Source organism: Saccostrea echinata, unplaced genomic scaffold (assembly GCF_033153115.1).
Source record: "Saccostrea echinata isolate AGI-Se365-2 ecotype Australia unplaced genomic scaffold, CSIRO_AGI_Sech_v1 ptg000009l, whole genome shotgun sequence".
Taxonomy (NCBI): domain Eukaryota; kingdom Metazoa; phylum Mollusca; class Bivalvia; order Ostreida; family Ostreidae; genus Saccostrea; species Saccostrea echinata.
Genome location: NW_026889758.1, coordinates 25,265,762 through 25,337,850, shown reverse-complemented (window position 1 = coordinate 25,337,850; position 72,089 = coordinate 25,265,762). Strand labels below are relative to the sequence as shown.

General features: G+C 32.9%; 2 protein-coding genes across 5 annotated transcripts in view; one reads left to right on the top strand and one right to left on the bottom strand.

Moving 5' to 3' along the window:
- The window catches only part of LOC133182096 (uncharacterized), an 11,958-nt gene extending 5,682 nt beyond the window's left edge, over positions 1 to 6,276 (bottom strand). Inside the window, exons 1-7 of the mRNA XM_061316818.1 lie at positions 6,204 to 6,276; positions 6,030 to 6,094; positions 5,207 to 5,435; positions 4,905 to 5,009; positions 4,670 to 4,737; positions 4,308 to 4,536; positions 1,350 to 1,421 (exon numbers count right to left, since the gene is read on the bottom strand). Of these exons, the coding sequence (XP_061172802.1) occupies positions 1,350 to 1,421; positions 4,308 to 4,536; positions 4,670 to 4,737; positions 4,905 to 5,009; positions 5,207 to 5,435; positions 6,030 to 6,094; positions 6,204 to 6,270 (835 nt within the window). The 5' untranslated portion in view covers positions 6,271 to 6,276. The remainder of the gene's footprint in view (positions 1 to 1,349; positions 1,422 to 4,307; positions 4,537 to 4,669; positions 4,738 to 4,904; positions 5,010 to 5,206; positions 5,436 to 6,029; positions 6,095 to 6,203) is intronic.
- Positions 6,277 to 14,585: 8,309 nt separating this feature from the next.
- Positions 14,586 to 55,242, top strand: LOC133182095 (hemicentin-1-like). Of its 4 annotated transcripts, none has more exons than XM_061316814.1 (9): positions 14,586 to 14,955; positions 29,200 to 29,407; positions 43,978 to 44,105; positions 46,193 to 46,412; positions 49,194 to 49,214; positions 50,776 to 51,096; positions 51,688 to 51,723; positions 51,906 to 51,920; positions 54,339 to 55,242. In XM_061316814.1, exons 2-9 carry the CDS (start codon positions 29,338 to 29,340, stop codon positions 54,443 to 54,445), a joined length of 918 nt encoding a protein of 305 aa, XP_061172798.1. In that variant the 5' UTR covers positions 14,586 to 14,955; positions 29,200 to 29,337; the 3' UTR covers positions 54,446 to 55,242. The 4 variants fall into 4 exon arrangements, with proteins under 4 accessions (XP_061172798.1, XP_061172800.1, XP_061172797.1 ...); XM_061316813.1 differs by lacking the exon at positions 14,586 to 14,955 and adding an exon at positions 25,230 to 25,422; XM_061316815.1 differs by lacking the exon at positions 14,586 to 14,955 and adding an exon at positions 28,743 to 28,888.
- The last annotated feature ends 16,847 nt before the right edge of the window (positions 55,243 to 72,089 follow it).

Here is a 72,089-nt window from a genome sequence, read left to right as displayed (position 1 = left end):
AATTATCTCTTTCCAACAAGAGAGAACTTAATTAATGACACACACAATCTATTTCTTTATTATTGACCAACAACAAAAATTGAAATATAATAAATGTGTGTTTCATGACTGAAAAGTTGGCCTAAGAAGGGTGGTACAAAATTTTGATAAATATAAAATAAAAAATTCAATTTTAAATAATGATTAGAAAGAAACTAGATTATTATTATGAAGTCCATCATTTATTTGCTCGTAAACATTAACTTAAGATTTTGTATAACTGAAGGATTGAGAATATGTTTTACAGTAAAATAAAAGACAGTAAAATGGGGAGGTAGTGGTGACAATATATCATGAATGTGTATTATATAAAGTAATTGAATGTAATTGAAAAAGTAATTGAAATTACATGGTATTTTTTCAGTGTAATTAATTAAATTACAATTACAAGTAATTGAAAAAATGTTCAATTACAAATTACTTCAAAAAATGTAATTCATTACAGTCAATTACAATTACTTTTTTCAATTACCCCATCCCTGCTGGAGACCATAATTACTGCTTGTATACACAAAGTGGCTTGATTGTCTCGTGAATTTCACACAATGCAGACGACTGACAGGATTAGTTACGCCTCAATGCACATGGCACCTGTGATTGTACACGGTCAACTTTAGGTTACTTGATTATGCAACTGTTTGTTTGAGCTTAAAATATGAACATCAGATTAATTTTGATGGCAATTAACTACCGGTATAAGTGTATTTTTTAGAATATGGCTTGGATGCATTAATTATCTATATATTAAAATATTTTAATAGATCGCATAAAACGTTTGTTACAATGTAGAATAAAGATATTTTATTGTTGTTTGGGTGGACGGATACTGCAATAATTCATTTCAATTGGGATTCGACATAATTTTACAAAGACTAACTGAAAGATAGCAGTTTGATTAAGCTTAATAGCTTAATACCAGTTCTCATGCAACTTTGATCAATATGTCTCAATGAATTTATAAAACGTAAACATGGCAGCTATCTGATAATTCTTAGAGACTGGTGATCATACCCAGTAAATAATTTTTTGCGGTTTAATTGCAACCGCAGAAATTGAAAACGCAGAAATTAATTTGCTATCTTTTAGGGGTTAAATCGCAAAAATTTCCAACCGCAGAAAATACCCGTTATACGGTAATATTTCAATTTGTATTGTACATGAGTTCATTTGTATCTGAAAACAAAATTTATCAATTTTGTATTCTATAATTTGAGTTGTAGGATATGTTTATTTTTCATGTCACGATGGGTGGTTTTATTGGTCGAAAAGAGGAAAAATCCAAAATACTTTGGGAAGCTTATACTTTGTACCTTTATGAGAGATTGGCAATGCTGACGAGAATGGACCCTGAGTAGTCTGGACATCAGAGCTTTCTGTTGTCCCTAAGATAAGAAGCAAAATATCAGAATGAAAAGGATACATTGAAGGAAATGTTTCATTGTATACAGGAAGAGAGAAACTAAATAATGTCAAAATGATGATCCTTTTGAATCTTGACATAATTACGTATATGTGTTAAATTTCTGGTATTTTTTATGCAAGATACAAGTATATTTTACAATTATATATGTATATTTTTCTCAAACCTTGATACTTCGAACTAGATGAATCTTCGAGGCATTCAAGAGTTTTAAAAAGTGTAAATAGAAGTTGATCGATATTGCCAACTAATGTCAGTATATACATGTACATGTACATTCGGTATTCGAAATTTATATATGTTAAATTTCTGGTATTTTTATGCAAGATACAAGTATATTTTACAATTATATATGTATATTTATCTCAAACCTTGATACCTCCAACTAGATGAATCTTCGAGGCATTCAAGAGAAGTTGATCGATATTGCCAACTAACGTCAGTATATACATGTACATGTACATTCGTCATTCGAAATTTAGACGTTCGAGATGGCGAAAGTCGACTGTATTGCAACTTATACTTTCACGGTGAACAATTAGAAGTACTGTACGACACAAAGTGCTTTTTCTATACTTTACTGGCTTTGAGAGACTCGTCAATTAAATGTTTTGGCAATGATTCAAATCCGTTCATTGTCGGAAATATGTACTAAAGACCGTTTGATATCCAACTTTTACCCACACCTCCCTTTCGAGGGAGAAAATTCTTCAAAATCATAGGTCAGTTTTAAATACATGTGATTTTAACATTCAAAACAACCAAAATGAATTTTAATTATTATCTATATTGGATTCAATAAATGTTCTACCAAGTTTCTTTCTTTACGAATCACTAAAATATTAACAGCAGTGAAGGAGAAACTTCAAGAGTACTGTGCAACAATATATCCGAGAAGTGGTGTGAATCACATGTGGATTCTTAAAAATTCAAGGGAACTTTTGAAAAATTGGAAATCATAAAATTTTACCAAAATCAATAGCAACAAAACTTACGACTTTTCAACTCTATATACAACCATTCCCCATGATGAATTAAAGTCCAGGCTTTTTGACATCATTGACATCTGCTTTTTCAATAAAATGGAACTCGTAAATTTACTTACCTTGTCAATGGTCATTTGCAAAATTATTTTGTTAAAAACATTCTGATTGTACACACAAGTTCCCTGAGGTTGATATTAAAAAGATGCTTGAGTTTCTCTTCGACAATATCTATGTGGTTTTTGGAGACCAGGTCTTCCAATAATCTGTTTGATTTTCCATGGGTACCAATTGCGCCCCGTTATTAGCAGACCTATTTTTGTATTCATATGAAGCAGAATTTATTCAAAATCTTATTCATGAGAAGAACAAAACACTTACTGTGGCCTTCAACTCGACATTTAGATAACAATAGTTATTTCCATTCATATGTCGACACGATATGTTCCAGTGAGTTTGAAATAAAAGTTACCACAGAGTCTGACATATCTGTTTCATATTTGGATATTTTACTAGAAAAAGACGTTAATGGTAATCTAACAACTAAGCTCTTTGATAAACATGATAACTATAACTTTTTAATCATCAGCTTCTCTTACTTATGCAGCAATTTAACATTATCACCTGCATACGGGGTTTATATCTCTCAATTGATTCAATGCACCAGAGCATGCTCTATGTAAGAACAATTTCTAAAACGAGGTAAGTTATTGACAAACAAGTTGATAAAATAAGAATATCTCGTTTAAAGTCATCATTTCTTAAGTTCTATGGTCGATTCAATGACCTTGTCAGCAAATACAATCTATCATTAAGTCATATGCAGACTGACATTTTTTTTAATACTAATTGTTAGGCCATTATTCACACACTGAATTGTCTACGGATTTTCCCGTTATTTCCCGATCATGACAAGCAGCACATGGCGGGTGTAACCGGTCGGCAGGGGATACTCACTCCTCCATTGCACCTGATCCCACCTCTGACGTTTTAGATGTCCGTATTTGCTCTGCTCTAGTCCGAAATATCTGACGTTTTCCAGGCTTTTTTCACGATTTTGATATTTTACGTGCCAGGAAAACGTCAGAACGCCATTACGAAAACTGGAAATTCGCCGCCTCCAACCAGAGGCGGCATTCTCGGGTTGATTTTTGATACTTGCAAAGCGAATGAAATGTCATACCCACAATTTATCAATAGTTCAATGCTTTTAGTACTCACCAACATCGTTTTTATGGTTTGTTTATAAAATATACAATCCGATGAAAACACTTTTATCTGACTGTCGAGATTTGTTTTCATTTCGTGCATTTTAAAATCTTTCAAGTCCTGTATCGAAATGATGAGTGATGTTTTCTTTTCATCGATATTGGTGAGTACTAAAAGCATTTTGTTATTGATAAACTGTGAAAACAGCATTTTATTCGGTTCTCAGGTATCGAAAATCAACTCCGATTGGAGACGGAGAAATATCCAGTTTTCGTAATGGCGCCGGTTCTGACGTTTTCCTCTCACGTAAAATATAAAAATAGCAAAAAAGCCAGGAAAACGTCAGATATTTCAGACTAGCTCTGCTCCTGATTTGTATAGTTTTGAATGGACTATTGAGCTTGAATACTGTTCGTTATCTCCATATCTTTCATCCATACATTTTAAACACGGCACTTGAACGCATTTACTTACGTGAATATTGTACATAAACGTAATTAACCTGTCTGCACATAACATTTTCTCTTGGATATACATTTAAGTATCCGAGTATTTTTATTGAGTTTTCTTACATTGTGTAAGCTCCTGATCTTCTCAAATATTTTCTAATATTGGGCTTAGAAAAGTGATGTAAAGTTGACGCTTTTAGCATATACCTGTATCTCCTTCTTTGAGAACCCGGACTTCCGTTGTCATTTGGAATGGGCTACCGAATCCTTGATCCACGACACATAGGTATCTCCCACTGTCCGCTACACTGACGTATTTGATGATCAGTTTTCGCCAGCCGTAGGTAGAATCACTGATTGAAATCCTTTTTTCCTCTATCAGTACTGTGTCAGGGGGACCATACGCCATTGGAACTCCGTTCTTCTGCCAGATGAACTAAATTATATGCACAAGTATTTTCTTTGTGTAAATACTATGCTTATAGATTATTATACAGTTTGTTAATATACTAATTCAATGCATTTTATTGTGTTGTGTTGGTCGTATTATTGTAAACACACAAACCTACCTTAGAAGAACTGCTGAGGACTGGACATGGAAGTATTAAAGTATCTCCAGCAAAAACTTCTTTTGGAACTAGAAAAAAAGTGATTGGCAGCTTTAGATGATAGAAAAAATAATAATTATCGCCAATCCAAAAACAAAGGGGTCGAATAAAAATGTTTTAACAACATCAATATGTATAAAATTATTCTGTACACCAGAATTTGTATGTAAATTCATCCATTATTTCCTCCACTGACCTATATTTCCTGTTGCCTTTGATGTGGTTTTTGGAATAACAATATCACTGTCCTCTATCAATAATCCTGATGTCTGTTGGTTCTGATCAGCTCTTGGTGTAGATTCTAATAATCAAATGTAATGTGCACAACTATAACTCTAAGAAATGAATATATTCTTTTATTTCGTTTGCCTTCTTTTTCATTTCTTCTATATACTCATTCAAAGTAGAAAAAAAACTTTATTTCATTTCTACATTAATCATGCATTTTTGAATGCTTTATCTACAGAAATACTTACTAATTTTACATATATAATATACCTATGCTCAGTTGACTTTGCACCTGTACTGTACTGGAATAGGTAAGTCTAGTACCGTTAATGAGTGTTACAATACACAAGTAATATCCTTCATCGTAAGTTCTGACATCATTTATAGTGAGTTCACGAACCCCCGCTTGAGGGTTACTAAGTGTTACCCTGGTTCGTTCAGATTTCACCTCATCCGGTGGGCCTGATGCCATCGTTGTTTCTTCTTTGATCCAGACAAACTAAAAATTGTAAAGGTGTTGATATTTCAAACTCATTAATACATATCTGGGTGATTTGGATAATTAGGAAGCGTATTAGGGCCGCAGAAGTACCTTTTATTAATTTGTTTTAACAAATTGTCAACAGAATAGTAATTTGTTATATCATTTTACTAATTTGTTATAACAAATTATTAATTTGTGTTACAAATTGATAATTTGTTATAATAGATTGGAAATTTGTTACATCAAATTACTAATTTGTTATACCAAATTACTAATTTGTTACAGCAAATTACTGATTTGTTATATCAAATTGATAATTTGTTAAAACAAATTAATATTCAAAATATACTGCTGCGGCCCTAATATGGTTCCGTAGGATTATAATACAATTGGAGGCAGCAACAAAATGGTACGATAGGCCCACCTCTAGTTACAATAATTTAAAAGACGCCCTTAGTCTCGTTACCTTTAATTGTAACTTCTTAAACAGATTCACACACTCTGAGAAATTTCTGTTTTCTTGCTAGCTGACTTAATTCCAGAATTTAAAGCCTTTATAAAAAAAAATACTCAACAAGCTAAAAACAGAAAAGAGATTAATACATCTACCTGTACGTATGAAGTTGTCACTTTACATCTCATTGACACCGTTTCTCCAACAAACGCAACAAGAACTGTAAAAAGATAGTATTCCAGGTATAAATATATATACAATTATTGCAGAAACAAATCATCAGTTTAGACTATATGAAAAAGTTAAAGAAAAGACATATTCCTTATCACCGTTTGATTTCCCCGGTTTTATTAGTACCAGGGATAAAACCATCAGTACTAAAGCACGCCAATCCATTGTGTTATTGTTGAGTAATCAAGTGATCGAGTATAGTAACACTATAGGGAGAAATGCAACCTTATGATGGCAGTAGCTATATGTAAGGTCGAGTCTAAAGAGGGTTCTACTTTACATTCCAAAACACCTCTTCAGGACAGGAATACACCAAGCACTGTCCTTCCTGTCAAGTATTTTTGATTACTAATGTCAAGTCGTTTCCCGCAGCTTTTACTTGTTTGCGCCGTACACTTGATACAGTATGGCTGTATCAAATTCTTTGAAAGAAATTTAATGAACACTCATTCACCTTCTTGTTCTTAGAGATTTAAAAAAATCGTATTTTCCGCATTAATTTCTTCTGGTGAAAATCGTAGTTTCTCAAACTATGTTGGGTTATTTCTCTTTGCTTTGCAAGTTGTACTCCGATATTGTTGCGATGTTACATGTTATACAGCGGGTTTTACTTGGAGGAGAGTGAGGGGGAACAAAATTAACCATAGATTTTATATTGAAGACATTCATTGAATATTTGACATATGCTGGACAATTAAAACAGGTTGAATGGTTCTTACAGTGATCAACATGACCTCCGTACTTAAAATAGAAATATACAATGTAAGAGTTTAAAAATTGATATCAATATCTGTATCATTTTAGATCTTAATTGTTTTCAAGATGTTTAGTAAATATGCTGCTCATCTTACAAATTATGGCAGATACACCTACTTGGCTGTCACTGTTACAAACACTTTCTTATTCATTAATCTAATAAATATTCTTTCTTTAATCAATCATGGATATAAAAATATGTTTTCCATGATAAAGTTTGTAATATTCACCCTCATACGTCATACCAACCCTACATGTTAAATGAACAAGAGGCCTATGAGTCACCCGAATATAATACAACTCTGTAAAGGATCAAAGAAAGTCTAAAATAAAACAAAATAAACTGAAAGATGAAGATATGTTACCCAAAAGCAAGAGAAATAGGATGATCAGGGGCCAACAAAAGTATTTGTTTAGTAATCAGTAACAAATCTTAAAGTAGATCTATTTACTTGCGTGTACTTGTCAGTGATAATACATTCCCATTTGTCACCATCACCATGCAAACTAAACAAAACGATAATGCTAGATCAATTTCATTCCCTCTCACTTTGGCTTCTCTTGGTCTTTAAAGAACATTTAATGTAAAAAGATAATCCGTCTCATTGTTATTTATCTATATATTATTCACAAGTTTCCCAGACCATTCAAAACCATGAAGTACTTTTTGTATTATACATTGAAAGTTCTTTCATAATTCTTTTATTTAATTGACCAATCAATTACATGATTAACAATGATTAATCATCATAGGTCAAAAGCAAAGGGGAATAACTTCTATCAGTAGAGTACAATTTTTCCTACAAAATCAATAGAGCCTTGCTCAGCACCAGAACACTTGACCAAGTGGTCCAGATTTTCAGAAATCTTTTTTAAAAAATCTGTTAAAAAAGCTGATTACTCTGTTTCTTGGATGACCAGGAGCAGAGAAGAAGATTTCAAAGATTAATGCATTTTTACTAGTATATAATCAATAGAGTCCTGTCCTAACAGCAGAACCCCTGACCTATGAGCCATTAAAGAAGAGGTACCCCTACTTATCATAACTATCCACTGCTAAAAACCCAAGAGCAGAAAACAAAGATTTTAAAAGAATTAATGCAGTTTTACTATATAATGAATAGAGTCCGTCCTAACACCAAAGCCCTTGACCAAGGGGCCATGAAATTTACAATTTTGAAAGAGGCAACATTGCTCATCATAATTATGCTCTTAGTATATTTGCTAAATATTAAGGGGAAAGGAAAAGATTTTCAAAGGTATAATGCATTTTCACTATGTAATCAATAAAGTCCCGCCTTACTCGAATCCCTGACATAGGAGCCACGAATTTCACAAATATGGAAGAGTCATAACCATACAGCTCGTTTATTTGCTAAAAACACAGGATAGAGAAGATTTTCAAAGAATTAATACATTTTCACTATCTAATCAAGAGCCCCGTCCTAACACCATAACTCATAACTTACGGACCATAAAATTCACAGTTTTGGAAGAGGCCCCCTTGCTTTTCATAACCATGCACTTAGTTTGTTTGCCTTAAACCGAAGAGCAGTGAAGAAAATGTTTTTCACTATATAATCAATGGAGCCCCACCTTTACACCAGAACCCCTCACCTAAGGACATGAATTTCAAAATTATGGAATATTATAGGCATCCTTTGTTATCATAACCATGCGCTTAGTTTGTCTGCTTAATATACAGGGGGAGAAAAGAAGCTTTTAAAAGAATTTATGCATTTTCGCTGCGTGATCAATAAAGCTCAGCCCTAACACCAGCCCTAACTCCAGAACGCCTGACCCTGGGATCATGACTTTCACAATTTCTGCCTGTTAAGATCATGCTAACAGTTTAACTTCTTGATGTCCAGAAGTGAATAAGAATTTTTAAATTTGCATTAATTTTGATGGGTTTTGGTCTCAACCCTGAGGTCCCCCGGGAGGGGGACATGGGCCGTGAGATTTATAATATCTGTACACCTTTCCCCATAGATGCATTTACCAAAATTGGTTGAAAAAGTTTATCCATGTATAAGAAGAAGCTGAAAATGTTCAAAAGTTTACGACCGACACACGACCATGATTCATGTGATCTCAAATTTCAGCCTCTTTTAGGGTAGTTTTACGAAAAGGGACTTTAAAATTAAATGTTGAGCATGATATATATTGAATATGAATTTCATGTGGTTTTGCTTGAAAACGTAGGAGTTTAGTCCCAGGATTTTTAATTAATTTTTATTATGATAATGATTATATATACACTGTAATTGCTAAAGCATATAAAATGCAATTGGTTCTACATTGAACCATGGTGATTTCAAAAATCCCGATCTTAAACAAGGCTTATATACATAAGTAAGAAAGAAACTGATTATCTGTGTTGAATTCATGTTAAAAAAAATATCAAGTAAAATCGTTAAAAGTAAAACGTGGGGGAAAACAACACCCTATACACCATTTAGTGAAAAGTCATTCAGTCATTCTCTGTAATGACTTGAACTCTTATATAGGAGCCGTGGCACGCACAGTCACAGAATTTCTTAAAACTTACCATGATAAAAGTCTTTGATTAGGATAAACTTATATCAGGCAAAAATCGGTCGTGTATGTCATGGTTACCATGGCAACATAACCTAAAATTAGCATTTTTGAACACTCTCAGAGGTATGTTATTTATTTAGCGTTTGCAGCACTGAAGAAAATGGCAATAGCTGTTTCCAAAACTTGAAAACTCGATGTCTTATAAGGATTTTGGGAAACTATTACACTGTACATACGTTACCTTGGAAATAAAATATTGAAAAGAAATAACTTTTTTCATTCGTTTTGATTAGTCTTGCGTTTAAAAAAATAAAACTAATAAAATTATTATAAGTTGTAATGCAACCAAATAATAGGGAAAGATCCTTGTAACATGTTTTAAGGAAGAAATGTGATATTGTTTACTGCATATGGTTGCTATGGTAATGGTACCGAAAAGTGGTTGGGAATTAACTCTATGTATGTTTTTATCTGTTTCTATCTCTTTATAGATCACATTTCTACCTGACTGGAAAGCTGTCTTTAAAGGCAATGGTGTGGTCTAAATTTCCACATTTCAAAACTTACCCTAAAATCAGAGTGTTGCTATGGAAATTATATGAAAAAATATGTATAAAAATCTAAAAAAATCTAAAAAGAAATTGTTTTCTTGAATACATTCCCTTGTACGTAGTTTCCCATAACTTTTTTTCGAATGATATTTATGAACAAATAATTTGACTTTCAGTTCTGGCTACCACAAATCTCTAGCTAGATGCTAGAAGCTACCGCATAGGGTTCAATATTGCTATGAAGTTAACAAAACTGAACATTTTCTCTACTTGGTTACTGTAGACATTGTATTTTTTCCATTAAACTTTATCAATTTATGACATTTAACTTTTGTTCTCTGACATTTAGTACAATATATAACATGTTACATGATTAAAAGATAACTCAATTCCCAAAGTAGCAACTCTGGAACAACCTACGCAAATATTTATAGCTTACATTTTTGTTTATTTCTTTTATCCGATTTCCAAATTTATAATATACATGTATCCAAATTCATATTTTAAAATTGCCCTTCCATATTATCTTTCTTTAGTTTCTTTTTATCATGTATAGTCACGCTATATTGAGAGAACAAGACAGTGTACGATTTACTACTTGGTCGTAATTATTTAGCGATAATTAATTCGTTCAATTATGTAAATCGCACTTCACTAGAGTACACGCGATAGACCGGACGCAATTCATAGCGCTCCGGATTTCTTTCTTCACAACTGTTTATAAACTTCAAATTAAAAATGTAACACTGTAAATATTTAGTGTTTGGTAGTTTAGTCGTAGTGCTAGTTGTTTTTGTTTCTCTGTTTCCTTTGTTTTTATGACTTCTTAACTTTTTTCTTTGTCCTGAGGAAGGGACAGGTCGTCCCGAAAATTTGACAATTTTTATTGTTCGTGTCGTTGGTCATTTTTAGTGCTTTATATATATATATATATATATATATATATATAAATTAAAATAAAATCCAAGATAAACAAACAAGTTCACATTTAATTATTATTAATGTAATAATTAAATGTTAACTTGTTTGTTTATCTTGGATTTTATTTTAATTTATAACCTACCTATACCGTGGACTTTTACTACAATTTCACTATATATATATATATATATATATATATATATATATATATATATATATATATATATATATATATATATATATATATATATATATATATATAATCAGGGGTCTAGAATTACGCTTTCCCGTTGCCCGGGGCAAGTGAAATTCATCTCGGGAAAGATAGTTTTCATGATAAACTTACCCGAACGGGAAAGTAATAAATTTCAGGCTGAGCCAGCAAAACTTTTCGAGTTTATTAAAAGAAATCAATAACAATAAACATCCAATTACATTGTATTAGAATCTGCACAAGTCTGCTACATTTCGTTTATTTAATCTCCAATACTTATCATAGGAAGTCCAATTACTTGTATAATATCGGAACCAATCCGGAAAGATCTCAAAATTACGGAATGGCTTTTAAAACAGAAATGATGTTTTGAAAACAATGTTTTGTCAAAATGTGATTAAATCAATAGATATTTTAACAAAATAATAAACAAGTACATAATAATTGCTTTTAGATGGTGTATACATTAAAACCACACAGTAAAAAAAATAACAAAATAGAGTTGTTTATATTTTTCTAGATTTTTGTTTTCGAGTTCTGTTTTAGGTTAATTAATGATATGTTTTCAAATAAATAAACCAGTAAATTAAATGTTTTTATGATATGTTTTCAAAAAAAAAAAAATCAGTAAAACTAGATGATTTTCTCCATCTTTTTGGGGGCAAGTGAATTTTGAATCTGGGCAAGTGGATTCCCAGTCATTACCTGCCCGTGGGCAAGTGAATTTTAAAAAAAATTCTAGACCCCTGTTTTATATATATATATATATATATTTATATATATATATATATATATATATATATATATATATATATATATATATATATATATATATATATATATATATATATATATATATATATATATATATATATATATATATATATATAAAGTGTGCTGATTTCTCGATAATTAAAATTGAATGTAGAACTAAATTTTGCCAAGGGAAACGTGTAGTGCCTGTTATGCATTTCAATCTCTCTCGGCTGTCTTTGTGTGTGACGTCATTTGGGCGAGGACTATGGAAATTAACATCGAAATCCTCGTGTATTAGACAGCATTTTATTGATATTTACACCATTATTTCTCTTATAAATGTAAAGATTCCCTGTCTAATTTGTTGGGTATGCAGCAAGGCCCGGGTCCTGAATTTTTTTCCAGGGGTGTAAAGGGGGGGGGGGGTCCACCCCAGTCAAAAAATTTCTAACCCCCAGATTTCTTGACAAGCTTAAAAAAAGGTTCACGTTTTCTAGAGTGGGGGGGGGGGGTTACAAATTCATTTTTTTATTTGCTTCAGTATATACATTTACTAACTCTGCAAATTTCGGGGGGGGGGGGGGGGGCACACCCCCACTAGATCCGCGCATTGATATGCCCGGGACATCAACAAGAGAAGGGAACATGGGTTATTTCGCGTGACGGGCTTTTGAAAATTTTGAATGTCTTTGATTTTTCAGGTTTGTTTCATGAATTCCTTTTCTTCTGGCCTATTGAAATAAAATTTATACAGTTTTCTGATTAGAGAGAATGTTTCTAACGTCATTTTTTTCATCTCCTTATCTATATGAATAGCTCGTCCATGAAAAATATTCCAAGAAAATGTGTATTTTGCTACGATTATTCGGTTATTGACTTGCAGTTAACCGTTTTTATTTTTTTATCTTAATACGATTAACATCCATATTACACACACACACACACACACACACCCTCACACACACACACACACACACACATATATATATATATATATATTTATATATAAAGAAATTAATTTTTTACATACTGTGTACTACATGTATTATGAAACATTTTGGTAACTTTAAAATTTCACATTATTTTCCCTTTGTTTGTCTTCTGTCTCTCTTCCTAGTCTGCTCCCTGTTATTTTTTCCTAATCTTTACATTATCACACTTACTGATGTAATAACAACATTAGGACACAGAGAAATTCTCGAGATTCGATGCGGTTATGAAAGTATAACCTTGGATTTCATTGGGATGGTTACAGCCCATTGCCTTATGGAAATTATAGAAGTAATTTGTTTCATTTACAACAAGTTGCAACAAAATATGTTTGTGAAACACGGATGTCCCCGTTTGCTAGCTCAAAGCGAAGGTTAAAATCTCTCAAATGCAAGTCAAACTCGAAAGTCAAAAGATCGATTTGTTGGTACCTAAAGAAAGTTCTTGTCACAAGGAAAACACGTTTGGAATATGAAAGTCCTAGCACTAACCATTCAAAAGTTAAGACCAAAGTTAAAGGTTTTCAAAAGTAGGTCAAACTCCAGGTCAAGGTCAAAAGATCAGAAAGAAGGTCTTATCACAAGAAATACACATGTGAAGAATCTGTACTAGCACCAACCAAAAGTAATGGACAAGGTTAAAGTTTGGTAAAATTTTGTAAAATTGGGTTGAACTCTAAGATCAAGGTCAAGAGGTCAAATACATGTTTGTTGAAATCCAAAGAAGGTATTGCCACAATGAATACACATGTGAAGTATGAAAGCCCTAGCTCCATCCAATCAAAAGTTAAGGGTAGTGTTAAAGTTTTTGCGGACAATCAGACAGACAGACGGACAGAGCAAAAACTATATTCCTCCGAATCATTAAGGGGACATAAAAATAAAAATAAATGCATTATGTTTAAGTATTTATTTACTCATCTGGTATTAGATATTGGGAAAAAACTGAAGGATAGCATAAAATGTATTTATCAACAAATCTCATTCATTGTAATCGGAATAGGTTCGGTGAGTGACAGGCCCCACTGAGCTGCTGGTTAATTCTTTGTCAGATGGTTGTAAAGGGTGGGCTCTCATTTTTCGACACCTGCTGAGGAGAACACAGAAGTAAACAATGTGTCTGAAAGTATACACAATGTAAAAGCCTCTCTTCTCATCTTTATGGCTTAATGATTAAAGTTTTTTCATTGTTGCTTTGTTACAATAATCTGTTTATTTTGTAAAAGAAATAGTGGTGAATTTTCTTATTAGCATACTAGTATAAGCTCTGCATTTCACAATAAACTTTGGAATTCGCAACATGTGTAATCTGGCATTTATTGCTAAAAAGAGTCTTAAATTCAAAGCTTCAACAATACTTCTTAAATGTATGACTCGTCCATGTCTCTTTATGGAATATAATTTCTTAACCTGATACAAAAACTCAAGCATTACAATTAACATCCTCTTAGTAGTGAGTAGTGAAACATGGATAGATCAATCAATTATGTGAGACATTTATTGCATAACTCTAAAATCGATGGCCACAAAACTTGAATTGTCCACAGTGGTACCACTGTGACCAGCTCCCTCGGTCCCGCCTATCCTTTGTAAATTGTTGACCTGTTTTCTTTTCAAACGACATCCAATTCTCAATTATACATCTTAATGCGCCTAATTAACTTTCAAAGTAAATTCAATTCACTCCCTGCCACGGATTATCAGAACGGACCCCATGCGATGAATATCCACCAAAAAGAAAATTTATGTTGAAATGTGTTTGATTGGCAAGCCGAAAGCTTCCGTCACAGCACGAAGATGAAAACCACATCACCCTTCTTACCGAGATTCTGCGGCTTCTAACGAAGGATTCTATTGGATGACTGGTTATTCAGCGCGTGAAATTTGGTCGCGTGCAATCCATCGTCAGCAGTTGAATTGAAATTCATCACCGCTGGATGTAAATGAAGAAAATCTAGTAAAATAAACGAAGGAAACTGTCAATATTTAATGACCAGAAACTAAGCAGGCAGATTAGACACGATACAACGGTAAATAATTACGATACGGAAATAATGATGGAACTAAAGATGATGTAGTGTGTCGGGCTCACCATTAGCAGGAATTTACCGTGAACAAGCAGGTGAGATTCTGTATCTTTTTTTACGTGTCATTTTTTTTTTTTTGCTGCGTGATCATTCTACTAAAACTCAAGCAAAGAAGCGGTGATGTTTGAGTAGATAAATCTGTCTGTTCTGTAATGGTAGACGGGGATTTTTCGATGTAAGTTTGGGTATGAAATATAACTATTGACTTTATCTGCCTGTTAATCAGAGAAAGTTAGACAAAAGTATTTTTAAGTAATATTTCCATTTGAAATAATGACAGTTTTGATGGCTAATTAATAACAAACTGCTGCCTTGGTTTGAAGAAACATCAATTTATTTCTGGTAATAATTCTCTATTTACTTACATTGTTCGACATGCGATCGGTATCACTACATGACACAGATGCGCAGATTTTGACAGGTTATTCTGAGTAAAATGTCAGCATTAAACTGGATATTGATCAGAAAATCTGTCCAAAAGCCCGCCAACCATTCAAGTTGCCGACAATGATATTATTACGGTGATTGTCTAACGCAGACTTTCACTAGAGTCCATACGGACACAGCATCCAGAATGACAGGGACAAACCTATAGGATAATTACTTCGGAATAAGTACTTCATTTGTTTGATCGGAAAAATGTCTGTAGCAGTTAATTGGCGGATACAAAAAATTTTGTGCAGATTAAAAAACAACACATTTCAAAAGTTATATTTAATTTGCTGGTAAGTGCTTGTATTGGTATTGTAGAAGGTTGCATCATTATTTCAAAGAAAATGCGCAAAGAAAAAGTATACGATGTATTTTCAAACAAGAAGAATGGCATTTCTCATTATTATAACTGGTATAAATCAAATCTTCTAACATTTTGATGCCGCTGTCTATTCAAATGTCGAAATCATTACAAGTAGAGGGCAGGGGGATCTCCTTCGCTATGGTTACATAAACCTACACCGTATGTAAAAATTGGCTTCATTTATTGCCTATGTAATTGATATTAGACTACCTAGAAGGTCAAGAGTTTGCAACAAGATGCAGTAAAACCAATTATCAACAGCCCACTACCAAAAATGAATCATACAAAATTTAATTGACCCCCCCCCCAACTTTTCATCTCTGCTGGAATCGAGAGTGGACGTCTCAAAACTTAGCGGTATTTCATCACGGACGCTGTGGTAGTTTCTTTTGCAAACATGCATCATCAAAATTGTTTGTGTTAAAAAAAGTAAATTGCCTCTGCCCTGCATCACAGCCCACAGCCAGTGCAATATACAGTTACTATTTCCCTAGCCATATCAGATAAATACTCGTTACAGCACTTGAACATTATCTTGGCAAATGACCATATTTTCTAATTAAATGAAGAACCCTTGTTACTTCAAACGAAGAGCATCAATCTTAACCCGCAATACATATGCACAATGGTGATTCTTCAATGACAGATATCTCATATCTTTAGAAAACAGTACTAATATCAACAGTATGTGCTTGAAAAAAAGAAGAAGTGATATCTTAATTAATATGAGGATAATTAGATAAGCTGCCAATAATCGAACATATTCGTTTAGCTCTATAAAATCCATAGATGAGTTTACCAAGTTCCCCTCCTATATAACACATTAACGTCTAAACAACGGAAGGTGAGACGGTGTATGTAAGCTGTTCCGAATAATAAAACCGTAAATAGCACCCGGCAGGGCCTCTATCAGAAACAAGGAATTTATCGATGTTTTTTTACTAGACACAATCAAGAATTAATTCGGGGACAGTAGGTAGTTTCATTTTCAAGTACTTAGTGATATGAGTTTGAGTGGGAGGATAGATCTGCCGCTAATTACCTACAATTACAGTGTGTATAGCACTCAAGTTCACCAATGGGCAACAAAACTTAAGGAAAGATTATGTTGCAGATCGCCATCTCAGGCATGAGGAATCCGATAAAATACTGTGACCAGTATGGAATGGTCAACCACCGAAGACCTCTTTTGACTTTTGCGCCTTGTCATGATTTTTAAGTTATAGAAATAATGAAAGGTCTTTTGATTTGAATTACCTGCGCAGTCGTTGTCGACCATCATGTACTCCTTGTATAGGTAACATCATAACTTGGAATTCTTTAATAAATACCGGTCTTATTCGATCTCTCAAGATTAAAAGATTGTGTGCATACAGTAAGCTCTTGTTCAACTCTAAAGAAAAATGTAAAATTAGGAACTTATAGATAATAAATGTTGTTTGATATCATTTAAATATTACATGTAGTTAAGGGTAACATTGAACATTTTCACCCCAAGATTGATTGATTGTATGTTGTTTTACGCCCCGTTCGAGAATTTTTCACTCATATAGAGACGTCACCATATATCGGTGAAGGGCTTCAAATTTACTCGGCACTTAGGGCCATAGAGCAGTGAGGGTTCTTTATCGTGCCAACACCTACCTTGACACAGAGCCTCGGTTTTTAAGGTCTCATCCGAAGGATCCGCAACTTTCACTTCAGTGCCGAGTGCTAGGCGAAGGAGCAGTTGCTACCTATTTGCACTGGAAATTTAGAATAGTTTGATAAAGCAAATATCATAGTGCCGTATTATATCACTCAAACATCTACATTTGATGCGGAATTTTATTCATTTTTCATTATTTAATTTCAACAAATGTTTCCCGACGAATCAAATTTAAATAATTTATATGAAAGTGTAATATTGACTAAATATACCAAAGTTTCCCGAGACAATGTTTAGATCAGTATTGGTTATGGTTTTGACCACCAGTAAACTATTATTAAGACGATATCGTCCCAAGAAATATACCTTCGCCTTCAGGGCTCCTTACTAACTCGTAAATATTTGAATTGTAAGTAAACTATATTACATGAGCACACATGCACGTCTTCAAAAACTGGATCTGGTGCATTGTTTTTATTTGTTTGTTTGTGTGATGATTTTTTTTTCGGGGGGGGGGGGGGGGGGGTTAGGTTCCCGGATTAGCTGATCGTCTGCATCGATCACAGTTAATTCTATCCGAGGCATGATCTTTTGCTCGAATATCATGCGACGAACTACTTCGCCATGCAGGTTCTTGTAATTCTGTGTTTCCACCTCAATTGACAGGCCCCTTCAATTAACAGATAGAACGGGGGGAGTAGGGTATAGTTTTTGCTATAGTTAATTTTCCATTAGAAGCTCCCCCCCCCCCCCGCCCGAGGTCGAGCACCGACAAATTCCAGGATTTGGACAGTAAATTATCTTTTTTTTTTTTTGCTTGTCAGATAATTTTGGGAAGTTCCGCCCTCCCCCCCCCCCCTTACACTTTTGGTCAGTGTAGGGTTTTTTTGTTTTTGTTTGTCGAATTTTTTTTTTTTGGGGGGGGGAGACCCCCCCCCCCACTTTTGAAACCATTGTTACGGGCCTGATTAGTGTTATTTAATGAATTCGAACTTGAGGTTTTTTTTGTACCTGTACTTTGTATTTTATTTGGTTCACAGAGTGATGAAAGCTTTCTTTGTGTGGGATTTTTTTTGTCTAACATAAGAAGCAAATATGGTTATCTCGTTTATGGAATTAGTTTTTCTCTGCATTTATGTATATTTCTCTGCTACTGGAACTTCTTTGGTAAAAAAATATTGAAAAGAAGTATATACTTTACTCTTCACAATCATTAATTTTCCTTTAAAAGGAGTACTTGCTTAAATTGTAAATGAAATAAATTGTATAGATTCATTATTTGTGAAAGAACGGGTTCAAGAGACAGAAGTGAGTATTGTTATAAAGATTTTTAAGCCGCTGAATATATATGTAAGATTATGGAGACTAATAAAGATTCCAGACACGGCTAACGGATTTCCGATGACAGTTCGTCCGTCACTTTCGCTTTAACCTTATATAGGTTCATTCTCGGAACTCCTCATTGATATGTATCCGAGTGAACGAGACCTAAGTGTCCTGTCAACAGCTCTATAGACATACACCAAGGGAGATTTCTGAGGATTCTGAGTGTCTTGTGAAGCATTTACTGGGAATGAAGAGATTATCCCAAATCGCTTCGTTCTGTATGATGGAAAATCCATTATTTCTTTTGTTATTGTGATTTGATATGATCCATTTAGGTTATAATGCCTTTCTGTGACAGCTTTCTATGACAATGAGAGTTTTAATAATTCAGACTGTGTTTGGCTATTTTCAATTGTCGAGAATAAGCGTTTACAATGTTGCTTTCAGTCCCAATTTTAGGATGCTCATAAATTTTGTGAAAACATTATGTAATTGGTTTGACATCACGTGGATGATGCAAACTTGATTAGTTGAAACTGAGCCAAATTGCAATCCGTTATAGTGTGTCCAATATTACCCTGTCACACGTCATCAAAGCTTTCGGAATCCCTTTGAGTCGGAAGTCCTTAGGTCTTTTTAGTCCCAATGGATTAAAGAGTAAAATTGAATATCATTTTACCGCTGAAGCGCACATTTTAAATTTGGTTAACAGCAGCGCGTCAAGAATGAAACTTGTACATCAATTTCCAGTTTTCAGACTCTTCTTGTTATTCAATATTTTTAATTTCTAAAAAGCTTTAATGCGGAATTGTAAGTGCGTCGTTGGTGTCTTAATGACGATGTTTATTTACAATTGTACTTCAGAGTTATAAGTTGTGGGGATGGGATTTATTGTATCAACAATGTTGTTTGTCAGTTCTATACGATGAGGGTGTAGGAACAATTGGTTCTTGGACTTTGGTACTGTTGTCGATAGTAAACCTTCAACCTTGCGATTCCTTCAGAAGCTTTTTCTTTGTACAAAATGTCCCATGGTGGGAGGTTTTCTTTACAAAATACATTCACAAAGAAAATGTTCCTTCACCTCTCTCATTCGGTTTGTATTTTCGTAATAAGTACCAACTGGATTCGTTTGGACATGATACTTTTATCATGTTGCAAATTCTGAATTTACTAGGGGGAGGTAAATGCAAAATTTACAACATGATAAGTTATCATGTTGTAAATTTTGCATTTACCTCCCCCAAATAAATTCAAAATATAGAACATGATAATATTCTGTATTTCAAAGGAAGTTTTCAATCTGTACAAAATGTCGTATTTTGAGTGCGTCATTCCTTCTTAAGATATAGTATCTTGCATCATTTGCTACAAACATGTTATCGTTCAGTTCCTTTTCAGAGTTACTCGTATTTCACACAAACATTCATATTTCAGAATATGGGGAAAAAAACCCAAACATTTTTGGCTGTGATCAACCGTTGTTTTGTTGCTTTTGCTTCACAATCATTATAATATGTTTTTTTTTCCTCATAAAGACAACAGTCCAACGTCCTTTCTCTTAGTTAAGCAGTGTCGTAGTACACAGAGGGGGAGGGAATAGTCTTGATTTAGTTTTTATATGTAAATTTTCATTTAGATGCTGCGCCCAACGTTTTGTTGCTAGAATATGAAGCACTGGCAAATTCCAGCATTTGAAAAAAAGTACTGAAAAATTAGACAGGTTCAATTTTTTTCTTGAAAATTTCATAAAAAATGAAATTTTTTGTGCAAATTTGTTTAACTTATTTCTTTAAGTTACGGTACTTTAACGTAATTTGATTGATTGATTGTATGTTGTTTTACGTCCCGTTCAAGAATTTTTCACTCATATAGAGACGTCACCATATACCGGTGAAGGGCTTTTAATTTAGACCTTTACTAGGCACTCGGGGCCATTGAGCAGTGAAGAATCTTTATCGTGCCAACGCCTGTCGTGACACGGGGCCTCGGTTTTTAAGGTATCATCCGAAGAAGGACCCGCAATTTTCACTTTAAAGTGTCGAGCGCCTAGCGAAGGAACAGTTGCTACCTATTTTTTATCGACTTGGGTCAGTCGCGGCCGAGTTTCAAACTCACGGCCTTCCGATCACGGAGCAATCACTCTACCGACTGAGCTACGGGTGACGTCAAATGCAATTTGAGGTTGCCCTGGTACGCCAAACACGGTTATTTGAATAGTCAGTATTTTTATTATTAATTATCAAACTGAACTAATAATTACAATTATGTTTATAATGGCCTTATTATAAGTGTTCAGTTCTTTATTCCGTGGGACGTACATCCCATAGGCATTACAGTACAATATAATATATTTATCAGTTACATACATAGTACAATATCATGATATACACTTACAAACTTGTGATACATACATTCTATCTTACATAACATTAATTTTATCGGGCCAGTCAACGAACTTTTTGATCACCCCTCATACTGGCCCGTAGAAACCAATGTCAGATGGGGGGGGGGGACCAAACATTTTCAGTTCATTTACAAAGCAAACTTTCCTTGCCAAGCAAAAAAAAAAAAAAAAAAAAAAATCGTCATCAATTATTATTGAGCTCGCGTCTTGGAAATATTTATGGTAATCGTCTGTTAACAAATGAGTAACTTATTATTTTAAAGGTGTACTGAGCAGTAAAATTATCTGTGTCACCTCATGTTTACAAATTTTTATACAGTGGCATTTTGTGATTTAAAGGGGCCTGGACACAGTTGCATTGCCGTTTTTGTTTAAAATTTTATATTTCTATTTTTATATAAATTGCCTCATTTTGTTAAATTTAACTTACTTGAAAATTCAATGACAAAAACATTCTTCATAACATCACATCAAACACCTGTGTTTGTAAACACGGGTACGAGCTGTGTAATTGTTAATGTTTACGTTTTACCGTGTGTGTTCAATTTGTTTACCCCGCACAGAATGACAATACTATTGAGAGGGTTATGGTTCTTACCTTTTTACTCTGAATTTTCTGGATTATAATTTTAATATTTTCCACTAATACGCAACAAATTTTCCACTTCTGTTAAAAATTTACTTCGTAAAAGTGCGAGGATGTGTGTCAATCAGACGCGTCCCGAAATTCATAGTTTTAATAATTTCCAGGTAAAAGAAGTTTTTGAATACCTTTTTATTATATTTTTGTGTGAACTGCTCTAGAAACGTATGTCATTATATTTTACTGGAATATTTTGAGAATTTTGAAATCTTTGTCCAGGCCCCTTGAAAAGATTATCATGCTGCATTAAAAAATGTAACTAACTGTAAGATATTTTTTTTATCATGTCATAATGTACGGTTTATTAGATCCTGTTTGATTTATACTTGTAAACTATTCGAGTGATCTTGGTAAACTTCAGTGGTTTGAGTGATTTTCGGTTATGCATGATTTAATTTTTATTTTACATTTCTACGTAAAAATGTGTCAAGCTGGTTGCTTTCTTTCCTTTATTTTAGCTCACCTTAGCTGAAAGCTCAAGCCGATCACCCGTTGTCCGGCGTCCGTCCGTCTGTAAACTTTTCATATTTTCAACTTCTTCTCAAGAACCAAAGTTGGAAAAAAAAGTTTCTGTAGGTAAAGAGGATTCTATATTGTTAAAATGAAGGACCAACCCCCCTTCGGAGGGGAGATAATTAAGAAAATGCAATGTTGATGTCATTAAAAAAAAATTCTCAGGAACCACTGGGCCAAAAAAGCTGAAACTGATTTGGAATCTTCCAACAGTAGTGTAGATGCTAAATTGTTCAAATCATGGCCACATTACATTATAACGCGAACTTTATACTTTTCAAAATCAGAGTAGATATTATATTCTAATATTTAATGAACTCAAAAACAAAAACAAAAAATTAAAATTTAATAATACATTGTTTATTGAATTATATTATTGAGTATACATAAACATTCTAGTAGTTTTTTTTAAATACATATATCTGAATCTTAATCACCCTGCTTCTTCAGTTCTTTAAGATTGTTGAATTTCTCTCTCTCTCTCTCTCTCTCTCTCTCTCTCTCTCTCTCTCTCTCGTACTTATACTTCATTTTACTTCATGTCTAATCACATTATTGTTTTTTTTTTCAGTATAGCTTGATATGACACTAAATAATTTCACATCCTAGCTCTCTTTGCTACAAGTCTCTTGGGACTTTTCAAATTACCTCCATGAGTCTAAAATGTTTATAAAATACAGTTTGCTTTTAAGTGCCTAATGAATATCTAAATATCGACCCATAGGAAGCTGATTCTAAATAGAAATTATTAGAGCTATTGCCAATAAATTATTTGAGCTACAAAGTCAAGCAAAAAATATGTATATTGTTTTAAATTACAGGGTGATACAAAGTAAATTCAGGTGTCCGCTTTGTCCTAAAGAGTTTTTTCTTCATCTGAAAGCGTCCAACTGCGAGTGTTTTGCATGCTTGGTCATGTCAATTAAGTTTTAAAAAGTTTTAAAATAATATCGACTGACTGATATCAATGTGCTTCCACTTTGTTCGTATGAGCTCCCCATGGAAACACTATTAATTCGAAATTTCATAAATTGGTAATGAATTATTCGGAAAACAATCGTCATACAGTTGTTTCCGTATTTTAATCCAATCTACAGACTTTGGATCCAGTATCTATTTACAACTCTGCACAACAATTATTATTTATCATTAGACAATACTAATTGGTATGCAATATTCCATTTATTGTAAAGGTTTGATCCTTCTAATGATTTTATGTCGTGCTTTATAATTGATAATTATTTGTAGAAGTTAATAATTTCCTATGATGGATAACTCCAGTATGGCAAAATGGGGATTTAATGTTTGGCAGGCTATGTGATAGAATTAATAGAGGTATGTAGTAGAAGAGTAAACATCATTACAAAGTGCAAATTATTCTAATTCTGATCAATAAGCAAGCACAACTCATCTTGTAGATTAATTAAATCGTTGTGTTTTCTGGTAAGTCGATGCCGATTCTGAGTGATTAGTCGATAGCGTACTTTCCGAATGGACAAGCCAAAAAACCAGAGAACGAAAAGTCTAGACAAAGTCTTTCTAATTTCTGATTGAATCCTATCTACCTTTTCAACAGTAAGTCTCGCTTAATGACAAATAATCGCTGAAAAGATACACTATGGAGCGATTGTTCTTTCTGCAATATACTTTCTGTAGACCCTCATGTCGAGGGAGAGAACAGTAGCGCCACATGAATAAACCATTAAATCTCCACATGAAAATCGCCATGCTTCATTAAAGCTTCATCTTCAATGTGTGTTTATTTTCCTCACCGTGGAGTCTCGCCTACCCTTTGTTCTTCAGACCTCAGCTATGAAAATATGCACAATTCGTTTTGCATGGTATTTTGTTTTAGACTAACCATATTAGTTATCCCCCTCTCATCACACACACACACACACACACAGAGATTTCATAAAAGAAATGATAAAATAATTAAATAAATGAAATGTTCAAAATGTCAGTTCCTCTTGATGATATATGTAAGTTGCACAAAAAATTGATTGCATTGATAAGAGAGATCTGTTCATTGTAGGTTTCGTAAAAAAATTGGTGCCTTTTATGTATCAGATTCAATTTTTCTAGATGCGTCTTCAAAATTATTATCTAATTTGGGGAATTTTATGGCTCGAACCCACCCAAGTACCTGAATTTATAGTGGGACTATGAATGTTTTATCGAGAGGCATAAAGAAAACGAAGATATTGTGCTTTGGTTTTTATTAAAAATAGGACTCGCTGTATTCTGATAGGCATACGTTATGCTCTACAATTGACGACCACTCCAGACGGTGGAACAGAAAATGTACTGTCAGGGTTAAAAATTAATCTAATCCATGTACGTATATCCGGATATATCGGACTGCTTTAACTTTATTTGGCTTAATAATCATGCAAATTTTTTATACCTAAAATTGCATTAGCATCCCCCTTTTGTCTTGATTCTGTGCATTTGCTTCCAGAATTGCTACACTAATTTGGTGATTAGATCTCTAGGAAATCTTCGCAGGATTTCAAATCTCATTATCACATTGTTTTTATTTATCAGACTGTAAACTGATAATGTTACGTCAGATAAAACTGTTCTTTTGCAGCCAAATTCGAAAATGGTATTAATTCTCTTCACTGGAAGTATGTAGGAGATAGCAAATTCTTTTGAAGTCGGAATCATTTCGTTATATTGATACAACACAAGGCATAAATCAACCGCTTTAAATAAACACTGAAGGAACACACAGAAAATTCATATCTCTAAAGCCTCATTGCATTACAATAACAACATTAAAAGTAAACTACCAAATCTCCTGTGAAAAAATACTTAATATGATATCTCATGGGGTTTATATGTATCAGATATATCTATAATTCTTTGCATCGCAAGCAAACTAGTGTTGACATAGAAATTACAACTATGCAAGCCCCCGGGAGGCCTCGGGGTTTTACACGACTTTTCTGTCGGTAGATCGATGTTTGGATCCTATGGTGCATGAGATCCTTGTAGTTCCCCTCACAATCAGGTGCATTCATCAGTGCTAGCATCCAAACGGGAGCCTCCACATCTAAAACCATACTGTAGATATTACTAAAATAAAAAATATGAATGCTCGATCGCTTAATTAAATGTGAAGTGTTTAGAAATGGGATTTATTTTGCTTTCATTCATTAATCAGGTGAGTGCTTTTTCTTTTACAATGTGTAATTTTTAGTATGCATGATACTTTATTTAAAGATGGGATAATAAGACAGTATAGGAATAACCCGTTTTATTTGTTGCAGTTTTTGGGTCCAGATTGGCTCTATAGCACATGTCTTTTAAACTGTTTTCTGTATTTTTTTTAATGTACCTCAAGAATCGAAATATTGTTTACTGTTTAAAAGTTTCTACAAATGGCTATTTAGAATAATTGAAACAATCTTTTCCTGTCACAAATTATTATTCTCAATAGTTCTTAAAGACATAAACGAGATGCATTGATTTCAATCCCTTGCTTCTTCAGAACAAAATTCTGCAGCGAGAACAATCTCTCTACGCTTATTAAAGTTTGCCAGATATAGGCCTATCATAAAACACTGGGTTTTAATTAGGGTAGAGAAAGGTGGGCGTGTTCCCGTATACTGTGTTATGCTTTTGTTTCAGTGTTTGCAGTGGAAGTTATTTTATGTTTGTATAGAACCGCTCAATTAAATCGACATAATTACACGCACTTACTATACGATAATGAAATGTAACTGTAAGTTTATGTACATGGCACGCAACAAAACAATATTATCATGCGTCATAGAGAACAATAAAATTTTTAAAAAAAGTTTTGCAACATGAGTACTTTTTAAAAAAAAACATTACTTTCTTTTTTGTTTTTTTTAATTGGCTTTAGAACGTTTTCTTACTTAAAAAATCTCTTGGACAAATTAATAAATCTTTATTCTGTGGTTGGGAGTAAATATTTATCAAGTATTTTTTGTTCTTCATATAGCAATTTCATTTCTTTTTTTAATCATAGTAGGAAAAATGTACATTAGACGATAAATGGAGAAAGGTTAATAGATATTAAAAAAAAATAATTATCAATGATAAAAGATTATTGTTGCAAGTTAATTATACAGCTAATCAAAAAAATTCTGTCAAGGAAAAAGCTATTAAATTCAATTAGAAATTGCTATGCAGATGAAAATTCCGTCAATATTTGTATATTTTCTTAATTCTAGGTATTTATCTTTATTTTTCCCCTTGTTTTTTTCTATTTTATTTGCTTTTTTTGTTTGTTTTACTGTGTTTCTGGGTGAGCTTTGGAAGAACATTGAAATCATTAAATTAGATGCATTTTACAGAGAAATTGTTAGTAGAAGATTGTTACTCATTGTGAGAAAAAAGTTCAGTGTTTTCATTGGTCTTAATTATATGAATGGTAATACGTGTTTATTATTAAATATTCATTAAACCAATCACAAATGTCATTTTCTCTCTCTGAAAAAAAAAGCGTGTTTGGTGTCATTGATTAAGAAAAACTGGAAGTGATTGCCGTATTGGAAGATAAACCTTCTAAAACTGTCTGGTAGCTAAAGCTGACCAGTTGAACTCAGTTAACCTCAGCATTTTGAGGTAATGAAAAAGACGTAAATTTACAGATCACGAGCGAAAGATAGTTCCTCCGTGCATCTAATATTCTTAACCTTGTAAATTTCTAATCAGACATATAGCCCTCAATATGACGACGTGTTATAGCTTTTTGACGTGCAAGTGCCAACTCATTTATTCAAAGCGAGGATAAGCATATCAAAAATGTATCACCTGTTTATGTTTTGGCACTAAAAAATATTGAGAAAGTTACACTTGTAAACATGTGAAGAACTAAAGATCCATCTAATTTTTTTTTATTTGTTTATTTCATCTGAAAGAATTTATATTTTATCATTTTTTCTGTTTTCTGTGCTGTTTACCGTTTAAAAGAAGTAATTCGTAATATTACGAAACAAAGCTTATGGAGATTTTGTTCTTGTAGGTTGAGAAATCTTTAATGTTTGGAATTTATTGATGAAAATAAATACATTCCCGCTACGATGGATATCATTTGTACGTCATTAAAGTAATAAAATGCTTCACTCCTGTGCAATAAAAAATTGTTGGCTATGAATAAAATATCTGCATTATAGTGTTGGGGTTATTAACCCAAGACGAAGTATATTCTTTTAATTTTTTATTAGCTTTGCTGTGAAGCAAACTTCGTAATTTTGCATTAAGTAGTGTAATGCAGCTTCACTAATAATAAACTCTTTCAATAAATTATTATTATTATTATTATTATTATTATTATTATTATTATTATTATTATTTTTATTCAACGTAGAGTACTTTTCATCCCATCCAATACTCTGATTTTGATGAGGTAAACTTATCAAGGTTAAAGGTTTTAATAATCAAATTGAAATAGCGGGAATATAATGTCACAGTTTTGTTACATTTCTTAGATCAGCAATGAGTAAGACCATTTGTTCGAGGTCTTTACATTATTTTCATCATTCACCTTCTTGAATGCTTGCCTTCTCTCACAGAGTTCATTTAATATTTAACTCTTTTTTTCATACTGCTCCCCCTTCTCTCTCTCTCTTTTCAGATCTCATTTTGACCATATTTGAAAAAAAAAAATCTGCCAGGTATTATTTGTTTGATTTTTATTTTTTCAAAAAGAAAAAATCAACATTGGTTAGTGATGATGTCATTACAGGAAATCCGGGGGTTGGGAGGGCTAACGAGCGCTCGGAGTCAGCTCTTTCGCCGAGGGACGTTAAGTTTGATCACCGACAAGGTCATCATAGGTCATCAGTTCTTTGCAGATTTGTAACACGTTGAATACATTAACAAATGTACAAAGACAAAGTATGCAAATTTAAATGCTTATTTATATCACAATACCTCTTTATGTGTCAATCTTAAATTCAAATTTTGTTTGAAATTACAGGATGAACCGCTTTGAGCGCCATAAAACTGTTTTGCAATTTGTTTCATGTTCAAAATTTTACTGGATTTAAAGTCTATCCACAAAATCGAATCTAAATACTTTGATCTATGAGAAAAAATCTATTTATTTTTTTTCTTATTGACCAAGGCAAGACGTGTACCTGAATAGATATTTATTCTTTGTAATTGACTCGGCATAAGGTAGTGTTGTCTCACAATTAACTCTTAAACATTAAACATTTAAATTGCATAACCTCGTTTGCCAAAGAAACCTTTCACTTCTTAAATACATTGTACGTTTTCCAGTTGTAGAGACTTGCAGTTCAGAATTTTGTACAGTTTTCATGACTCCCTCTTCCCGCCCCCAGCGGGGATGAAAAGTTCTGTCATAATTCACCTACAAGGGGAACTTTTTTTGGTATATGATTGCGTTCGTGATTAGTTCGCGTCACTGCAACGAAGATAACAAGTATGACGGTTTATTTCTGATAATTACAGAAAGCGAAAAAAAATGAAGTAAAGTATTGCGACCCAATTCATAAACGCGTGACATCATAACATAACGTCAACGATGAGCGTAGAGAATTTGTTGATCTTGTTTTATGTGTATGATGCATTCGTTGTGGGACCCGCGGCGTGGCGACAGTGGATCAAGCTATTGTGGATCGATTTCTAACAGAGTATGGAAACTTGAAAGTAGTTTTTTTTAAGTTCAGATATACATGTAGTGGGTTTGAATAGGCACATTGTATACTTATTCAGAATAAGTGTGCTATTTCTAGCACAAGTGAAAAAAACACCTCAAGTAGATAATTTCAACAGAGAAGTTAAAAGGTTAAAGCGACGTCTGTCAAGAACAAATCGCAAAAGAATTCATTCAAGCGCGCTATTTCAGTCTGTCTTATTCCACTGGCACAATTTTAGCCGTATTACGAAGAGGACATTCCAAAGGATGTACATATGTACTTATTTCAATCTCATCTTTTTTCAGATATTTCTTTTACGTCATTCTGCAGAATTCAGTGGCAGCAAGTACTGGAAGCCAATGATTCTTTAGCCACAATATGTCTACAAATGACCACAGGAACTCTCAGCAACAATATGTAACTAAAATTCGGATTAAGTAACCATGGCAAAGTGTTTTTGTGTATTTGAAAGGGAATTAATTCACGTGCTCTTCTTAACTGTTATAATTTCAGGTAAGGCATTTTATTTACCTGCATTAAAATATAAACGATATTCGGTGATTAAATGGAATTCTTGATTTGACACTTGTAGAGACTTTGTGATTGATGTTGAATATCTAGGAAGTTGACCTGTATTGTTTGCATTCACAAGATTAATTTATTTGGTATCGATTTCAGAGCTTTAATGTCTTTTTTTTGACAGCTAAATTTATTTGCAACAAGGGATTTCGATCAGTCGTGTTGAATAAGCAAGTTCTGCTATCAATGGGATCTTCAGTATCATCTATGATGAATAAAGATAATCACAATTTAGAGTGTCGAATTCATAAACATTTCAACGATAAATTTAGAAACATGCATTTTTTGCCCAAAACATGGTTGAAATTGATCGATTTAGAGACTGCGATTCTCTTTTATTATTCGTTTTGATTGAATATCATTAATTATAATTGTCTTCACTTTTTATCCTGACATATTAAAGCCGTACAATGAATTAAATTTAGTTTGAGACTCAAACAAACAAACCGAGATGCGTTTTTAATTAGTGCGACTACACCCAAGGAATTTCATAGTATGTTTAAGTTTTTATTTCATTTGTTTATAAATGCGTGGACATTTATTTATGAGATCTCAGAATATATATATAAACATTAAACGTCTCCCAATCACAATATAAGCAAATTATTAAGAAGTTATTTCCACGTGTAATTCTTCCGTGTGTGAGCCGTAATTGATTTCGTTTGTATATACCTTCAACTGTGTCAATAATCTCCTTAAGATCGACAACAAATAGGGCAGATCTGAAGATATCTTATGTTGCAACAACAATACAGCGACCTATTGAATTATTTTCGCTTCAGTATGTTTATTTGCTAGATGAAATGAATTTTGTTGTACCCCCAGATGTTGATACTTGTGGAATGTATAAGAACACGTCATTTTCTGGTCTACATTGTGTAGAAAATACAAACATCCGTCTTAAGTTTCTCTTTCGTTAATCCCAGTTGTCAGCATGTTTGTCCGTAATGAAAAACACAAAACCCTATGTACAACAATTGTGGATTGTATGTAAAGGATGAGAATATGTTGATTCCTCCTTTACAACATTATCAGTGCACGTGGTCGATCCCTCGAGATGCCTTTCCATGTCCGTCCAGTGTCATAAAAATGTTACTCAACGGGCTTTTAAAGTTATTATGATTTCACGGATTGTTAAATCATTAAAAAAAAATAATTCTACGGGTTATTTATAGGGTTCTATATCAACATTTGGCACACTCATAAATAAAGGATGTCTCCGTGATTCATAGATCCTGAAATGATTGTAATTCCCAATACAAAATACTGCTTTAGATTAATGAAACTATATCAATTAATTTTCAACATGCACCCACAAGTTCAAGTTGATTATAACATTCAACGGGCAGAAATGAGAGAATTAGCAAATTCTAAATTTTCTGGAGGTTTATCGTTAATTGAAAATAAAAACCCAATAATTCTAGAGCTGAAAAATTTTATGACTTAGCAATAAAAGTTCATATCCGTATAATAACACCCTTCTCAGTAAAATTCTAATCATAATTGCGTTTTATTGAATATCTTTTTTCATTTCTCGACGAAGAAATTTTTGTGAGAGATTTACAGGTAGGTCCTTCTAGGAAACCATGCTTCATGCTTGTTACATTTCAGCAACAACTGCTTTATACACTGGCGGATTTAAAGGGGGATCCCCCCCTAAAATTTCCAAAATTAGATTACATGTATGTAAATACAACAGGGAAAAACTGTTGTGATATTAGAATGTGCATACCAAAATAATTTGAAATAGATAAATTATTAAATACAAGATTTGACACTCTTGCAAAAGCACATTACGTAGATTACTTTTCTGGCAATCAAAAATTCTTAAGACATTTTCCTATTATAGAAGTCACTCTGCCTGTCTCACAAATTCTTTTAAACGCCTTCATTGACCTCGGTAGAGTGATTTTGTTTACAGGTAAAAATATGACGATCGTGGAAAACAAGTCCAAAAGTAGCGCACGTTTTGCATATGTAAAGCTCTGTGATCTTCTAACTAATTTTCTGCAGCAAGTTGCAAACATGTTTATCATAGCAGTTAAGTTTGAATGTTCTGTTTTACGTTAATAAGATGAAATTAAGACGGAAATAAATATTGAATGTCCGACTAAAAGGACGCTCATTATAATTGAAACAATTTTGACAGTTTCACACAGTTTTACGAAAAGTAAGATACTGATAATAATATACATGACTGTATTTTTTTTTTTATTGTCTTCGTCATTTGCACAGGAAAGTCATTCTGACTCAGAAATCTTGCATTATTTTTGGTTAACATTTCCTTAAGTTATTTGTAAAAACGAGAAAGGGTGAATTGAGACGAGAGGCGTCACCACACATGATGAAAAAAGGGGGAATCAAATCCAAGCAATATATATATATATATATATATATATATATATATATATATATATATATATATATATATATATATATATATATATATATTGATAAGTAGATTGCCTCAAATCATAGTTCAATGGACTAAAAAGAATTGATTTTTGCATGATTTGATTAATGATGCTAGAATATGTATGTAGGAGGAGCTATACTACATCTATGAAGGCTACCTATAAGGTAAAATTTTTACTAGTACTCCTAAAATTATTAAATTTCAGGAGCTTAAGGGGGGTTCGCCCCCAGAGCCCAGTCAGAATTCAGCCCAGAACCTACTGGACACCTTAACGCGACCCCAGACCCCCGGCCTTTAGGGAAAAAAAATCTCACTTCCTCCGACTCAATTTCTGTTGCCACTAAACAACAAAATTGTCATCCTTCGTCAATAACTTCCAAATTTAAAAAAAAAAAACAGCAACAAAAACTTGCTAAAAACAAGTGACACACACACACAAAACCAAGCTAAAACTTTTATTTTTCTCTACAGAAACTGCCATCGGCTATCGCTCATTGAAACTAACACTGGTTGCCTTAAAAATTGTCACGTGTTTACCATTGTTGTGGCCTGCTGATATATTGCAGGACTTTTAATACATTTCTGCACTGCGCAGTACAGTTAAGGTGCGCAATGGAAATATCGGCATTTTTGTGATTAAAAAGATATTCTTAATCAGGATGGCGATTCTTTTCAGTACTTTATTGATTTCCGACAAATGTAATTATGGTTAATAACTACATATTGAAGACGATAAGATTTTATATTTAGACTTGTCACGTGATGCGGCAGTCACGTGATATAACACATATACATGTACTGGCAATATTGAGGTCACCTATAAAATTCACTGGTGCAAGGGCATAATCAAGTTAAAATTCTAAATTTAGAGTATAAATATTTTCAACACATATCGAAGTGTCTGAAAAATGCTGCGATCCTCTATAGATTCTGCTATTTCATTGTTAAAATCATATATATATGACCGCATTCTGTATTTTTTGCTGGTCAACGGCATTAAATATAGATATAATTAATTCATTTTCAAGATTTCATCAGGATCGCAGCACTTTTCAGATACCTTAATACTTCTAGAGTTTATATGTAAAAGCTTACTGTGATCCATTGAGTGTATGCCCTTGCACTAGATCGATTTATTAAGACCCTTACATTATCCTCCGATGTACTTGCATACAAATATACGGTAGTATAAATTAAATAGGAAATATACGGAATATATATAAATAAAATCATAAAGAAGACATCGCATCCAAGTTAATGGCCTCTTAAATATCTTTAAATAATATTTTATTTAATTATAGGATACATTTTTCGGTGTTAAAATATTTCTTGATCCGCCTCTCACTGCAAACAAACTGCGTCAGGTTTTACGAAATGACGTCACATCGACAAGTGCATCGCGATCAGTGACTTGTTAATATATTCGATCAGTGCATATTATCTATTCAAGATATATTACTAAAGTCAGGTACTCTTCACACAATTGTTCCGAAGAAAATAGTTCCATTCATGATCAGTAGATAAAAATTACAACAAATATTAAGAATAATCATGTATATTTAATACGTTAAAGAAAACAAAATTAACGTTAAAAGATTTTCAGAAAATCACTTTTTCCCCAGAAAAGCAAATAAAAAGTTTTCATATTCCTACGCTCGCTGCCTCCTCAGTCTTTTTCACGAAAATATATAGGTCACACTTCGATTGATAATGATAAATCTTTTCACCAATTATATTACTGTCATAATTTGTTCGTTAATTGCCGTATATTTTCTTTTGAGTTAGAATGTTAATCATTAACTGTGTGTGTGTTTTTTTTCTCTCTTTTTAATATATTCGATCAGTGCAAATTATCTATTCAAGATATATTACTAAAGTCAGGTACTCTTCACACAATTGCTCCGAAGAAAATAGTTCCATTCATGATCAGTAGATAAAACATTACAACAAATATTAAGAATAATCATGTATATTTAATACGTTAAAGAAAATAAAATTATCGTTAAAAGATTTTAAGAAAATCACATTTTCCCCAGAAAAGCAAATAAAAAGTTTTCATATTCCTACGCTCGCTGCCTCCTCAGTCTTTTTCACGAAAATATATAGGTCACACTTCGATTGATAATGATAAATCTTTTCACCAGTTATATTACTGTCATGATTATTGTTCGTTAATTGCCGTATATTTTCTTTTGAGTTAGAATGTTAATCATTAACTGTGTGTGTGTTTTTTCTCTCTTTTTTTAAATAACGGAATGGTTATTACGGCTAAACACAACGTGATATTCCGAGCTCGGAAAGATCTTCGCACGTGTGTAGACCTAGGCTATTTGGTCTTGCAAGAACAGGTGTGTGCACCGTTCCCTAGTGACGCTTAGATCAGTAGACTGGGTATCAGTACTTGCTACGGACATAAAGAAGTTTAGAACTTAATACACCAGTTTCATAACAAGTGCAGGTTTTTTACTCAAGGTGAAGCCCTAGATTGGGCTAGAGGGGCTGAGTTACGGTCATCGATCTAACACGAAAATGTACTATTTTTGTAAATAAAAACATTTCTAGAAACAAAAATGAAATTTATCTTCAAAACGTCTGTATATTCAAAATCAGTATATGGTGGAGGAATATTCAGTGATGCTCCATAGCCGCAACCGATCTCGCGCTTTCCTTTGCGTTTAACAACGGCCGTCAATGCATCACTGGACGAGTTCATTGATTACTCTAAAAGGTGACAGGTTGGAACATCTTTAACATCTACCTATACTTTGAGTGATAGTACTTTTTAATAGCACAAAATTAAAAAATAAATTAAAATCTATCCTTGATAGATCTAAAGTTTTGCTATTTGTGAAAATGGGCTATCTTTGATAATCCATAACGGCTTGTACTTTTTTTTTTTACAGAAGATTCTATCATTGGAAAGTTAGATGGTACACATGTAGCACAGGCCCATAGTACGCGGGATTTTTTGGGAGTCCCCCCCCCCCCTTTCACTTTGAAAACGTTGCTATAGGCCTGTAACATGCTATTTGGATTAAATATTCCTGAAAATGAGTGAGGCGTTAAATACATTTTTAAAATTATACGATTAATTATATTTAGTTTATGTTCTATGTGAAATTAAAACTATTTTTATGCATGTGCAACTCTGTGATAAAGTCACTACATGCATGTAACGTTATATATGTACATGCAGTTTGTTTCCTACTATATGCATATTTTATTCAACAAAAGATGTTGAAACCCAGTAGCCTAAATATTATGTCATTTTAGGATATTTATGTATATGGCAGTTTTATAGTTGACTTTCTACAGCTTGAGTATCTCTGACGTTTTGTCAGTAAATACTTGTTTTTTTATTAGAAATCATCTGAACACAATGAAAATTCGAATAAATTAAAAGTCGAATATCTTGGATATGGGGTAACCCATATCTATTCTTGTTTAAATAACGGAATGGTTATTATGGTTAAACACTTCTCGGCAAAGCAACGTGATTTTCCGAGCTCGGAAAGATCTTCGCACGTGTGTAGACCTAGGCTATTTGGTCTTGCAAGAACAGGTGTGTGCACCGTTCCCTAGTGACGCTTAGATTAGGAGACTGGGTATCAGTACTTGCTACGGACATAAAGAAGTTAAGAACTATACACCAGTTTCATAACAAGTGCAGGTTTTTTACTCAAGGTGAGGCCTTATACTGGGCTAGAGGGGCTGAGTTATGGTCATCGATCTAACACGAAAATGTACTATTTTTGTAAATAAAAACATTTCTAGAAACAAAAATGAAGTTTATCTTCAAAACGTCTGTATATTCAAAATCAGTATATGGTGGAGGAATATTCAGTGATGCTCCATAGCCGCAACCGATCTCGCGCTTTCCCGTTTAACAACGGCCGTCAATGCATCACTGGACGAGTTCATTGATTACTCTAAAAGGTGACAGGTTGGACCATCTTTAACATCTGCCTATACTTTGAGTGATAGTACTTTTTAATAGCACAAAATTAAAAAATAAATTAAAATCTATCCTTGATAGATCTGTAGTTTTGCTATTTATAAAAATGGGCTATCTTTGATAATCCATAACGGCTTGGACTTGTTTTGAATTTTTTTTTTTACAGAAGATTCTATCATTGGAAAGTTAGATGGTACACATGTAGCACAGGCCCACAGTACGCGGGATTTTTTGGGAGCCCCCCCCCCCTTTCACTTTGAAAACGTTGCTATAGGCCTGTAACATGCTATTTGGATTAAATATTCCTGAAAATGAGTGAGGCGTTAAATACATTTTTAAAATTATACGATTAATTATATTTAGTTTATGTTCTATGTGAAATTAAAACTATTTTTATGCATGTGCAACTCTGTGATAAAGTCACTACATGCATGTAACGTTATATATGTACATGCAGTTTGTTTCCTACTATATGCATATTTTACTCAACAAAAGATGTTGAAACTCAGTAGCCTAAATATTATGTCATTTTAGGATATTTATGTATATGGCAGTTTTATAGTTGACTTTCTACAGCTTGAGTATCTCTGACGTTTTGTCAGTAAATACTTGTTTTTTTATTAGAAATCATCTGAACACAATGAAAATTCGAATAAATTAAAAGTCGAATATCTTGGATATGGGGTAACCCATATCTATTCTTGTTTAAATAACGGAATGGTTATTATGGTTAAACACTTCTCGGCAAAGCAACGTGATTTTCCGAGCTCGGAAAGATCTTCGCACGTGTGTAGACCTAGGCTATTTGGTCTTGCAAGAACAGGTGTGTGCACCGTTCCCTAGTGACGCTTAGATTAGGAGACTGGGTATCAGTACTTGCTACGGACATAAAGAAGTTAAGAACTATACACCAGTTTCATAACAAGTGCAGGTTTTTTACTCAAGGTGAGGCCTTATACTGGGCTAGAGGGGCTGAGTTATGGTCATCGATCTAACACGAAAATGTACTATTTTTGTAAATAAAAACATTTCTAGAAACAAAAATGAAGTTTATCTTCAAAACGTCTGTATATTCAAAATCAGTATATGGTGGAGGAATATTCAGTGATGCTCCATAGCCGCAACCGATCTCGCGCTTTCCCGTTTAACAACGGCCGTCAATGCATCACTGGACGAGTTCATTGATTACTCTAAAAGGTGACAGGTTGGACCATCTTTAACATCTGCCTATACTTTGAGTGATAGTACTTTTTAATAGCACAAAATTAAAAAATAAATTAAAATCTATCCTTGATAGATCTGTAGTTTTGCTATTTATAAAAATGGGCTATCTTTGATAATCCATAACGGCTTGGACTTGTTTTGAATTTTTTTTTTTACAGAAGATTCTATCATTGGAAAGTTAGATGGTACACATGTAGCACAGGCCCACAGTACGCGGGATTTTTTGGGAGCCCCCCCCCCCTTTCACTTTGAAAACGTTGCTATAGGCCTGTAACATGCTATTTGGATTAAATATTCCTGAAAATGAGTGAGGCGTTAAATACATTTTTAAAATTATACGATTAATTATATTTAGTTTATGTTCTATGTGAAATTAAAACTATTTTTATGCATGTGCAACTCTGTGATAAAGTCACTACATGCATGTAACGTTATATATGTACATGCAGTTTGTTTCCTACTATATGCATATTTTACTCAACAAAAGATGTTGAAACTCAGTAGCCTAAATATTATGTCATTTTAGGATATTTATGTATATGGCAGTTTTATAGTTGACTTTCTACAGCTTGAGTATCTCTGACGTTTTGTCAGTAAATACTTGTTTTTTTATTAGAAATCATCTGAACACAATGAAAATTCGAATAAATTAAAAGTCGAATATCTTGGATATGGGGTAACCCATATCTATTCTTGTTTATACCTTGCTATGTGGAATTTAACTAAAGACAAAACAGCATGTTATAGTAAGTTTAGATGTAGTTTGATGGTTTCCTATAGTTAAAAATAGCAAATCATTTCTTTTTCTAGTATTTTTAAGAATTGTTGGTTTTGTATGATGTCATAGTTAACTTTTCCCGTACAAATTAGGCTCCGCCCCCTTTTTGTAGCCTTAACTGTGCTGCGTGTTCTCTTTGTTGCATTTACTGCTCTCTTAGCTGCATGACAGGACTTTTAGTGGATTTATGCACAGCTTTTTAGCTGCATGACTGGATTTCTGCATCACTCTGTTGTATGACAGCGTTTTTATTGGATTTCTGCATTATTTTCTTGTTGTATGACAGGAATTTTTAGTGAATTTCTACATTACTCTCTGTTATATGACCGGTTTTTTTAAAAATTGGATTTCTGCATTTCTGTCTTTTGTATGACGGGACTTTTATTGGAGTTTTGTGTTACTCTCTGTTGTAAGACAGGAAGTTTGCTCTCTTTGCTGCTTGACAGGACTTTTATTGGGTTTCTGTATTACTCTCTGTTGTATGAAAGCACTATTGCACTTTTTGTCGCTGATAGGACTTTTATTGGATTTTTGCATTTCTCTCCGTTGTATGACGGGGCTCTAATTGGTTTTCTGCAGTGCTCTCTTTGTTGTACGAAGGGGCTTTTGCTCTCTTGTTGCTTGACAGGACTTTTATTGGATTTCTGCACTGCTCTCTTTGTTGCATGACAGGACTTTTAATCAACATTTTTATTTTAATGCGATACGCAGTTTTCATATCTGGATTAAATATAGTAAAAATAAGTAATGAAAGATAAAATTGTAATACATTATTCTAATTAGACAGCTGCATACAAAACGCCTTTTAACGATAAAAAAGTATCTCCTGAATAAGTTATCTACGTGTCAATTAAGGATACATGCAGAACTCCCGGAAACTTTGATAATTTCTATGAAAAAATTTCCGGTCTTTATATTTCAATAGCTGCGGAAAGAGCGTTCTTTCCATCAATCGAGAATGTATTGATAAGAACACTGGAAATTTTTTTCCGCAATAAACACATATTTTCTTAGTACCATATGTTTGATAGCATTGAACAATGAATAATACCTCTATGCTTTTCTATGGATCTTTATGTGAAACTAATAGGAAAATGACATGGACCATAAATCAATACATCTTCACGTAACTCTTGCCTCTATTCTTACATGTATTTCAAAAAACTAAAAAATAAAAAATAAAAAAAAAAAGAATGGCACCAAACCTGTCTGCAAAACTCATTAGTTAGGATTGAAGACTGAATGAGTGTTTGCTGTACTTGTTGTCAAAATTCTGGATTGTTTTCTCGTTTCGCCGACGATCTTGTAAATGGTTTTCGGTAATTCTAGTTTCTTGCCAAATACATAATTTCACCAATAAAGTTTTTTTCTTCCTGACTGAAAGAATGTGAAGGTGTATTAATTAGTGAACTTAATTCATCTTTGACAACGGCGTACTTTCGTATTGTACTCTAATAGATTGGACTGAAGGTAGAAAGACTGTTACATGTACATTTATTTGAAAACAAGTATAAGATTAATGGCATATTGTAAATTTACTGCCAATTTGGTAAATTCAAATTTTACAATTTGACATGAATGCAAGAAAAAAAGTCTTTTCTAAAATACTTGTAAGAAATGTTTGATTATAATAAACAACATGCATATATTAATGCAAGGCAGCCTATCTTGGACGAGGAGAAAGTATGATCAACAGATCATCAGGGATAGTTGAAATCTCACTACTTGATCTTAGATGGTTAGACTGTCTTTTCGTTAACATTTGGTTAAAGGATATTGTATTGATCTATGAGATTAAACGGGAAAAACATACTTGAAAAAAATCTCGTAATAATGAAATAGGAGTAAAAGCCATTTGTATCGTGAGCTTGCCGTTTATCTTTTCCAGAGCTGTTTTTATAAATTCTTAAGTTTGTATTAGCTGGTTGAAAACACCCAAGAAATACATAAGTGAATGAGTTAGGTTATGTTTTTGTTAGGACAGTTGTTCATTATATATCTACAAGTCAGGAGGAAGGAAAGACGTTTATTTATTATTTGAAATTTAAACATGATACGAGCTTTAAGAAAAATAGATAAATGTGAATCAATACTTGATATACATATAATATAAGTGAATGAATTCAAGACTGAAATAATTTTCTCATAAAATATAACTGAATATCAGATCAAAGGAAAGGTCAGTAAATCGAATGATGACACAATTTTTAAACAAATAAAAATGAGGGAGGGGGATCTGCGAGAAAAATTTAAGTAAAGTAATAAGTAAAGTTAAGTAAAGTAAAAATAAGGTAAAGTTTATATATATATATATATATATATATATATATATATATATATATATATATATATATATATATATATATATATGGTCATTAAAGTGCAGTTAAAAGAGCAAACTCTGGCGCAATCTTTCAGATCGAGTTTCGTCATTCAATCATTTTCAATAAGTTTGAAATTGTACTTGAAAATCGTTTCTTCTCATAATCTTAACTTCAAAGAAAACAAAAACAACAGAGGGGGATTTGCTTAGGTAATGTGCATTAGCTTTCCGAGAATGCACTCCTTCCAACAAAATTATGTTTGACTTTTTATTCTTTTTGTAGCCTTTTTCACTACATGAATATGTATAAAATATCAGATATCCATCTTTCATTGATATAGATCAGGTTTATTAATTGTAGTTTGACTAGTGTCATGTATGGGACTTTTCTGCACTAGCTACACAGTTTTAATTAGGTTTATATAAAATAGTAATTTTGTTAATTAACTAACGTTGTTGTTACATGTAATTACGAAAAAGAAAAAAAGCTAGTTGTATCATGGATATGAATGAAATGACTGAATTTGAATTTGCAAATTGGGTTATTGATAAATGCTTCACATCACGTATTCGATAATCAAAATACTTCATATGAGGGCATCCGTATCCTGTCCTCCAAACAAAGCATTAATCCTTGGGGAACTGCGGGATAGGGGAGTTTATTTAATTACATGTATATGCATGTAAAACATGAAAATACCAATTTACCCCTTTGTCAGTTTAAGCCCCATCTGGAAAAAGATACCGACAGGGTTCGAAATTCACTATATACAACTCGCAAAACGCGAGTTAGAATGCCCAAATTGCGAGTTAAAAATTAGGTAACGCGCAAAAACTTGCGAGTTGATTTTTTTGCATTGAAACTGTAGCAAAATTATATGATATGACAGAACACAATGCTTTTGATTTAAATCAGTAATTTAAATAAAAGTCACACTGTAGTTGTATTTTGTGTATTGTACAGTAGTTACTTTTTCCTTAAGTTACATGTATTTAATTTATATAAATTTAACTTTATATGAAAAATTGCGAGTTCACTTATTTGGTACTCACAATTATTTGCGAGTTGTAATTTTAGGGAGTTTCTAACCCTGACCGAACTACCAAGTCTTTCTTTCCTCTGTAAGCTGCTGTAAATTTTCTTTTTATCTTTAACTCTACAAAAAATATTCACCTACATCCTCTTGTTAACCATAAAGAATTGTATTATCGTTTGATAATTACACAACCTACTTTCATTATAAAGGTACAAGTATCATAATTTTCCTGTAGAGCTACGAGATTGATAAGCGAATCAAGAAGCCCCAAATGTCAGATGGGCAAATCATTCACAGGTCATACATTATTCTGTTAGGATGTAAAAGCCAAACTCTATTACACGGGGCCTGTCCCTGAAATACGTTTGCAACACAACATCGTAATCACTTGCAGTAGCATGTCGCTGAAGTTGTTAGTTGAAATTGACTGTGACAAGCCGCAGTTTCGTAATGATTTTCCCGGTTAGCACATCCGGTGGATGATCCTCCAAATGAGACAGCAATACTATGTCATGTGTCATCTCGCAACAGTGGGGGGCCACACTAAAATTACGTCTACAAGCATTCATATACTCCATAAACCTCACAACTCCACACTAATTCAGGTGCCATGATACACAGAATTTGTTAATTTCTTGTAATTGCCAGACCTTCTGTCTCTTCCAGTTTTATTTCCTGTTTCCTCAACTTCAGGGGTCATTGTTGCTCATTTTTTGGTCTGTTAAGATCTTGGATAATGTCTTTAATTGTGCTGATAGTCTTTTAAAATGCAGCGTTAGAGATTTTAGATAATCCATTAATTACTGAGAAAGAGTGCATACCGGCACAGTGTAGAGTATACATGTATACATGTACTATATTTGCATCGGAGAGTATGACAATATATTTATGTATCACTGATTGGGGGGGGGGGGGGTAGGATGGGGCCATAATAGATTATCCAATTTCAACATAGGGATATAAATGGAAAAAATCTTTAAGAATCTTCTTCTCAAGAACCACTGGACCAGAAGAGGTGAAACTTACGTGAAAGCTTCATTACAAAAATGTAGATTCAAAGTTCATTCAAATCATGACTCCCGGGATAGGGTGGGGCTACAATTGACGATCAAAGTTTTACGTACAAATATATATTGAAAAAAAATCTTTAGAATTCTTCCCAAGAAGAGCAAGACATGATTAGTCATATTGATATGGAAGCATCCTTAGGTTGTGTAGATTAAAGTTTGTTCAAATCAATACCTCCAGGAGAAGGATGGGACCACAATGGACGATCAAAGTTTTACATACGTATATATAGGAAAAATCCTTTAAAAATGTTCTCAAGATGATGAGTCACATTGATATTGAAGACAGTTAGTGATTCAAATTCGTTAAAATATTGACACCCCCCCCCCCCCCCCCGGAGTTAAGGTGAGGCCACAATTGGCGATTTGAGTTTTACATAGGAATATAGCGAAGAACAGAAAGGCCATAGTGACTCAAGTGAGCCTTGTGGCACATGGGCCTCTTGTTGCATGTGTTTCCATTAGAATATTGTAAAACAGTCATTTGGTTGTTTTACAAGACAGTCGAGAAGACTATATCCCTTATGCACTGTAACGTCTTTGTAATAATCTAATGATAAGCAATTCATAAATTGATAGAAAAGTGGTCAGATTCATATGCCAAAGGAGCAATAAAGAATAACAAAAAGAAAGAGAGAGTGGGTAATTAACTTATCTTTTAAGTAAAAGAGAACATTTTTCGTGTTCGATCGAGAAAGAACATGTACCTTAAGTGCTAGGTATCTGAGCATCTTATCAGATAAAGTGATATAAAATGTATCAGCTGCAATGTTAATCTGTATCCTATAGTGTTAAAAGAACTTCATTTCTGCGTTATAAAGTTTATCAGTAATCGAAATACCTAGATTGGTTGTGTTGATATGAGGCCATTGCTCGATCTTTTATATATATTCACACAGACATGCAAGAGAATATATACGTCCGCCAACGCCGATTTCGAATTTTTAGAAAATGCCGAATCGAAAAGACTTATCAGGAACTGCCTAAAAATTAATAAATCTTATATTGACTAAGCTGAAAAATTTCCACTAATTTTTATCTTTGACATCTTGATGAAATTAAACTAGGGTATTATATATATAATCAACCGGCAAAAGTCCTTATGAAGTCTTGTTCGTGTATTTGTATACTTGTTTTTTATTACCCTTTTAAAAGTAAGGAACCCTATCTAGGACCCATCAAAATATATTTTTTAATAGATAAAGTAGTAAAGCGAATTTCATTTCAAAATGATATCATTTTTAAATATTCTTTATTACGAATTTAATGTTACGTTATAACAAATTTGTTAAATTCTTTATAGCGAATTCAAAAATTTGAAATAACGAATTAAATCGGTAAGGTTTAAACGAATTCTAAAATTTGGTTAATCATATCTAATCGTCTACATGTAAATGAATTCTTATATTTGTTGTAACGAATTAAATTCGTTTAAATTAATTCAGCAATTCGTTATATCGAATTCATAAGGTTTTTCTATAGGTCTTAAATGTTGCATTCGACGGCAAGGAAAGAATATGTACACGTACCAGCTAAGCCTTCGGAGTTTCAGCGGCAATCTTATTCTAATTTTATGTAACTTTTCTTTTAATTTAGAAAGATACCTTTAATTTTTAAGTCTTTAAAGCCATTGTAAAATTAATACTATGCTTAATGTTATTAATTATATGAATGCTTATAGTATGTTAATGTTATTTTTTGCAGTGACTTCCGCTACCCACAAACGGCAGGTAGCACCTTCTTTCCTTGACACAGGCCGCCGTAACATCACCGTGCCGAGGGGAGGACTAGCGAAACTCAGATGTAAAATTAGAAACCTAGGACCGAAAGAGGTAGGAATGGCAAATTCCGACGCTAATAAATGTTTTGAACAAATGTCGTCAATGTTAACGCAAAGAAAATAAAAACATAAAGCAAGCGATCCACAACAATATATTTATCTTAATAATTACCACAAAAAGAACTATGACAAATATGGCTAGGCATACCTCTTAAAATGTGAAGCAAGCAGTTTCATTTATCAGCAGCTTGATATAAGTAATTAAATAGACATGACAATACCTGAAGATATTCATTGTTGAATTAAACTTTAGATTTTTTGAACTTTGACCCTCCGGGCACCTGCCTCAGGCTTTCATGAATCGGTGCCCGGATTACAGAAGAGAATTCAAAACAGATACCATCAAGACCCCAAGTTAAAAGTGGTAATAGTAACAGAAAAATATAAACTAAACGTTTGATGTCTCAGGAATTTTGCGGTTAACGAGAACGCTATTTTTTATACGAATAACATAACTCCACAAAAAAGATGTCAGGGGATATAATTTATAACGTTAATTATAAATCGCTTCCATGTGAGGTTTTGTTCACAAAAAAATAGTTTTTGCTGGAAATGTTTGGCACTACAATTGAACGGATTATACATGATATATTTCTAAGATTTTGACTTTATTGAATTATATTTAATTATTCGTTGATTCTTTGTAGAACAATCAGGCGGTATCAATTAACATTTTTCTATCTGTAACTGTCATTTTGTCGAATTTTCTGAGAGGTGATCCGTCTGCTTGTCGCGTTAAATTGATTTTTATTATGTAGTGTCGGAGACGTTTTTGACAAATATCAAAGATAAATTGACGCCGATTGATTTACCGCCAAAAGACAAGGTTGTACCACCGTTTTGAGTGGTACTGATAATAACCGAACTGTGTGATGATATAAGATATATATACTTTGATGTACCATACTACAACTCCCTTGTCTCAAGGTTGACAGAAGTAAGACTACTTCACTATATAAACTCCTACAGCAATAGAATCATTAACCATTCCCTGTTACTTGTGTATTATTGTAATTATTTGTGTAAGCCCTCCGATACAGGCATTGTATGCCCTTTTATCCCATCCCTCTTCCCTTTTAATGAGTTACTGGCATAAGATGGGTCACTTCTAGTTTATCTATGTAAATTTCCTCTCCAAGAAACAAGTACAAAAGGTTTTACAGGTAGTCTGACTCTGCAATGAAGCACTGGAAAAGGCGACCGTTTTAAAAAATGTACACTGAAGTTCATTTAAGACTGCATTTTAATTCCTGATGTAAAGTTAAATTCTTTTATGATCTATATTGCATAATTTCAATTATGTACACATTACATAAGATAAGATGTAATCAAAGATTGCAGAACATCCTTTTTATGGATCCAAATTTATGTATTGAGGAAAATCATAGCGAATCAATGTCTGTATCAGATCTAATTAGATATCAAAGAGACATGTACATGCACAGTTAAACAACGTTAGCGTGAACGTATTTATGGACGCACATGCTTCCTTGAAATTCTTATTGAATATGATAAATATAGATTATATTTATTGCATTCGTTATTTACTAATACGAGTAGCCTGGTGTGCAGTTGATTTTTTTTTAATTGAATCAGTGGAAAATTCAAAAGACTTCAATTGCGGTATTTTCAATATCACCACAACGAAAAAAGGGGTTCTAAAGTCTGGAAAACACACAATTAATAGATATGTTTTACATGTATTAAAAAATTGAGAAATTGTATCTTGCGACATTCAGTATAGTAACTCTAGTTGGAGACGAAAATATTTTGAATTTATCAGGATATTCAAGTATACAGTTCTATCTAAAGAAATTCAGTTTCACACTGGAATCACATTTTAATTGCCAGACTAAACATGTACTTGTGAAAATTGAAATATTGCCAACTGTTGAATGATGTATTAATCGTCCAAAAGTCAAAGTTTAGCCATGCATCATATTATTTATAGATACTTAATTAGATTTCATGTTGATTAAACATTTGTTGATCTGTTGAGGAATATTAAAGTAAATATCCATCAGCCTTGTAATTAATGAATTCTCCCCACCATAATAACGTGAGGTTTCTATGACGTAGGTAGCGTGGAGAAAGCTCTCAATGGACTACCCTTTGACCGTGGGCACGTTCGTTTTTGAGAAGGACGAACACATCAGCGTGGATCACAAGGCCATTTCTGACAATATAGCGGAATGGAACCTGATTATCAAGAGGGCAGAACCCCGTCACTCCGGGACGTACGAATGTCAAATCAGCGCTACGAGAGTCCTTACGTACCACGTACATTTACACGTACTCGGTAATTATTAGACAACTGGACAAACACTGGAAAACTTCACTTTGAAATTTAGACTGCATGTTTTTTTTTAATTATTATTATTATTTTTGAAATTAAATTTTACTTATCATATGATTATGGATACTCATTCTGAGTGAAATTAATTTGGCGGTAACAGATTCACACAAATACATGTTGCAGACTTCAGTCGATTTAGTATGGTTGTTAAAGAGACAATGTCCGGTCAGTAATTCAAAGTAACAGGTGTCATGGTACATAGTTTTAAAGACTTGCGTACTGAGACTTGGTTTTTAGCTCTACTGGTCAGAGACCAGAAGAGCTTATGCGATAGTAAGGTGTCCGTCGTCCGTCCGTCTGTCTGTCTGTCTGTCTGTCTGTCTGTCTGTCTGTCCGTCTGTCTGTAAACAATTTTTCAAAACGCTACTCCTCCTACAGTTTTGGTCCGATTTCAATATAACTTGGCACACAAGTAGACTACACTAAGATACATAATTTAGTGCATCGGTTTTTGATTTCGATGGACGGTGTTGCCATGGTTACTAAAAATAGAAATTTCTGTGAAATTCCTTTAAAACACTACTCCTCCTACAGTTTTGGTCCGATTTCAATATAACTTGGCACACAAGTAGACTACACTAAGATACATAATTTAGTGCATCGGTTTTTGATTTCGATGGACGGTGTTGCCATGGTTACTAAAAATAGAAATTTCTGTGAAATTCCTTTAAAACGCTACTCCTCCTACAGTTTTGGTCTGATTTCAATATAACTTGGCACACAAGTAGACTAAACTAAGATACATAATTTAGTGCATCGGTTTTTGATTTCGATGGACGGTGTTGCCATGGTTACTAAAAATAGAAATTTCTGTGAAATTTCTTTAAAACGCTACTCCTCCTACAGTTTTGGTCCGAATTCAATATAACTTGGCACACAAGTAGACTACACTAAGATACATAATTTAGTGCATCGGTTTTTTGATTTCGATGGACGGTGTTCCCATGGTTACTAAAAATAGAAATTTCTGTGAAATTTCTTTAAAACGCTACTCCTCCTACAGTTTTGGTCTGATTTCAATATAACTTGGCACACAAGTAGACTACACTAAGATACATAATTTAGTGCATCGGTTTTTGATTTCGATGGACGGTGTTGCCATGGTTACTAAAAATAGAAATTTCTGTGAAATTTCTTTAAAACGCTACTCCTCCTACAGTTTTGGTCCGATTTCAATATAACTTGGCACACAAGTAGACTTAACTAAGATACATAATTTAGTGCATCGGTTTTTGATTTCGACGGACGGTGTTGCCATGGTTACTAAAAATAGAAATTTCTGTGAAATTTCTTTAAAACGCTACTCCTCCTACAGTTTTGGTCCGATTTCAATATAACTTGGCACACAAGTAGACTACACTAAGATACATAATTTAGTGCATCGGTTTTTTGATTTCGATGGACGGTGTTCCCATGGTTACTAAAAATAGAAATTTCTGTGAAATTTCTTTAAAACGCTACTCCTCCTACAGTTTTGGTCTGATTTCAATATAACTTGGCACACAAGTAGACTACACTAAGATACATAATTTAGTGCATTTTTTTGAATTCGATGAACAGTGTTGCCATGGTTACTTAAAATAGAAATTTCTGTGAAATTCCTTTAAAACGTTACTCCTCCTACAATTTTGGTCTGATTTCAATCTAATTTGGCACACAGTTAGAATACACTAAAATACATAATATGTATTTCTGTTTTTTTTTATTTGGGTGAATGGTGTTGTCATGGTTACCGGTACTAAAAATAGAAATTTCTGTGAAATACTTTCAAAACGCTACTACTCCTAGTTTTCATTTGATTTCAATAACTTGTCACAAAAGTAGACTACATTAAGATACATAATTCTATTTATTGTTGCATGTTGCAATGTTTCAAATCCAAGTGCTACTTTTCTTTTGTTATACAAACAGACCAGTAGAGCTACAGTCTCATCAGAGACTTCTGGTTAAGAATTAAATTTTGCTTATTTTTTTCATCTCAAAATTTTCAACAACCTTATGGGCTTCATTCTGTATTTGCACCATGTTTACAGCACTAGAGTTGTCATACACTATATATACTGGTAGACCTGTAATAATTTCCGCGACAAAGATTTTATAAATATCGCACCTTGAAAGAGTAGTCAGAAAGAATTTTGACGGAACATCTATAATGGCAATTTAAATCTGTATGCAATAAAACTTGTGTCTAGACATTTTTCTCTCTGAAACTCAATTTAGAAAGCTTTCTCTTCTTTTGTATTAAGTATTTGTCTACAGAAAAGTTATTGGTAATATCAGCCTCTTACCAATTGAATGAAAAGTATCGATCCTTGGAACTTTAATAAAAAGTGTGGTTATAAGCGTAATCAAGCGTTCTAATTAAACGTCAAAGAGAGATTCGGTTATTTGTCAAACCTCTGGAATCAAACACCCAGGACTAGCAGGACCATTGATTGGGATGTGTGTTCAAAGACGTTTGGTTGATCAACATCCATACACAGTGTAATTTAACAATGATATATGATCCGGAAACTGCTACATGTATTTGGCGTTTGGCCCAAGATACAATCGTATTTTTATTGGAATTGTTCGCCATAGCACTTCAATTTCTCTGTCTTCAAAATTTGAATTTAATTTTAACCTCATACTTCTTAAATAGATTCAAATTACTATATATAACCGAGTTTCAATTACCTTTAAGAAAAATATATGTTCATTTAAACAAGTTTGATTTTTTTTCAGATTTCCCTGCAGTTGAATCAAGTAAGGATTTTTTTTTAAATTGTAATTTTAGCTATTTATTTGAAAATCCATTAACTTTTACTGAACACAGATATTGTAAAACCTTACAATGAAGTTTCTGTTGGATGAGGCATCCATTAGGCAAAAAAAAAAAAATTATAAATAAAATAAAAAAAAATTAAAACACACACTTTGTGGGAAAATTGAATTATTGATACATTACTATTATCTCTACTTTCAACAATAAAATAACAAAATTAGGCCGCGTTGGTAGAACACTCTAAACATTGATTTCCCATTAAAAAATTATAATCAAATGATATCATAGGAGAGTTATTTAAATTTGTTACATGTAGCTTTAGAAATAGATATTCTGGAATCTTCATCCTATTGTGGATGGTGATGACACTCCATTAGAATAATTAGAGGCGAATGGCATGGAGATTGACAGAAAAACGTGGCAACAAGAGGCTGAACACCGATACCTATAGTTAAAGAATTTGTTTCACAAAATGGGGGGCTGTATTATTTTAGAGAGTCAAATCAAGGAAAATCTGCAATTATTCCAAAGACCGAAGTAAAAATATGAAGCTTTACCACGAGATTTTTTGTTCAAAATGTTCTCTCATATATACATTTATAGATATGATGATATGACCTACCATTGTTACATTGAAGCCTATCGACAATATATAATTTTAATCCATAAAAAATTAAGAAATTTATTTTTGGAAAAAGCGTTTGGTTATGAGATCCATAAAAAGAAATTCTTCATAATTTGATATATGATAGTGCATATGTCACCATGCAAGTTTTAGAAAAATTGAGTTTTTTAATCTTATTTTTCACTGGGTGATAATTCTTACAATTAAAACCGAATGATAATTGATGGATTTTGTCTATATATTTAATTTAGTTCATGTTGTTTGTTCTTATTATCTTTTAAACTTATTTTATAAGTATTTATATTTTACTTGAACATGTACTAAAAATAGTTAATCTCCCTCTTTATGCACCGCATGCCTTAATTAATACTGAGAAATAACTGCTTCTAAAATATGTGCAACTGCTCTAAAATCAAACCCTTCAAATCTACGTTATGAAATCTAGATTGCTTTGTCAAGTGAAAATGACAGACTTGATATTTAGAGCAGCTACACTTAATTGTATTTGAATAAAGATTAATTTTGCAGAAGCATATTAGTCTGTATAAAAGTCTTTCTAATAAATAACTTAAAATTCAGCGGAACCCCAATTCAAGGAAATAAGTCATGGTGAAACGGTGGGATTTTTATTCTTTAAAAAAAATCATGGATCCCTGTTTGACCATTATCTTCGGACGCTTTCAAACATTCGCCATTTCATATTCCCTAAAGGGTAATAACTCCTGTTTATTAGGTTTTAATGCTCTTCTTGTCACCTCTGTAAAAATATTGCTCCCTGTTCTAATATAACTCAGTAGAAAGTAATGACAAATTACACCAAATTATGTCATCAATATTAACGTAATTAAGAAATCTTCCAAATTCTTGTAAGAAAAATCTGGTTTTCTGTGTGATGATAAAAGGCTATATTCTTTCAGCAATTGAGTTGGATGGTACGCAGTATGTAAACTTATATGACCCTATAACCCTGACTTGTAATGTAACGTTCGGAAAGGATGCCATATCAAGTGCGCAAGTGGACTGGTTCCATAATGGACAAATCATCAAATCGGGCGATGCCCAGTGGTTAAACCGACTTCGAATCACTCAGTACATAACGTCTGACGGTCGGACCATTGTTAGTCTGCTCCATATATCCCACAGTTCTCAGAGAGACGACGGACGCTACGTGTGCCGGACGATTAACTACATGAATGACCGACAGGAGACGGACAGCATGGACGTCATCGTCCTCAATAGTAAGTATTCACAGTTACTGACTGTCACCCTGATAGACCGCCGCGGTGGCGGTCACCCTGATACACCGCCGCGGTGACAGTCACCCGGTATACCATCTTTAGTCCACCGTATTCGCGGTGATTTCGATTAAGGTAAAGTTTATTTTTTCATTCCACACAAGTGTTGACTATCTCAAAGATTTCTTTTAACATCATACTTTCATTTTAAAGTAATTAATATTATTGCAGAATTGCAGTCTCTAAACTCTCTTCTACTGCTGTGCTTGCCAGTTTTCATATATTGTTTTTATCTTTGCACATCATTAAACACTGCTACATTGTGACAAGCAGTAACTTTGAATACTTCCAGAGGATTGACAAGTGGTTATTCTCCGAGTTTTTGTGTTTTAAACATGTTTTTGAACATTTGTCAACCATTTCTCCATAAACTCGTAAAGGGCAAGCATGATATCAGCTTTTTGATATTACAGTGTGCTTTTAATGGGGAGCTCATACATGTAGCACAGATTTCGTAGCAAATATAAGTTTTAAAAAAATATAATTTACATGACCAAGGCTTATAAAATGTACTTTCTTTTATATGCTCTGCAGCAAACAAAGATCACATAAAAAGAACTGGCGATAAAGGTAAGTGTACTTGTAGTGCGCATGCGCTTGTTCCATAAATAGCTAAATCAATATAAATAATAATTAAACATGCACATTTTTTCTTCGTTTCATTGTTATAAAACTATCATTTTTCGTTGTTCTAGTGTAAGCATTCTTCTCAAATGTGAAAAAAACTAACTGTTTAGGGTTTTTATTTTCAGCTGGCATTCATGAAAGTGAGTAATCCTTTAAGAACACTAATATGTTAAACAGTTTAACCCAACTTTTCCCCTCATTTAAACTTTAAAAAAAGATCTGCTTTTACAGAAAAAAAGAGAGCATATGCACTTCTTTGAGAATTACATCTGCATATTTCCTATAAATTACGACATTGTTAATGAAGGAGGGCTACAATCATGCATGTGATGTGCTTATGTTGACTGTTTATCTAATATACCTGTTAAAATCTTCATTAACTCTTAATTACATAAGGTTTTAAGTTGGCTTGTGGAATGACTTTGATTTTAATTTAACTGGTAAAGTCTTATAATATATGCATGATATTACTACAAGGACAAATAATTTGACTCAAGAATGTTAGAACAAAAACGAATGCTATTTTCAGTCTCTGCCAAAATAATCGCCATTCTTTGCACACCATATTTATAAAGTTTTGTATGAATGTAAATGGGTAATTAGGAAATATTGCAAAAATACAGCAACCATGCATAAACTGCTGTTTAACGAAAGACACGTGCAGTGGATCATCGAAGATTTTCTTGGAATGTTGTTGATTTACACAACTCCTCTCTAGGGTTGTCCAATCAAATTTAACAGAGTGCTTCACTGCGGATTTGTGACAGTTCTCGTAACTAAACTGGTATCCATTACAAGGTTTCTCTATGGAGTTCCTATGTTGATTGGTTCCCTTGGTGGTTGTCGGATGTCGACTCCTGCAGTAAATCTTGCTCTCCTTTGTTACCTTTTATTCGCTGTTTCTGCGATGTATCCTGGATTCTTGTTAGTACAAAACACTGTCTGACATTCTCTACGAAATTAAATACATGTATACTAAGGAAACTGATAATGATGACAATGAGTTATTGCTGTCACTATATAAATAGATTACTAGTACATGTGTGTATAATTATTCCATAATAATTCTGTCCTTATAGTTTCAAGTGGACATCTCTCGGCAGATACTACATGTAGTTTGAAATGTCCAATTTCTGTATAAAATTTACCAAACAAATGGATAAAATATTATTTCTTTCATACACATAAATAGATAATTGCAACACACATTTAAAAATTTTTGTTTTTGCTTTTCACTGCTTTTTGATTTTCCAAGAACACAATTCTTATAAATATTTCCCTCCAGTCCAGTCTGTTAAAAATGCCGAAATTGACACTTTATTGTTTAAAGTCAAAAAACAAAACCAAAAAAAATTGATGGGGATACTTGTTTGAAGCTAAAATACCCACAAAACAGAATGGGGAGAGATACAGGTGGATTCATAAGTCAGGCACTTGGAGGATGTAAAGAAAAAAATATGCAAAATAAAAATAATAATAGATTCAAAGATAAAATCTGATTTATTGATTCAAATTTAAAAGTTGAAAACATTCCTCCTCTGAAGAGCAGGTGCACAGAACGCCCACAGAGAAGAATTATGTTCTCGGAGAAAATCTCGGCATTTATTTTGTAGTTTCTAATATACATTCCTAATCAAAATCAATCGGCTCATAATTCGAGAAAATGCATTCCTATCTGTGTTTTGTGTGATGTTTTGGAATTGAGGGATTTCAAAAGAGATCAAAACAAAAACGTAAACAATCTATGATGTGTAAGTTCTTTATGAACACCTTTTAGCTAAGTGAAAGAAACTTTCCAATAAATTGTGGCAACTTTCCTGTTTACTGTTATCTATAAAAATTGCACATTATAGACATATATATCGTGCTATTAGCAATTAATTTGTTGCCTCTTAGCAGGCAGTAATCATGCGATGATTGGTTTGCCTATAAATACAAGAATAACCATCTCTGTTGACACTCTTCTTTAGCCTGATGTTGTTTAGATACATGTACAAGATGTGGAATGAATGCTATTTTCGATCAAATAACAACGGGCCATGAATATTCTTTGCCAGATAAGGAAAATTTGTTCAAGAGAAAACAGGATTACTGCTTTATCATTGTCTTAAAAGTGATTAGTATATTAAATACATGTAGTAGTCAACAGTTCAAGTAAATGCCTTCAAGTTGATTGATTTTAAATTTTTAATGCATTTATGACATTTTTAACACTGTTGCATAAAAAATGATATGGTGGGATTCTACATATATTTCATGAAATAATTTAAGGATACTAGTATCAGAGCACCATTCTGAGGGAATTATTTCGTAGTAGAACTCGTAGTATAATAGATTCTGATATAACGCTATGAATTCATAAGATTCTAAAACTCACACCTTTTTGAATATACATATACATGTATTTTAAGATTTTTTGGGATCGGACCACAAGTATTATTTATAAAAGCTTTTCTTTGAAAATGTGTTTGTAAAAGTGTAGCTATGAATTACGTTCTTGATCAAGCCTTGAAAGCAACTTCAATTATGATGTTTGATCAGCTTCCTTTTACTTTAAGGTGGAGGAGCGGAAGTGGCGGGGCAGTCTGGGAAAAATGTGTCCGGTCAGGTGACAGCTTCCATAATTGTGAACATAGTGCTTTTCTTAATTGTGATTTTAAGGTGAAAGCATAGACACCTGAAAATATAATGTTTGTGGAGTGTATGGAAAGACCAGTCACTTAAAGTTTTTGATGAGCAAGGACCACCCTTCTACATGTATGAGTATCAGTGTTAATCCGAGTATCGCTCAAGGATACTTTTGACAGCACGGAGCACCGGTCAGAGATTATATTCGTTAGAATACCTGACCCTCAGAAAGCAGTGAGCAAATTTGTATTGGGCGGATTCAGTTAATTTTCACATATCGTTTACTTACGTGAAAACTTTGTCCGTCCATCGTGCAAATCTTTTACGATATATATGAGAACTTGCTTTGAGAGAGAGAGAGAGAGAGATAGCGAGAGAGAGAAAAACTATTTTTTTAAGATTGTGCATACATGTCCATTGTTTTGTGATGTGACTTGCTTGTTTACATGGTTTTGCTGAAGGTTTTTGTTTTGCCAAGATATGGACATTTTACCTTTAACAGAAAGATTACTTATTTTTTACTCAGCGTTATGAAACTAAAACTACGTGTATTTAACATAAGTACTTAGACAATTTTTGTTTTCTTTTGTACTTTATCAGCTTAAAATTTCAGCATGATCAAGATATGTTCTAATTTCGTATATAGGGCGTTCATCATCAGTTACATTCATGATGTCGTAGTTGTTGATTTCAGATGTAAAATTTTTTTTCACCAAAAAGTGATTATTTGTTAGATTTGTTGTTCATCTTTATTAGATGGTGTACTTTTTATCTTATTTCTTATATGATTTTTGTGAAGAATGTTAAAAAAATAATTAAATTGATTTAAATTTACATTATACTTCAGTTGTCACTTTTTTGTTTCCAGGATAATAATAATGGTTATTTATGTGGTCTTTCTGGCGTTCATTATGTTTTTTTATTTCCTCTTGTTCACACTCTGCCTGGAAAACAAGATTTATTACCAGATAAATCGGCCTATAACAACTGCTTTTTATCGCTACAACTGTAGTTGATGGTCTATTGATCTGGTTTTAACCAAATCTCTTAATTCCGTACTGGTAAAAGTTAAACGTTCATACATCAACCTTGTGATGAAAGGAAAGACAAACATTGTTTCTATAGGGAGAAAGGTGGACCATTCCTCAACAAAATAAAGATCAGAATTGAATATTTTATCAGTCTCATATGACGTTAAAATTTTGTGTAATATTCAATTTTTTTTGGTAACAAATTTGAAAACTTTCATACAGTGTGTTACAACTTTATCTTGAGACTTGTAACTTTTAAAAACTTTGTTTCCATATTTAATACTGTAAAAAATTCGTTAGTAGTTGTCAAATGAACAGATGAACATTTTTCGATCCTTTGTTTATGTTGATTGCTTCCAATAAGAGGTTGTGTTGATACATAGAAAAGTCTTGAATTAATTCATACTGAAAGTTAACGTTCATCAAGTAAAAATTAGGCTAAAAGTTTTTTCAACGTTTTTCTCCTCCTGTTTGTGGTAAATACTGGTCTTTATTGGCCACAGTTCTTTTGATGATGGACATTACACTGCCATTGAGAGGGGGCCATTAACACTATACGAAGAATTCCCTGGAAATTTTCTATTAAGCTGACAATTTTGCGTGGCTTTTTTGTCGGTGGTTTCTAATTGTCGACCGGAATCGATAAACTTACAATTCATTGCTCAGTGAGCAGCATTTGATATTTAAATTAACAACTGGAAGGAACTAGTGACTTCCCAATTAAAGAGACCAGACAACCACCTCCCATATGCCTATTTAATATTGTAATCTGATTACTGTAGTTTTGTATGTGTATTAAACCAGACTCTTCATACGGTTCTTATAACACTCGTCAGAAAAAAAAGATGCGTTAATTCAGACTCAGAATGTTACATGGCTCAAAGTTAAACTGACAAGCAAAATGTAAAAATTTTGACAGAGTAATTTTTCTAATAAATCGTGTACTTTTCTTATAGCTTCAGAATTTTAGAGAAACGAAGATCTTTAAATCGGCTACTGATGCAATAAATTTTGAAAATGCTGTCTTACTAAGATTGATTTCATCTTTGAATGCGATATGGTTGGGATATTGATCTTGATATCATGAAGACCACACCGTCTCTACGATAGGGGGCAAGCCTGTGACGGAAGCCACACAAAGGAAGAAAAAAAAAACAAGAAGGCATCTTAATTTTGTGATAAATTAGCATTATCTTGTCATGGAGTGAAATACTGCAAACATTTTCACAATTTAAAGAGAAGAGAATGATATGCGCCAATCTCAGATCGCATAAAGCAGTCGAGATTCGACAGCATAACCAGACGGTTACGCATTCTTAGTTTGTGACTCCACAGGAAACAAAACATAAAGCGGGGAAGCAGATAAAAAAAAATCTCCCAATCCACAGACTAGCTAATTACACTAATGCACACGAACCAATGTACAGTTTGTGTTGGTTTTCTTCATCTTATGCCCCCTGCGTGACGACACCCAAAGATTTAACGTTCCCTCATTAGGGCGACTTCTAAATTATACATCAATCAGGGCAACTGACAATAACCTTTCAAGTTACAGCAATGTACATATTTCCTATTTCAGTACATTAAGACGAACAGGCACACAGGTTCTTTGTCCTTTCTTTTCAAAGATTAACATCCAATACACTGTAAATACAGCCCTCCAAAAAAAAAAAAATAAATAAATAAAAAAAAATTAAGAAACCAACATGTAAATTAATATTTGTTGTGCATCATATCAATAACACAGGCTTTCAGTTAAATTAGCTGATTGCATCTCATTCTGACATCCTCTACTTGCAAATTAAGAAAAGGTTCATGAACAATGCATGAGTCAATCATAAATAATTACTGCATAAACTGCATTTATTACTGAAATTACCTTTTAACATTACAGTATACAGGTAATTTTCGTTTCTTAGACTAGTAATATTGATCTGAGTGATAGTTAAATTACAAACTTCAGAGTTGATTAACATCTACATGTATAATTTACAATTTCAAAAATATGACTATGGATTTATTACTCTTATTTGTCAAGGTATTGTTCCAGTTTTTGTCGACTGTATCATAAAAGGAGTTTATCTTTCACATCAATACGAGAATCCTATTGCAAAGTATGCGTTAAGAATTATTTTGTCTCAATCATTGTGATTGAAATATTGGAGGCATCTATACATATAAGAATGTTTATTTCAATCAACCCACATTAAATCTAAACGAATTTAAATCGTTATAACAAATTTAAGAATTCGTTTAAACTAATTTTATTCGTTATAACAAATGAAAGAATTTACTGAAATGAATTTAATTCGTTATAAAAAAAAATTGGAATTCGTTATGATGAACTCAACAGATTTGTTATAACAGATTAGATTCGTTATAACGAATTGAAAAAAAATGATAAAACAAATTAAATTCATTTTAACAAATTTGATTTATATCGAATTCAAAAATATTTTGGATAGGTCCTATACGAGCTTCCGTAGCATTATAATGGCGGTTATTGGATTAAAGAATTAATTAATACATTGTGTAAAACATCATTGCATCTTTTTGTTCATGCCTCTACATCATACTTTACGAGTTTCTGGTGTAATTAAATGCAAAAGTTATATTAAATTTTGTTAACTTGCATCTAAATTATAATGTTGACTAATAACTATATGATATTTCAATTATATTATGCACAAAATGACATTGATAAACAGCTAGCAGGTCTGTGTATGTATGCAGTCCTCAAAAGGAAAGTTAGGGATCCATCCCCTTTTTTTGAAAATAATCTTTTGCTGTTAAATCAGTTTACGAAAGCCCAGAAGGCTCATTCGAGATTCGAGTTTCGAAATACGAGATTCGAAATTCGAGTTTCGAGATTCAAGATCCAAACTAACCAATCAAAAGGCGGATTCAATATTTGATTACTCCCCTTTATTAAGTTTTTACTATCAAAAAATCGCTGAATATATTTATAACAAATGGGTCATTTGCTTTAATAATAATGCAAGAAAAAATGTTATATGTATCAAAACGAAATAAAAATGAATTTTGGGGCAACGTTTTGAAAAATATATATATAATCTAATTTTTCTCATTAAACAAAACAATAGATACGTATATAAAATATTATATGGTCTTATCGTTGAATTGCGAAATTAGTAGGTCGATAAATTATTTAATAAGGACATTGATGAGGAAGAAATACTAAGGATCGTCTTAACACTGCAAAGTAATTTACTTAAGGATACATTTAATTACATTTAAAGGTGCATTTGTGCAGTTAGGCTGATCTACTATTTGATAGGAAATAAGATGAAATTCCAGTTTGTATTGTATATAATTTTTAATTCAAGTATTCAAAGCCTTAGACCAAGATAAGTAATTAAAAACTTAATTTTTATGTATTTTTCCTATTGGGAAACAGTGGTGTATATTCCCTTCTGCTAATGTGTAGTCACAGATTTTACCAAAAGCGCATCATTTCCGAATTGCGAATAGGCAAGGAGGGAGTCGCCCCCTCTCAATAGAGGGGGGGGGGTCGGATCGGAGGACCACTTTCTGCGATCTTGGATACATTTATCATTGTCATTTTCTCCAGTGAATATAATTATAAATCATTTAAAAATATTTTTATGATACAAAAAATTAAAATCTTCATGACCACTCTTAAGGAGGCTGGGGGGGGGGGGGGGGTTCAACAAATTAACCATCAGATATAACTTGTTTTTTTTTTAGATATGATATCTTAAGATGTCAACTATCATTTGGCAAAGAAAAAAATCATACATTTTAGTTTCAAAATTTGATCATTTTTGTATATCTTTATATGGAGCTCTTCTTCTAAAGGAGATCAATATAGTCTAAAAATGGCCACGACCACCCAGCCCTCTTAATAAAATTAAGAAATTTTAAAATCCTTACACAGTGCTCGGAAATTATGGAAACTTCTTTACTGAATAATCTAAATATAATATTTAAAATGTTTTATGTTTGACTTCCTACTATTCCAAACATATTTCCTAATTTCTATTCCCTGTCCTAATCGTAGACTCCTGTTGCTGTCATTTTTAGCTCTACTGGTCAGAGACCAGAAGAGCTTATGCGATAGTAAGGTGTCCGTCCGTCCGTATGTCTGTCTGTCTGTCCGTCTGTCTGTAAACAATATTTCAAAACGCTACTCCTCCTACAGTTTTGATTTCAATATAACTTGGCACACAAGTACACTACACTAAGATACATAATTTAGTGCATCGGTTTTTGATTTCGATGGACGGTGTTGCCATGGTTACTAAAAATAGAAAATTTTGTGAAATTCCCATAAAACATTAGTCCTCCTACGATTTTGGTCTGATTTCAATCTAATTTGGCACACAGATAGAATACACTATGATACATAATATGTATTTCTGTTTTTTTTTTTTTTATTTCGGTGAATGGTGTTGTCATGGTTACTAAAAATAGAAATTTCCGTGAAATACTTTCAAAACGCTACTCCTCCTACAGTTTTCGTTTGATTTCAATATAACTTGGCACAGAAGTAGACTACATTAAGATACATAATTCTATTTATTGTTGCATGTTGCAAAGTTTCAAATCCAAGTGCTACTTTTCTTTTGTTATACGTACAGACCAGTAGAGCTACAGTCTCATCAGAGACTTCTGGTTAATATATAGTCTGATATCGACTTCAATATAACATTTCAATTCTAGATTTAACTAGCTATGAAAATCAAAAGTTTTTTTATACTGTAAAAATTGGATAGGCATAAAAGTGTGGATTGCTAAAAATACTTTTATTGCATTTGATGAAAAAATATTCTAGTAACTGCTAAATAAAAAAGATTTATGATCAACTTTCTCCCATTTTTCAACCAAATACATATGTATACATAAATATTTCTTTTTTACATCAAGAAAATGATGTGTAGGCTACAGCCTTATTGCCCATATGGAATATACTTCATTAAAAAGCGAACGCGATTTTTCTTTATCTCTACTACGATGTCTTTCAAGATTTCTTGTGTACACTAAAAAGGCATACCTGAACTAAATAATTTTAATACGAACTCCTTTAGGAGTCCTAAAGGTGAATAGAGGGTCACTTCATTTGTTAAAATACTTAATTTTTGATCATTATTAAACACTTTTGTATCTTTTTTTCTCTATGGCCATTATATCATGTATTGAAACTTGTGTATTGATTGGTTATGTATCTTGCGAGACCCGAGCAGTTTCCTTATAAATGATTATCGAATATATAATTATTTTGCCCATACATCGCAAGATTGACACTGAATGTTGATAACCGAACATTTGTCTACCGTTGTAATAAAATAAACAGCATAGCCATAGGACACTGGGCACGCGTCCCCCCCCCCCCAACATTCCCCTTATATTTTTTCCAATATAATATACTATAGAAAACATAGCAACTTTATGCTTGTGTCCTTTCAAAAATAACGTCTAATAACCGTGATAACTCCTTTTTTGGGGGGGGGGGGGGGATCTTTACATTACATTTTTATTATTTCCTACGGGCCTGAACAAAGAGATATCATTATCTTTATTATGCATGAGTATTTCAACCATCCGTACTTAAGGGGCTGTCTCTTGGTTTCACAAACTAAGTCACTGGTCACTTTCTAATACCTTGTCACAAACTACTTGTGTATATCCACTTTGAAACCCGTATTGGTCACTGGTCACTTTCTAATACCTTGTCACAAACTATATCCACTTTGAAACCCGTATTACTTTTTATCATTAATCGCTAGTCACTTGTTTAATTGCACACTAATAATTCTCATCGACTACAATAAGCCCCCCCCCTTTGTTCTTTGAATCCGATTAACAATATTTATTATTATTACCTCAAACCTGTAAACAAACTAAATAATATAAAATATAGATATTCTTGATATAAATCTATTATAATATCTAAGAGGTTATTATATATATTAAAGCATACTTTGCAGACCAAAAACCCTATCTTTTTTCTAATTTCGTTCTGATATATATAACACTCTTTCTTGCATTGTAATATAATCAGGGTACAGTCCACTAATTGTTTTCCCATAGGTGGCAATGTTAACGTTTCTTCACATAGCAATGTCCCTAATTTTCGTTCAGCAGTGAGTGACCCTTCAAATCAAAGCACATCAAGTTGTCTTTCCTTGGTTAAAATCTCGAGGTGGCATGTCAGATTCGTTTTCCGGCAAAATGCGTCTGTCTGCGTTAACCTCTGAAAATGAAAGTGAAAGTAGGGGAATTCCAGACTTCTCACTGGTGTTATAATACATAAAATATTTCTGCTGATCTTATTGATAAATTACATCTGCCAAGCTTTTTTGCAAGGAAACATACTCCTTATCAATAAGTATGAGGCTCAGATTCAGGTCTGCAAATTAAGGAACTCGTAATTTTTTCTGCACTACTTTCTTCCCTACCGATTCTAAAAATAATTAGAGGTATGTACCCATATATAACACTCTTTCTTGCATTGTAATATAATCAAATGACCTCTTCAGTTTGAATATATTCAACGACTTCTTGAAGGTCAAAGCTTAGCAAAGGGGAGTAATTGAATCTTAAACCGCCCTTTGATTGGTTAGTTTGGATCTTGAATCTCGAAACTCGAATCTCGAATTTCGTATTTCGAAACTCGAATCTCGAATGAGCCTTCTGGGCTTTCGTAGTTTAGTCAAATTTTAAAGGCTAGTTCCTCCTCCTTTTTGTAGCAGTATAATCTCACCCCTCCCCAAGAAATTTTTAGTCTCTTTAAGGACGTTCGATCCTGAGCTTTTGAACAGATTTTGGTCTGGAGCTTTATTTCTAAAATTCTGCCTTATTTTTAAGTTCTAACATTAAATCTGGATTCTAGAATGCAAATTATACTATATCCAATGAAAAAAACGCGATTAAATTCCATTCAAATAGGATTAAGCCAGGAACTATATTTTGTAGCGGAAGATTTTTTAGAAGAAAATGATTGATCATTTTTTCCTTTTGAAATATATACAGAACTGTTAAGTTTAGATTCCTATTTTTCCATGCTGGTTGCACACAGAGCTATTTTGTGCATTGAAATGTTTAATGCTGGTTCTAAAATATTAATTAAATCAGTTTTTGTGAATTCTATCATCATATTGTGACAAATATAGAAAATATATTCTGAAACTCCAGGAAAAAATTGAGCCAATTTTATCATAAAATTAACAGTTTTTTTAGTAATATCTAAAAAATAACATCATAGACCTCCACTTTTGATTTTCTTTTCTGAATATATAAGATCACTCTGATCAATCTACTTAAATTCAGCAAAAGTTTAAGACTTTAAAATATTTTTGTTGCTTGTTAAATTTTTAATGCCCGAAAAATGACATTTTGTGAGTGCAGAAAGGTCAAATAATTGATTATGCGAAGCAATTTGAAAATTTTTCTTTGTCACAATTTTAATGTGTCTTTTTAAAGAGATAAATAGCATACTTTGTCCCATGATTTATTTGGAAAAAAAATATTGGAGGGAAAACGTCGAAGATGTTATTTTTGATTAAGACACAAATTCAGTGCAAAAAGGTCATTTTAAATGTACTGTAGCGCCAAAAGAAGCATATTGACCCCCATTTTTTGTTTTGATTTTTAATTAAGCTATGTGTGTAGAAGCTAAAAATATACTTGACAAAAAAAGTTTAAGACTTTAAATATCAGGATCCAACGTCGTTAATTATTCGATTAGGCCTATTGTTTGCTCGTCAATACTCCCATCCCCTGAAAATCGATGTGTCTGCTTGGAAAGATTTAATCAAATATCATACGTATATCAAGAACTCGATCACAACAATGTATTATATAGCTAATAAACAGTTTATAATTTTTATAATAAAAGTCAAGAGAATTTTAGCGTGCAATATCTTGGTGTTTTATTGAACGCTGAGTTTGCATTACGTACATGTATACGAGTATGGCCCGAAACATTCCGAATACGAGCATCAATATTGAACGCCCCGTTGTAAACAAAAAATGTCGTCTGGTCAACGAACCGCTCAACGGCAATATTTATGCAGCTAGGTAAGATGTGTCTATTTTCACATAAAATTAAATTATTAATTAATTTTATTATTTTTATTAAAAATTAATTAAATTAATTAAAAATTAAGTAATACGTATTATCCTTATTAAAACCCCCAATATGCAAATCATATCCCTTGGTAGGATCATTGGAATGATGTGATATTGAACACTTACGTGGCAGACGCTGATATTGCACAGTTTGAATACCGATACTGAAAAATTTCCATTAATTCTGACTTATTTAATTGAAATAATTAACATAAATTATTGAGAAACGTTTTTGCTAGTATATTATAAAGGAGTTATTGATTTTATGTTGGTGAATATTGGCACTGACTCGTTGGTTGTGTAAATGCACAGGAGTTCGCAATTTTATCGATAGAGTCAATAAAAATCACTCGATTGACCAAGCCATGAGCTATGCGTTAGCATAGCGAACAGGAATGCAACGCGTTTTTGGAGAAATCGACCAATTTGCTTTTACCCACCGCTTATTCAATACAGCTCGTCAGCATTCCTATCAAACAACATTTCTCTACTAAAATTTGCTTTCTAATTCTTCTTGAATGCTGTCAATACCCACTTTCTTCGATTTCGGGTAAACATTCGTTTTACCGAGAAGCCATTGCATGACGTCACATCAAACCCGAACCCGACAGATAATTATTCGATTGTCTTAAAAAAATACGTTGTCAATTTTTGTACATATTTTATTTTATAAATAAATTGAATAAATATAATACTTAATATCCCCCGATTATTTTTTTTATGGCGAGAAACCATGTCGAGTTGTTAAAAAACAAAGGGCGATAATTTCAGTTGCATGTGAGCGCAAATTAAATTATTGAGTAAGTAAAAAGAAATTCGTCGTGTCCAACAACTTTGCTGATACACTTTGGTAAGTTGGTGATAATATAAAGCAACAGGAAATAATTTAAAGTTTATTCTCTATTTTTTTTTTTATTTAATAATTATCTGTCAGGTTCGGGTTTGATGTGACGTCACGCAATGGCTTCTCGTTAAAACTAATGTTTACGCGAAATCGAAGGAAGTGGGTATTGACAGCATCCGAGAAGGGTTAGAAAGCAAATTTTAGTAGAGAAATGTTGTTTGATACGAATGCTGACGAGCTGTATTGAATAAGCGGTGGGTAAAAGCAAATTGGTCGATTTCTCCAACGCATAGCTCAAATTGGTCGATTTCTCTAACGCATAGCTCACGGCTTGGTCAATCGAGTGATTTTTATTTACTTTATTGATAAAATTGCGAACTCCTGTGGTTAATGCACTCGCAAGCTCTTGCATTTGTATAGCCAACTCGTGCCAATATATTCACCAATATAAGTTCAATAACCCTATAAAACCGGTAATTCAGTTATTACTGACTAGTTAAATAGCGGTAAGAGGTAGTTAATTGTAGCACAATTTAGAGTTACAGAGAACAGCGTTAATTTTTTTTAAATTAAAACGGCTTATACTACTCAACAGGATGTAAAAGATTAGGGTTTTTTATGTAAAGGTAACTCTTATATACTAGTATGAAAAACTGTCTCTTTGAAACAAATTAAAAATTTTCTATGAATTTAAAGAGCCGGAATTTTTTCAAAACTGTGATTTTTTTCGGAGCATATTTAAAAATCCTACAAAATAACAACAAAATAATCATGTCTCCAGAATGAAAAAAACAATACGCTATCTTCAAGAGCTACATGTAATATTGTAGTCGGGAATGGTCTACTAGAGTTGTTAATTAAGGACCCCCTCGACCCCCTTCCCCCAATGGGATCCACTACAGTAACTGTAATTAAAACTTGTTTTTTATAGTTAAGATGAATTATATTAAAATGTACTACTTCAATCACAATAATAAATAAATAAATAATGATCATTTAAAGTCAATTTTGGGTTCAAGTTACTTCAATACGAGTTGGTCAGATTACGACTTTTTACCACAGGCAGGTGTAAACCCCCCCCCCCCCCTCCCTTCTGATGATAATTTTTAGACACGATAACTTAGAAAATATACATGAAATCCTATAGCCCATCATACCCAATACTTTGTCATAAATTTGATATTATTTTCCGTTTTGGTGAGTTTTAGAGATTGCCCCTTATGGTATATAAAAATACTAAAGGTTGTAAACACACAGGGTGCCCCGCTTCGAGGGAGATTTTCAACGTTAATACAGCAAAACCAGCGAAATTTATGCAAGAGGCAGTTCACTGAGATATTGTTTTACGAGCCTCTTACGTTTACACCCAAATTATTTATTTGTCCGAAATTTGCTTTTATTTCCCCAATTTCCTTTCACTGACGGTCAAACATTGTCGGTTGTGGAAAACATCCAAGGAGTTCCGACCATTTTCATTACGCTAAACAGTATACTAGTAGTACGTGACGACCTCTTGATTGGCAGCCAGTAGAGGGAGGTCTGGTAAATATTCCCGAATTTAGGACAATTAAATCACATTGACCGGGTGTGTCTTACTATAAGGTACGTATAAAAACATCTCCCAGAACTGCCTCTTGCATAAATTTCACTGGTAATGCTGTGTTAAGGATGGATTCTTCTCATATTTCCTATAATGGCAGAATCTTGATTTTCTGAATACTCAATATTCAGACTGTTTACACTCTTTTAACATCCAAAAACTTTGGTGTCATCGACCTTGATTTACAGTCAAGGTCATTTGAAAGTCAGTCCTAAAAATAGTACTTTTACACAGAGAAGTTTTGAAATTTATGCATATGAATAAATTTTGCTGACTGAAAAAATATCTTTCACAATAAAATTAAAGTTGCTACTTATTTTTGATGACTAATTCATATGAAATGAGCTGGTGAAAAGATAACATGAAATCCTTTATATTCAATAAATATATTTAATCCGAATTTCCTCGAAATTTTTTCAAAATTCTCAGTTTTTATGAATTCACATGAAATTTCATCTCAATTTTTACAATTGACCATATAATGTCAAATATTTAGATTTTTGTCTGATGAATATTCAAAGGTTCAAGATTAATTTACAAGGTACAAAAGATATAGTAATCAGGCAAATTATCGAAAAAAAAATTAGCCCGAATTTGCTCTATACTTTCAGAAATCTTCATTTTACAGAGTGTTTTAAATGTCTATAAAAAAAATTTTTAATCCCCAAAAACATATCAATTTGGTGTAATTGTGACATAAATAAATTCATTTCTCCCAGTTATACATTCTATTTTTATGGTATTTTACACTAATGATATTCAAAATATTCATTTCGAATTTCCTCTGTCATTTCATTCTTATGAATGTTATGTTTGACAATTTTATAAAATACATCAATTTTCTAGTGGCAATTACAGAAAAATTATCACATAAATTCTTCACATGCACAGGACTAATTCAAAGCAACTTAACCTTTAATATAACCAGGAATAAATAATAAACCTTCCAGAAAGTTATGAGAAAAATCATACATAAAATTTTCATAGACTAGAAAAGATTTCAATACATTATTTATGACATAAACATGAAATCAATATACATGTATAGTGAACATGCCATTCAAAGCTTAATATATGAATATTAGAGGAACTAATATATATGCCTATACATGTATATGTAGTTATATACATATAGGTCCCTGGTATTATGTTATTATTGGATATTTTACATTTGTAAACTGAGTTTTGAAAACAACAAGCAAATTCAAAGAATTGTTGTCCCCCGCTTTCGATGTCTTAGTGGATGGGATGCCATTATTTATGGCATATTTTAACTGTCTTGTTTGTTTGTCCTGTCTTATCTGTGCATCATACAAAAAAAACCCCATAAATTATTGAATTAATAACAGTTATGGCAAAGACTATAGCTTCTCAAAACTACATCAAACTTCAAGATCAAGGTCATGAGGTCAAATATCATAATAAAATCCAAAAGATCTTCTCACAAGTGATGCACATGTAAAAAAAAATATCAGAAACCAGAGTATACAATCAGAAAGGTCTTGAAACAGGTAATGCATATGTCAAATGTAAATACCATCTCTTCTCTCAGTCAAATGTTATTAGCAATGATAAACTTTTTAAAAATTAGGTCAAACTTCAAGGTCAAGGTCATGGGATTAAAAATCATTGTACATTTGGAAATGCTTGTCACAGGTAATGCACTTGTCAAATATGAATGCCCTATCTTTACTCCTTCAAAAGTTAGCAAACTGATGAAATGTTTGAAAATTAGGTCAAACTGGAAGGTCAAGGTCACGGGGTCAAATATCATAGCATATTCAGAAACATTTTGACACAGGTAATGCATTTGTCAAATATGAACACCCTATCATATGTCATTCAAAAGTAATCACCAAATATAAAATTTTTGAAATTTAGGTCAAACATGAAGGTCAAGGTAAAGGGGTAAAAAATTATAGCATGCTTGGAAACACTTTGTCACTACTAATGCGCATGTTAAATATGAAAGCCCTAACTATTCTAAATCAAAAGTTATAAGCAAAGATAAAAATTTTGAAAAGTAGGTCAAACTTCAAGGTAATGGTCATGGGGTCAAAAATCATAGTACACTTGGAAAGGTATTCTTGCAGGTAATGTTCATATTTAATATGAAAGCCCCATCTTTTCTCATTTAAATTTAATGACCAATTTAAAGAAATGTTAATTTTCTGAAAAGTAGGTCAAACTTCAAGGTCAAGGTCACGGGGTCAAAAGTCATAGTATAATTTCAAAAGGTCTTGTCACAGGTAATAAACAGGCATAATATGAAAGTCCTATCTTTTCTCATTCAAAAGTTATGACCAATTTAAGGTAATGTTAATTTTTTTGAAAAGTAGGTCAAACTTCAAGGCCAAGGCCACGGGGTCAAAATTCACAGTATATTTGAAAAGGTCTTGTTACAGGTAATTTACATGTGAAATACAAAAGCCCAATCTCTTCTCACTCAAAAGTTATGGCCAAGGTTAAAGTTTTTGTGACAGACAGCCCGACAGACGAATGAGATTTAATGTCCCCTCTCTTTCGCGAAAGCGAGGGACAATAAATACCTACACACATTTATAAGTATATAGTTTGTTCAGCACCAATAAATATAACTCCTCATTGTGATCACATATTGCGTAAAATTTGCTGGAGTTTTAAGATAACAAAAGCCATCTATGACAATCAAATGCCCTTTGACATCTTTGCCTGAAAATGACATCCTTGAACTTTGTAACAATAATATGCATGCAGCTATCAAACTTAATTTCACATTTAGATGCAAAATACTTATTCAAGGATGAAATTTCTTTTTAAGAATTTGTAGCACAAACATTTATTGATCAGTGTCAATAACTTATATTGAAATGAATTAAAAATTACCTCTTGAGGGTTTCTACTGCAAGTACATGTATGTAGTTCATTTGTAAAAATCTAAATTTTAACCCGGCCACTACCAGCAATTTTGTTCGGCATGCTCTTGCTTAAAATCACCCTTTAACTAAATGATCTAAAGCAGGCACATTTTTATGTATTCCAGAACTGTATTTTAAGATTTTAACTGTATTTGAAAATGTAAAACAACTGAATACATAGAGCTAGGTATATATCATTTACAAGTTGTTGTAATGCCAGTACATGTAAATCTTCACATTGTAATCTAATGAAAGATAATGCTTGAAAAATTCACTCTGGGAGTAAGATTTCAAATCTGAATCAAAGATTTTGCAAAGTAATCACATTCTACAAAGTGTCCACTGTATCGGGTACTTGGGAATCACATAATTAAACATTATATAATTATAAATAAAACTATTTTTGACTGAAAGTTCCTGAAAAAAATCAAGAATGGAATCATGCAACAAGCAGCAGTGACTATGATAACATATTGCATTGACTTCCATATTTCTACAAAAACATTTCTTTGATCAGATAAATATGTAATTCCTGCCTCTGATCTGTGATATATTCTGAGAAAATCTCTTTTCCACAGACAGCCATCATTCATTTGATGTGAGAATTTCTTGCTGAACATGTGTCCACCTGATGAAAGTCCAAATTTTTTGTTGACCTATAATTTAAAAAAAAGTAATATATTTTACATAGCAACACAGATGCTGCATTACATGATAGTTAGATAAAGTTGTGTCCATATTTCTTATACATGTACCTCAATAATCCATCTGCCAGCACTCCTTGCTCAATCATCCTGCATTCTGACCTCCAGTCTTTTTTCTAGTCTAGGGTAAAGTAGGGTTGATTTTCTCCTAAGAATTAAACATGAACATCCCTTAGACTGTTTTTCTAAATTAAATAAATGGAAATTGATTATAAGATTAAACAACTTATCTCATCTGTATTTCATTTATTGATTTAAATGAATGAAGATATTTTAATAGATTCTACCATATGCATAATGTCTTATATTATAATGTATTGGATATAAATAAATAGACATTTTTTATCCTAAAAGTACAGAAAAGTAAAAAAAAAAACAATAAATATAAATAGTTTTTTAACAATAATGTTTCATTTTGCTCTATTTATTAGACAATTGTGTGTTTCAATATTATTGATATTTCCACATACAATATCAAGTTATTTTTCCGTTTGATTTGTACCCAAGCGGGACACCTTACTTTTTTAATAACTTGATGATTGTTGTGTCTTGAACAAAGTAAGCTAGTTAAAATATAAAATTTGTTGTAATCATATACAAAAAATGCTATTTTTGTGAATTCATAAACCTGACGAACACACGAAATATATCCTCTTCAAATGTTGACAAGTCGCGGGAATAAGCAGACGAAATATTGATAACAGGACTATAATTTCCGTGCGAATTCCCATAAATCAATACAAACCAGCATGTAATTGAATTCAATTTCAAAATTATAAAAATCTTCAGACATATATAACTAACTTACATGCTCACTGCACACGACATGACTTCAGACGAGGCAACGTGGATCTGCAATCTTGCACATGTTTGTGACCTAGCTTCAAGTTCAAGCTTCCCTTTTGGCTGATCGGAATTTCCCGAGCATAAATAACTATGATTTAATTTGTCATAACTGTCCCTGGGTTTCTGCAATGCTTCGATAATGTTCACAGTTTGTTGATTTTACAAAACAACCCTCTCGGGGTTTGATCTGGACATGTTGACATTCGCTACCGAACTGCGAATATTATGACGATTGTCGCAAATCAAAGAAAATATTACGAAAAATTTATTAATTTCAAAAGAAATAGATTCAACATTACTTAAACTGACAAATTAACTAATAGTTTTTCCTTCAGTATAATTAAATATGAATTTTGCATTTTACGACTTGCATAATTTATGGAGACCCATTGACGACGTAAAATGCTGACAAGAATCCATCCTTAACGTTAAAAATCTTCCTTGAAGCGCACCCCTGTGTTTGCAAGATTTCTGTCCTTTAGTGTTTTGATATACCGTAAGGGGACCAGGCCCGTAGGAAGCAATTTCACTTTGAGGAGGCACAACCATACATTTTCAGTTGGGGGGGGGGCAATTTCAACTACCAAAATTCCTTGACAAGCAAAAAAAAAAAAGAAAGAAATAAAGGTCATCAGACGTTATTATTGAGGGGCACAGCACAAGCATATAGTAGCTATGTTTTCATAGTATTCTATATATCGGCAAAATTATTGGGGGCACGGCCCCTCGTGCCCCCCCCCCCCCCCCGGTTCCTACGGCCATGGGAACAATCTCTAAAACTTTACAACGAAAAACGATATCAAATAACGAAGTATTGGTTTGACAGGCTAGGAATGCATGTATTTTTGCTAAGTTATTGTGTCTAAAAAAAATTGTCAGAAGGAAATGGGGGGGGGGGGGGTTACACAAACCATTCGTCAGGTTCCTGAGCTGTTTACGCGTCCGTTTGTTAAGTTTCTATCAGTTCATTATGTATGGTGATTTCGGTATAGAGAGACCGTTTACATTGATTTTACCCTCATTGTTTTGGCAAATAACAGTGTTTATTGTGTATTTATAATAAAATAGTTTGTTTTAGGTCACCTGAGTTTACTCAGGTGACCTATTGCTATCCATTTTCGTCCGTCGGCGTGCGTCGTGCATTAATATTTGAACATTTTCAGCTTCTTCTCTGAAACCGCTCGACCGATTTCAACCAAATTTGGCATATAGCATCTATGGGTAAAGGGGGACAAAATTTGTGAATTTCATGGTCCCTGCCCCCCTGGGGCCTGAGGGGTGGGGCAAAAACCACTAAAATTAATGCAATCTTTAAGAATCTTCTTCTTTACTCCTAGACATCAAGCAGTCAAACTGTTGGCATGATTGTAATAAGCATTGAGCCCTCTACCAAAATTGTGAAATTCATGGTCCCAGGGTCAGGGGTTCTGGGGCAAGGGTGGAGCTATACAGATCATATAGTAAAGTGCATTATTTCTTTGAAAATCTTCTTCTCTGCTCCTGGGTATTGAATAAACTAACTAAGTACATACTTATGATAAGCAAGAATGCCTCTTCCAAAATTGTGAATTTCATGGCCCCTGGGTCAGGGGTTCTGGTGAAAAGGGGGGGGGGGGTCTATTGATTATATAGTGGAAATGCATTTAT

Excerpts from the sequence above, each read along its gene's own strand:
- LOC133182095 (XM_061316814.1), top strand. The coding sequence starts at position 29,338 with ATGGCAAAGTGTTTTTGTGTATTTGAAAGGGAATTAATTCACGTGCTC. Across the intron at positions 44,106-46,192 it reads GAAACCTAGGACCGAAAGAG|GTAGCGTGGAGAAAGCTCTC; the intron begins GTAGGAATGGCA and ends TCTATGACGTAG. Across the intron at positions 51,097-51,687 it reads GGACGTCATCGTCCTCAATA|CAAACAAAGATCACATAAAA; the intron begins GTAAGTATTCAC and ends TATGCTCTGCAG.